Source organism: Nicotiana sylvestris, chromosome 9 (assembly GCF_000393655.2).
Source record: "Nicotiana sylvestris chromosome 9, ASM39365v2, whole genome shotgun sequence".
NCBI lineage: Eukaryota > Viridiplantae > Streptophyta > Magnoliopsida > Solanales > Solanaceae > Nicotiana > Nicotiana sylvestris.
Genome location: NC_091065.1, coordinates 60672463 through 60744551, shown reverse-complemented (window position 1 = coordinate 60744551; position 72089 = coordinate 60672463). Strand labels below are relative to the sequence as shown.

At 37.3% G+C, this 72089-nt stretch overlaps 3 protein-coding genes across 3 annotated transcripts; 1 reads left to right on the top strand and 2 right to left on the bottom strand.

Moving 5' to 3' along the window:
* Positions 1–22547: 22547 nt before the first annotated feature.
* LOC104229081 (uncharacterized) lies at positions 22548–23162 on the bottom strand. Its single transcript, XM_009781657.2, has one exon. The coding sequence runs from the start codon at positions 23160–23162 to the stop codon at positions 22548–22550; it is 615 nt and encodes a 204-aa protein (XP_009779959.1).
* A 2476-nt stretch (positions 23163–25638) lies between these two features.
* Positions 25639–36703, bottom strand: LOC104229080 (sterol 3-beta-glucosyltransferase UGT80A2-like). Its single transcript, XM_009781656.2, has 14 exons — positions 36308–36703; positions 35647–35834; positions 34162–34401; positions 33102–33213; positions 32008–32178; positions 30771–30834; positions 30572–30629; positions 30235–30412; positions 29949–30079; positions 27949–28051; positions 27716–27792; positions 26617–26664; positions 26385–26534; positions 25639–26050 (listed from the first exon to the last, which is right to left on the bottom strand). Exons 1-14 carry the CDS (start codon positions 36495–36497, stop codon positions 25883–25885), a joined length of 1878 nt encoding a protein of 625 aa, XP_009779958.1. The 5' UTR covers positions 36498–36703; the 3' UTR covers positions 25639–25882.
* A 4826-nt stretch (positions 36704–41529) lies between these two features.
* Positions 41530–42568, top strand: LOC104229079 (aquaporin PIP1-1-like). Its single transcript, XM_070156131.1, has one exon. It carries the CDS (start codon positions 41564–41566, stop codon positions 42326–42328), a length of 765 nt encoding a protein of 254 aa, XP_070012232.1. The 5' UTR covers positions 41530–41563; the 3' UTR covers positions 42329–42568.
* The last annotated feature ends 29521 nt before the right edge of the window (positions 42569–72089 follow it).

Sequence of the window (72089 nt, the reverse complement as noted above, 5' to 3'; positions counted from 1 at the left end):
GTTTGTATTTTTCCCAAAAATTTAACAAGAAATTGTCAAGGATGAGTTTATATGAGTAACTTAACAATTAGTAATAACTTATGCAAACTACTAAAAGTTCATAACTTGGATGAACAAAAATTCTGTCGCATTTTGTTATTAACTGCTCTCATATTAGTACTCACTTTTTTCCTTCACCCCAACTTAACTGCTTTAAGTTGTTCTTGAATGCCAAAATTATGAAGTTCCACCCTCAATTATTAATAGTAAACTTACTTTTCTAATTTATTTTCTTGAAAATTATTTACTAATAACCTACCATTGTTTTCAAAACTTAAAAATGACTTACACTCTGTTTGAATTATTGTTCCCTATCGTTTCATAATGTATTGTATTATATCGTATTGTATTGTATCGTTTTATGAAAACAATGTTTGGATAGATTGTATTATTGCTAAATAATATTTTGTTGTTTGGTTTGACTGTATCGTACTGTACTGTAATTGATAAGTTTATTAAAATACCCTCAATTATTTAAATATTAAATTTATCAAAAATTATGTATAAAAATAATTTAAAACACAAGAAGTCAAAACACCTTAAGAAAGTAGAACAAAGGAGCGAGACAGAAGAAGGCAAAACAAAGGAGCACATCTAGTTAGAATTGAGTTAAAAGCAAATTAGGAGAAAAAATAAAACAGAAGGCGGCAAAACACCTTTCACTTTGGCGGCAGAAGTTCTGGAAAAAAATAAAGTAGGTTATAGGTTGGAGATTTGGAGTTAAAATAGAAAAAAAGGTAAAGGATAAAATAGAATTTTGGAGTAATAAGTTAGGACATAATTGGAAAGAAAAATAGGAAACAATCTCACCACACCAAATCGGTTGTTCCAAAAAAGGGGACTTTTCATTGTTTCGGAACAACAGATTTAACAATACAATACAATCAATTTTAATGAAATAATCAAAACAAACATTGTTTTGGAATAACAATACAATACGATATAACGAGGAACAACCATCCAAACAAGTTGTTAAGTATAAAAAAGATTTAAGTGAACTATCATGCGAAGATAGGAAGATGTGAAATATATGGCGTTGCTCCAGTTGACTGAGAACTTGACCATAGATAAGAATGTGTGGAGGTTGAGAATAAAGGTAGATGGTTAGGTAGCCGAGTGTTGTCCTTGTTTGTCACAATAGCTTTAATACATAACAAATGGTCAAAAATTAGGTGCTCACAAGAGCAAATAAAGTAAGTATATGAATATGAATTTATAATAAAGCTCGACATGGCGAAATATCCCTTCATGCCAAAATAACAAGTCATAACCCTAGCAATGCTCCTAAATCACGAATATAAATTATCACATAGTCATAGAATCAAATTGAACATGAATAGCAACTTCACATAATCCAATAAAGCACAATTCAATTCAATAAATACCGAATATGGTTAAAAGTTAGCTACGCATATACGCTCGTCACCTTGCATATACATGACTCATAATTCATGAATCAAATTGCAAATATATCGCATATGGGGAGAATTCTCTCTTATAAGGATAGAAAAAAAATCAAGCAACAATTGCTGTCCAAATACAACTTCAAATTACCCAAATCTAATAAAAAAAATAACTTAATAACATCAAATAAATCCATAAGAAACAACCCCAAACAATAAAATTTCGGTCTTTAATCAAATCTCCAAAAGTCAATAAACGTCAATCCGGGCTTACACGGTTAAAATTCGAGTCAAGGGGTAGAGCCCGACTACTCATAACCCCAAGAGTCATATATATGATTCGATTCCAAAACTGAGTCCAAATCGACCTTTAAATCTCCAAAGTACACCCTCTTAAGTTGTAGATAAAAATTCCAAATTTTTCTTTAAAACTCTATATTTTAGGTGTAGAAATCAATATAGAATTAAGATATTAAGTCAAATACAAGTAGAAAATAGTTACCCTCAAAGTGGTGATGAAAATCTTCTCAAAATCGCCTATAGCCGAGCTCCAAAACTCAAAATAATAAAAAAGACCAAACCCTCGAAATATAGGAGTTCTGCCAGTGATTTTGCATCTACGGATAAAATTCTCACATATGCAAGCTCGTAGGTACGGTCTAGATGCACGCATCTGCAACCTCTTCTCGATTGGCTAAACCTCATAGGTGTGGAACCCCTTCGCAAATACGGTGTCCCCATCTGCGGACCTCCCTTAAAGAAGCATGCCCCGCAGAAGCGACCCAGCTACGCAAAATAGGCCACTGCCCAACCAGCCTCCTCTTCGCATCTACGAACTCCCATCTCACATATGTGATTTCGCACCTATGAACACCATCTTCACAAGTGCGATGCATCAGCATTAGATTTGTCAACCAATACTAAAATGGTCTAGAATCCATCTGAAATATACCTGAACCCCTCGGGACCCCGTCCAATCATACCAACAAGTCTTAATACTTTCTCCAAACCTATCCAAAGACTCACAACACGGTAAATAACATTAAAATTGAGAATCAATGATCAAAACTCAAGTTAAGCTTCTCTTAAGTTCGTCAAATTCCACTTCCAACCATGTGTCCGATTCAAACCTAACCAATTTAGATTTCATCCAAGCTTTGCACACAAGTCTCAAATTAGAAAATGAACCTATTCCAACTTCCGAAATAACTATCTAAATTCGATAATATGAAAGTAAACCCCTGGTCAAACTAAGAACTCTCCAAATCTCCAAATTGTCAACCTTCGGTAAATAGAGTCAAAATATCCTAGGAACCTCCGAATTCAAATTCGAACATACGTGCAAGTCCAAAATTACCAACTGAGCCTATTGGAACCCTCAAATCATCAAACCTTGGTCAATCCTTACAACTTAAGCTTTCAAAATGAGATCTAAGTGTCTCAATTCCCTCTCTAACCTTCCCGAAATTAAACCAAACATCCCCGAAAGACACAAGACAACAAACAAACATATGAGAAGCATAAAATAGAGGAATGTGGCTCAAATATACAAAATGACTCATCGGGTCGTTACACGTACTTGCATAGAACTTTGCAGAACTCTCGAAGTATTTTTATTATTTAAAACATGATGAATCAAGAAAACGTGAAAGATGGCCTGGATAGAAATCTATTCCACTATTCTATAGTATCGTAAAATAGATTAAGCAAAGACAAGGAGATATAAATCACTAGAGTAAAAAGATATTAATCAAGCAGGGACTCAAGAATAAAGTCTTTTAGTAGATTAATTATCCAACAAGAGAAATTTAAATTATACAAGAGGAAAAATATCCAATATCTTATTGTTTGCTACTCAAAATTGTTGGAATACCTCGTGGCTTGCTACTCAAGATGCTATAACTAATTTAATCTCAATAGGAATAGCAAAATAAATTTGGAAGTTGGGACTTGGATGTAAATTATCTCGTAGCCGTTTTTATAATCCCACGGCCTTAGGGAAAAAATTAATGCTTTATTATTTTTAAACTTAATATATAAAATATTTTTTTATATATACATATTGGTACAATTCGGTACTTTTTTGGTTCATTTTTATCTAAAAACCTATGCTATTATTTGGTACAGTTACAAATTTGTATAAAACCTATACGATTTTATTAACAGAAACCTAATAATCAGTTTGGTATGATTTGGTTTGATTTAGTCAATTGAGTTAGTTTTTAAAGATCCATTGACACCCATAGCTATGAGTGCTGATAGTTTTTATGGGTGTTAGACTAAAAAGAGGTGGAAGAATATAGTTTCATAGAGTGGAGTAATGGTAGGAAGGTAATTTCATGATGGTGCTGTGGTGGAGATAGATGGTTATAGCGCTGGCTTTACATGGTAAAAAGAGGTGGTGGTGACAGATTAATTTTTTGTGAGTTCAAAATTACCCTTGAATTATACGAAATAGAACACTTTTGCTCCTTTTCGTAAGAATTATTGAATTTTTTTATTTTTTTTTAAAGATTTTGTCTGCTGGATTGAAAATAAGGGTAAATGTGTGCCGCTTTTATAATGGCGATAGAGGTGTCAATGGTTCGGTTCAGCTAGTTATTTTATAAAATTTGTACAATACCAATTTTTGGTTATTCTATTATGTATAACCAAAATTTGACTTTTCGAAACCGTCCCAATCATATCGGTATCTCTTCGGTATCGGTACGGTTCGGTTAATTTTTGGTATTGTTTTATATATCATGTAAAATTCACTAGTAGAATTAGAATGCAATAACATATGTTCTTTTATAGGACGTAGCAAAACTCTCAAGACATTTTTACTATTTAAAAGGTGATGAATTAAAAAACAATAAAAGATGGCTAAAGTATAGATCCATCAACTATTCTACAACAGCATAAAAGAGACCAAGCAAAGGTAAAGAAAATATAAATCATACGAGTGGAAAGATATTAACCAAGTTAGGACTCAAGAATAAATTCACTACTAAAAATCCGGTAATTAGCGACCGAAAAAAGCGACCAACTTTGGTCGGTTTAGGCAAATTACCGACCAAAACTCGTCCAAACACGCTTGGTCGCTATTTTGGTGGTCGTTTTAGTATACCGACCAAGGTTGGTCGTTAATTACCGACCAAAGTTGGTCGCAAAGGTAAAAGGACCAACCGTGCAATTTAAAGCACAACCGACCAACTTTGATCGGTAATAATATTTTAATAATTTAAATTTACCAACCAAAGTTGGTCGGTATATTTAAATTACATTATGTTATTAATTATTAAAATTTAAAATTACCGACCAAAGTTGGTCGATAAAGTAAAATATATATATTTTTTAGAAATTTAAAATTTAACCATATCGACCAAAGTTGATCGGTAAAGTTAAAATCTGGGTAATCCTTGTTCAATAACCGACCAACTTTGTTCGGTAATTTTTAATTTATTATTTTTTAAAACTTAATCAGTAGAATTGTTTTTTTAAATTAGGAACCGACCAACCTTGGTCGGTTTTCTAGGTTTTAATTTTGGCATAAAATGCCTGTTTTGGCAGCTACACCACCTGCCAGCGTACCAAAATCCCTAAACAACAATAACAATAACAACAACAACACAACAACAACAACAACAACACTACCAACAACACAATTCAATAAATACATTAAAACTAACAAATTAAAGTCCAATAGAACTAAAAGAATCCAAACCAAGTTAAAACTTATTACAGCTAGTTCAAAACCGGTTCTATTTGTCTAGTTCAAAGTATATAAAAGTCAAGGAGTATTTTGTACAACATCATCATCACCGTCTGATGAACTTTCATCTAAAAGACGGTGTCGAGAAGGGTCTTGTGGAGGACGGAAAGAACGACCACGGGGAGGACGGGATAAACGATCACGGGGAGGACGGGAGAACGATCACGGGGAGGATGGAAGGAACGCTCACGTTCAAGTCGAGCCTCTGGAGATGACTCATGAGACTGGGGCAACGGAAAAGCTCCAGTAGATAGGAGAGTTCTGATCTAAGCTTGCATGCCAAGGAATTGAGCATCTATAACCCTTTCTCTTTCCTTGGACGCTTCTAGCTCGGATGCGAGCTTTGTCACAGTTTCCCTCATAGCGGAGAGGCTCTCCCCATCAAGTTGCTCGCTTTACGAGTCCTATTCCTTGCATTCCACACTTATAGTGATGAAATTTCTTAGTAGGAAGCCTGTATACCTTCCCTCATTTTGAACTGCCAGCAGACTCTATCCATATTCTTTCAGCATCCTCATCCGAAGGTTGGGTTGGCTTGCCCAATTCACCAGCTGGCTGAGTGCGGATGAATTCTTCCACGTTAGTTTAGTATCGACCCTATACGAAATTTAAATTGAATTAGTATTTCAAAATTTATATAAAAGTAAATTAAAATACTTAAAGAAAAGTGAAAGCTTACATATACTGTCGAGGCTCGGTCCTCGACCCACCTTTCTTGATCCGTCTCTTTCTTCTTCTTTACAATGTGTGTGTCCTTGAATAGCGCATCATGGTTTATTGGACGCCCCAACTTCTTTTCCTGAAAATAAATTAATTTAGTTAATAAACAGAATAGATATAGTTTGAAAATTAAAATAATTTAAGCAATTACGTACTAATCTTCTTTTATTGTCCCTAGGCTGATCGCACCTCCAGTGTGCAAGGAGCCTCCCTTCTCAGATGCACGAGCTTTCTTTCCTTTTTCGCTCTTCTCTAAGAACTTTGCGGTAAGTCATTGTCTTTTCAAATCATCCCATTAATTTTGAAGTAACCAGTCAGGCTTCTTGTTCTTCTTTCTAGCTTCGAAGAAAGTATACGACAATCGCTTGCGAGCTTTGTGATGGAAATTTGCATCCACTTCCGCGCTATAGCGGTGTTTCCATATACACTTGCACTGTATTTCAAAAGTTAAATACTATATGAAAATATCATATATATAAATTATTAAACTACTTAAAAGAACATTTATACCTTAAATTGATTGGAAATTTGCTCCTTCAGCGAGAATGAAAAATCAGTCAAAGTCGCATAAGGGTCATCATAAAACTTTCTGATGGCTTTGGTGATTATTCTCGTAGTCTTATTACTCAGGATGAACCTGCAATTTAACAATAAAAATACATTAATATCTTAGTAAAAACTTTACAAAACAATAAACACAAAAATAACAAATAACTCTTACTCATCACCCTCAGGGACTATGATGATCCTGCCATATCGATCATAATACACCTCCTCGTCATCATCAGCATCATCGTCTAAAGCATGTATATCAGTGGCATATGTGGACGGTGTAGGGGGTCAGAGCTACTACCTCGCAGGCGAAGACCTGAAATAGATGGAGTCGATGATGAAGATGGCTACGATACCTGTGGCATAGCTGGATGGACCCCAAGTGGCTATGATACTGATGGCTGTGACCCGAGTGGTTGTGATCTATGTGGTTGTGATATGGATGGATGCGATCCATGCGATGTAGATGGCTGTGATCCACGTGGTTGTGAGGTAGCTGGACTGTATGTCGGACGTATAGGACTATGGCCCTGTGATGAAAGACCTGGTGTCTGCATGAAGGTGTAGGGCTCGTGATGCTGTGGCAGCTCAGTATAGCCGTCGGGTGGAGGATAAGACATAGGCATAGGCATAGGTATCTCTGAAGAGGGTGGAGCAGATGGAGTATTATTTTCTACCCTCCTCTTTCCCTTCCTAGCCTTTTCTCGACCCCGAGAACCAGTAGGGTCATTGTTACCTTGTCTCTTGCCAGCCATCTGCATAATATAATATATATTTAGATTGAAACATATAAGAAACTAGCTACAAAATAAGAGTTATTTAAAAAACCAACTTTTTAAAGCTCATCGCCGTATTGTTCGTCGTCCGAGAATTCTTTGTCCTCACTTGTTTGAGATTTATCAGTTGATTCTTCGTCATCATTTTCTATAATTCTTACTTCATTTATATCAAATTCTTCCAATATGTGTTCAGGATGTTCCAAATCATTTTCTAGTTGATCGTCCACTATTTAGTGAACACTGGAGATATCGTTTTGATATGCAACATCTAACACATTCTCGACTTCCACCCTACCTACAAGCTTAGTTTTTATTACAACCCACCAATCAGACTTATTCCGCTGCAATGGAATTAAGGAGCATAATACACTTGCCTAACATTATGTGCAATTATGAAATGATCATAGCGATCATACTTCCTCGTATGATTAACCTCAATTATGTTATATTGGTTGTGTACTCTTGTACCTCTTGTTGGATTTGGGTCAAACCACTTGCATCTAAAGAGTATCAATTTCTTATATGGCCAACCTGTATATTCTAGTTCTATTATTTCTTTGAGCACACCATAATAATCAATATCTCCAACTTGGTTGCCATCACCACCTTGAACCCACACCCCGTTGTTGTTGCTATTTTTATTTTTAGAGCAATCCTCTGTATGGAATATATAACCATTCACTACGTACTTAGACATTGTTGTGACCTGAAGCCCATGTCCCCAAGATATATCTATCAAAAGTTGATTTACACCATTATTTGAATCATTTACCTACATAGTGTAAAAAAATTCATAAGTTAACAGAACTTACAAAAATTATTTACGTACATAGTGTTAGAACATTATCAGGATAAACTTACAAATTGTTTGAACCACGTATCAAATCTCATATATACAACATCATGGCCAAATTGACCCACAAAGCGACTGTGACACATCAAAACATCTAATTAAAAACAAAATATCTGACCTATATCTATATCTATATAGATAAGAGTCGGGTTCTTTTAGGGATTGATAGACTTGTGAAGATTTTAATTAGTATATATAATTTATCATCAAATATATCTATTTGGAAATTGATTCATCGACTTATAACTTACTCAGATGCATCGTTGAATATTAAAAACAAAACGTCTGACCTATATCTATATCTATATAGATAAAGGTCGGGTTTTTATATATATATATATATATATATATATATATATATATAACACTTCGTTTTAACTACATATATAGCATGTTATAGTATATGTTAGTGTATTCATCACTTGTATTACAAAAGTGTTAACGGATTACATTTATATTATTTAGATAGTAAATATAAAAGTGATTTTAAATTTTGACCAATGTTTGACCTAATAACTGACCAACTTTGGTCGGTTATTTTCCAGAAATTAAAGTATAGCGATCAAAGTTGATCAGTAAATGTTTCCCCCAGTATTAACTAACCAACTTTGGTTGGTAATTTTAAATAAGATTTCTTTTTATATTTTATAAAATATTTTAAATAATAATATAATTATTAAAAAAATTTAACTGGGTCCCACATTACCGACCAAAATAAAATTTTCTTTGACTAAACAAGTCTGACCAGCTCGGTCAACTTGTTGACCACTTTACCGACCAACTTTAGTCCGTAATTTATTTAAAATAAATATAAAATATTTTTCTCTCCTTTACCGATCAACTTTGGTCGCTTTTTTGGACCGTCCAATTTTGGTCGCTAATTCCGAATTTCTAGTAGTAAAATTCTACAGAAGATTAAATATTCAAAAAGATAAATCTAAATTATATGAAAGGAAACATATTTAATACATTGTAATTTGCTACTCATCATCGCTAGAATACTTTGTGTCTTGCTAAGATACTTGAAATAACTTAGTTTAAGTAGAAGTATCATAATAGATTTTAGAAATTAGTATTTTGTGTTTAATTACTTGTTGGCATGTAAAAGTTTTCATAATTCCAAGGCTCAAAGAAAAATTTAATGCATTATTAATTTTAAACTTACTATATAAATATATTTGCACATGTAAAATTTATTCGCTACGGTTCGGTATTTTTCAGTTTATTTTTATAAAATAAAAAATCTATCATAATTATCGGTGTTGTTATAGATTTATATAAAACCTATAATTTCTTTAAAAGAAACCTAAAAATCGGTTTGGTGCGGTACGGTTCAATCGGTTTAGTCGGTTTTCGAATATCCATTGACACCCCCTAATGGCAAGGACATAGATGATCTTAACTATTAACGGAGAGCAAAAATACCCCATAATGTATAGTGCAAAGGTAATTCTGATTGTTTTCCACTAAATAGTAAACTGTTATCAATTACAAATTGTTAAAAATATTTAAATAAATTGTGCGAGTAGTATATTTTGCACTTCGCTCTGAAAATATTCTTATCTACCATTTGAGGATATAACAAAAAAATCTGGAATTTCTCATGGAATCCTTGGCAAAGTCAAATGTAACAATCCCACTGGCCGTTTTGCTTTTTAGAATCCTGTCCCCCTAAATAAATTTCCCGCACTTACTTTAACTAATTTATGACCTGCGAGGATGGTTGGTTCGGAATTTGGAAGAGTTTGAGTTGAAATAGGATTATTTCATTCCTTAAGATTTTCTTAAAAGGCCAAGTTTGACTTTGGTCAACATTTTTAGCAAATGGACCCGGATTTGTATTTTAACGGTCTCGGAGGGTCCGTAAGAAAATACGGGACCTGGGCGTGTACCCGAAATCGAATTCCGAGGTCCCTAGCCCGAGTAATAAATTTTTATTAGAAATTATCAAACTGAATTTCTAAGGATTTAAAGAAATTAACTAATGATTGATCATGTTGGTATCGGGCCCGTATGTTGGTTTCGGAGCCCAGTACAGGTCCAATATAGCATTTAAGACTTGCCCGCAAACTTTGGTGTCAATCCGAGTAGTATTAGTACGTTTCGACACGTTAGAAGTGAATTGAAGAACTTGAAGTTCATAAGTTTGATTCAATTGGTTTTAGGGGGCGATTCTTAGATTTAGCGTTGTTTCAAGCATTCCGAAGATTTAGCGGATCTGTTTCATGATTTCAAACTTATCAGTATGTTCGGGCGGGGCCCGGGAGCCCCAAGCGTCAATCGGACGAAGCTCGAGTGAAGTTGGAAAATTTGGGATGATCTAAAGCTTCAGATTGTTGTCATGACCGCACCTGCGGTTGGTCAGCCGCAGGTGCGAGACCGCAAAAGCGGTCGTCCTCTCATAGATGCGGCCAAGGAAGGCCAAGCCAAAGCCGCAGAAGCGGCAGTGCAGAAGCAGCTTCAAGACTGCAGAAGCGATCCCAGCTCGCTTGGCCAATTCCGTAGATGCGACATTCCTCTCGCAAAAGCGGGACCGTAAATGCGGAAATCACTGAAGCAGTAAGCTTCATTTAATACGGGCTCTAAGTCATTTTGGCCATTTTTCACTCACCTATTGGATGATTTTAGAGCTCTTGAGAGAGGACTTTCATCTAGCATCTTGAGTTAAGTTTATCCTACCTATATCTAGTTTAATACTTGAGTCTTGGGTAGATTAGCACACAAAGATTAAGGTAAAATCATGAGGTTAGAGCAAAACCTAGGGTTTTGATAAAAGTTAGATTTAATCACAAATTTTGTTATGAAATGAATTAGAAATCATATATTATTGATCCTTAGGTCATAAAGAACAACTTTCTTTGAAAAATTTCAGAATCCGAAACGTGGGCCCGGGGTCGGATTTTAGGAAAATTGTGTTTAAGGTTGGAAAATTGCTTTAATAGTTAGAATGCGATCTTGTGAGCTTGTATTGACTAGTTCCTACCTCGTTTAATTAGTTTTGGATCGTTCGACTCCAAATTGAGAGTTTGAGCACGTTCTTGGTATTGGAAGTACACTTTGGAGCGAGGTAAGCCTCCTTTCTAACCTTGTAAGAGGAAATTATCCCCATTGGTGTAATAGTTGAATAATTTGCCACTAAATGCGGGGGCTACGTACGTACTAGGTGACGAGAGTTCGTGCATAGCTACTATAATGTTAATTCTCCGATTAGTTTAGGACCCGTATCATGCCATATTTGCAAATGTTTATATATTTTCTTGCTAAGGTGATCACTTAGGATATGCTAGAGACTTGGAAATGAACATAAGTGAACGTATGTACTTGTTGAACACTTGTATGAATTTATTTGAATATAAATGCGCCTTCACGTGTTTTCCTGATGATAATTGATATTTGTGGATCGGGCCGATCTCCTCGGTAGAAATAGATGCATCTATGGTTCGTGCCATTCGACCCTCTGGTAGTGCACAATGTCTTTTCTATTGGATCGGGCTGCCGACCTCTGCATAATGTGTGCATAATATCTATGTGAAATTTTATTCATGACTTGCTGTGTTAAATATTTAGAAAAGTAAATGGCTAACTGTGATATTATTAAGGACATGACTTATTACTCCTGGCTACAAACTATTAATTACTTGTGACTTCCATGCTTAGCATAACACATTATTATATTATTTGACCCTAGTAAGTATCAAATCGACCTCTCGTCTCTACTTCTTCGAGATTAGACAGGATACTTACTGGGTACATATTATTTATGTACTCATACTACGCTTCTGTACTTAATATTACAGTATCTAAGGCAGGTACATATGGCTATCAATCTGGTGCGCATCCCTGGTCATATTATGAGACTTCCACGGTTAGTTGTTCCCTTCCCGCACCGTTCTGCAGCTTGATGGAGTCTCTCTTTATTTTTGGGCTGTCTATTCTATTTCAGACAGTAGGATAGATTTATTCTTTTGTATATTCTACTAGTTGCCCATAAGTTGTGACACCAGGTCTTGGCACTCACATTAGTAGACTATTCTTTTGGGAACTGTATAATTATTTTGGGTACATTAGTGATTATCGCTTATTTTAGCTTCCTGTTTTAGAAATTGTAGTACCTGTTTTTGGTAAAGTAAAGTGAACACTTATTTATATTTCCGCGCTGGCTTGCCTGACAATACTGTCACGACCCATTTCCATTATAGGCCATGATGGTGTTGGGCACCATCATGACCTATAATGGAAATGGGTCGTGACAGTATGGTATCAGAGCACTAGGTTCACGTAGGTTTCACAAGTCATGGGCAAATCTAATAGTGTCTTGCGGATCAGTACGAAGACATCTGTATTTATCTTCGAGAGGCTATAGGGTGTTAGGAAAATTACTCTTTATTCATTTCCTATCATGCAGTGGTTGGTATACTAAATTTCCCTCTTCTCTTCTCTCACTGATGGTGAGGACACGCACGACTGAAGTTCCAGACCCAGGAGGAGCTGCTCCCCTAAACGCTAGAGGCCGAGGCAAAGGCCGGGGGAGGGAACTAGGCTGAGATAGGGGATGAGGGCATCCTAGAGCTGTCCTAGTAGCGCCACCAGCAGATCCTGCAGGAGATCCTATCATTGAGGAGCAGGGCGAGGTGCCCGCAACTGAGCTTACCCCGGTGGACTTTATGACATCACCGGGTTTCAAGGAGGTCATGGGCCGTATGCTGCGGTTCATGGACATCATAACTCAGGCTGGTTTATTTCCAGCAGATCCAGCTACATCACAAGCAGGAGGGGGAGCACAGACCCCTACTGCTCAAGCTCCTGGTTATACAGCTACAGTGTACCAAAATCTGGGTACACTACCCGCAGATGGGGCTCAGCCAGTTACTGTAGTGGTGCCCGAGCCCAGACCAGCTACGGATGATGACCCGCAAAAGTTATTGGATAGATGGACTAGACTTCACCCTCCTGTCTTCGGGGGTGAGCATCATGAGGATGCCCAGGATTTAACTGATAGGTGTAGGGATAGACTGCACAACATGAGGATATTGGAGTCGCATGGGGTTGACTTCACTACTTTTCAGCTAGAGGGCAGGGCCCGTAGATGGTGGAAGTCCTATGTTCTTGGCATGCCAGCAGGTTCTCTTCCCATCACTTGGGTTCAGTTCACATATTTATTCTTGGACAGGTATATTCCACCCTCTGAGAGGGAAGAGCTGCTGTATCAGTTTGAGCAGCTAGAGCAGGGTCAGATGTTCGTGACCGACTATGAGGCGAGGTTTTCTAAGTTATCCCGCTATACATTGATGATACTTCCTACTGACGCAGAGAGGGTGCGGAGGTTCGTTGCAGGGTTGCATTCTGGAATTAGGGCCAACATGGCCCGAGAGGTGGAAATTAGGACTCCTTATCAGCTAGTAGTGGAGATTGCTCGGAGGATTGAGGGCTATTGTCTGAGGGGTAGAGAGCAGATGCAATAGGATAAGAGGACTAGATTCTCCAGAGAGTTCAGAGGTGCCGCAGCTAGGTGTAGAGGCCAGTTTGGGAGGGGTCAGCCCAACAGACCCCCATATTCAGCACCACCACCTGCTCGGGGTGCTCCAGCGCGCCCCTATTTCAGTACCATTCCAGAGAGTTCCTATCGCCCGCCAACTATTCAGGGTTCCTCCAGTGGGTATTTAGGTCCCCAGGGTTCTTCTGGTTCCTATTTCAGTGCTATACCGGAGAGTTCATACAGTCCACCGGCTATCCAAGCTTCTTCTAGTGGATCTACAAGCCATTAGGGTCAGCCATCAAGGGCAGCAGGTCGCCGCACCGCGGGGTTGTTTTGAGTGCCGAGAACTTGGTCATATGAAGAGATACTGCCCCAGGCTTTGGGGTAAGGCAGTACAACAGGGTCAGCAGCCCATGATTTTAGCATCGGTTGCCCAACCGTCTAGAGGTGGGGGGCAGGGTGGTAGAGGCCGTCTTAGAGGTGAAGGCCAGACAGGGAGAGGTCAGCCAGCTACTGCGCAGTCAAGTGGAGGCCTACCAGCCGGCGCTCCAGCCAGATTCTATGCCTTTTCGGCTAGGCTACATGCATTGGCCTCAGATGCCGTCATCATAGGTATTATTTCCATCTTCGGTAGAGATGCTTTGGTATTATTTGATCCAGGGTCTACCTATTCATATGTATCATCTCTGTTTGCTCGTTTCCTGGTTACTTCTCTTGAGCCTTTGGGCACTCTTGTTCATGTGTCCACTCCTGTGGGCGATTCTGTGGTTATGGATTAGATCTACCGGTCCTGTATGGTCACATTATGTGATTTTGAGACTAGAGAGGATCTCCTGTTGCTTGATATGATCGACTTTGAGATCATCTTGGGTATGGATTGGTTATCTCCATATTACGCCGTCCTAGATTGTCATGCCAAGACTGCTACGTTAGCAATTCCAGGGTTGCCAAGGTTGGAGTGGAAGGGTTCCACAGTTGATACATCTAGTCGGGTTATCTTTTTCCTGAAGGCTCGGTATATGGTCGAGAAGGGGTGTTTGGCTTATCTAGCTTATGTTCGGGATACCACCGCAGAGTCTCCGACAATCAATTCAGTTCCAGTAGTTCGGGAGTTCGCCGATGTGTTTCCTTCTGATCTTCCTGGCATGCCACTAGATCGTGATATTGATTTCTGTATTGATTTGGCTCTAGGCACCCAGCCTATATATATCCCACTGTACATATGGCTCTGAAAGAGTTGAATGAGTTGAAGGAGCAGCTAGAGGAGTTGTTAGAAAAGGGGTTTGTTAGACTAGTGTATCACTTTGGGATGCACCGGTGCTATTTGTGAAGAAGAAGGATGGGACTATGCGGATGTGCATTGATTACCGCCAGTTGAACAAAGTCACCATCAAGAACAAGTATCGGTTGCCTCATATCGATGATTTGTTTGACCAATTGCAGGGTGCTAGGGTGTTCTCTAAGATCGACTTGAGGTCGAGGTATTATCAACTGAAGATTCGGGCCTCGGATATTCCGAAGACTACATTCCGGACTAGATATGGCCATTATGAGTTTTTGGTGATGTCCTTTGGCTTGACTAATGTCTCATCAGCATTTATGTACTTGATGAACAGGGTGTTCAGACCTTATATTGATTCCTTTGTCATCGTCTTCATTGACGACATTTTGATATACTCGCGTATCTTGGGGGAGCACAAGCAACATTTGAGATTAGTGCTTCAGACCTTGCGAGAGCAAAAGTTATATGCTAAGTTCTCCAAGTGTGAGTTTTGGCTAGAGTCAGTGGCATTCTTGGGGCATGTTGTGTCAGGAGAGGGTATTAAGGTGGATCCCAAGAAGATTGAGGCAGTTCAGAGTTGGCCACGTCCTACTTCAGTGACCGTGATCAGGAGTTTCCTAGGGTTAGCAAGCTATTACAGACGATTCGTGCAGGGCTTTTCATCTATTGCATCACCTATGACTAGATTGACCCAGAAGGGTGCTCCTTTCCATTGGTTCGATGATTGTGAGGCGAGCTTTCAGAAGCTCAAGACAGCTTTAACTATAGCACCAGTTCTTGTGTTGCCTTCTGGTTCAGGGATGTATACGGTATATTGTCACGCGTTGGATTGGGATGTGTATTGATGTAGGAGGGGCGAGTTATTGCATATGCATTGCGTCAGGTGAAGATTCATGAGAAGAATTATCCTGTGCATGATTTGGAGTTGGCCGAGATTGTTCATGCTCTTAAGATATGAAGGCATTATCTGTATGGGGTGTCATGTGAGGTTTATACTGATCATCGCAGCTTACAACATTTGTTCAAGCAGAGGGATCTCAATTTGAGGCAGCGTAGATGGCTTGAGTTACTGAAGGATTATGATATCACCATTCTTTATCATTCGGGTAAGGCAAATGTGGTCGTAGATGCCTTAAGCAGGAAAGCAGAGAGTATGGGTAGCTTGGAATTCATTCCAGCAGAGAAGAGGCCGTTAGCTTTGGACATTCAGTCCTTGGCTAACAGACTTGTGAGGTTGATATTTCAGAGCCCAGCTGAGTTCTTGCGTGTGTTGTTGCTCAGTCTTCATTATTGGGGCAGATCAAGGTTCGGTAGTTCGATGATCCACGTTTGGTGGATCTCAGAAAGACAGTGCTTCAAGGTAGTGCCAAGGAGGTTTCTATTAGCGAGGATGGTGTTTTGCGACTCTAGGGTCGCTTATGTGTTTCTAATGTTGATGGTCTGAGGGAGAGAATATTAGAGGAGGCGCACAGTTTGCGGTATTCCATTCATCTGGATGCAACGAAGATGTATCGTGATTTGAGGCAGCATTATTGGTGGCGGAGGATGAAGAAAGACATAGTAGAGTATGTGGCTAGGTGCTTGAATTGCCAGCAGGTTAAATATGAGCACCAGAGGCCGGGTGGACTACTTTAGCAGATGCCTATACTAGAGTGGAAGTGGGAGCGCATTATTATGGACTTCGTAGTTGGGTTGCCCAGGACTTTGCGAATGTTTGATGCAATGTGGGTCATTGTTGACAGGTTGACCAAGTCGGCACACTTTATTCCAGTTGTGACTACTTACCCTTCAGAGAGATTGGTTCAGACTTACATTCGAGAGATAGTTTGGTTGCGCGGTGTGCCTGTGTCCATCTTATCAGATAGAGGCCCTCAGTTCACTTCCCATTTCTGAAGAGCCGTTCAGAGTGAGTTAGGGACCGGGTAGAGCTTAGCACAACATTCCATCCTTACACTGACGGGCAATCAGAGCGAACAGTTCAGATTTTGGAGGACATGCCTGGAGCATGTGTGATTGACTTTGGAGGAAAATGGGATCAGTTCTTGCCTTTGGCAGAGTTTGCTTACAACAACAGCTACCAGTCCAGTATCGAGATGGCTCCATTTGAGGCTTTATATGGGCGGTGATGTCATTCTCCTATCAGCTGGTTTGAGCCTGGTGAGGCTAAGTTGTACGACACAGACTTGGCGAAAGATGTCTTGGTTAAGGTGAAGTTGATTCAAGAAAGGCTTCGCACAACTCAGTCCAGATAGAAGAGTTACGCGGATTAGAAAGCGCGTGATGTAGCATTCATGGTTGGCAAGAAGGTCCTCTTGAAAGTCTCAATAATTAAAGGTATTATGAGGTTCAGGAAGAAGGGAAAGTTGAGCCCAAGATTCATTGGCCCATTTGAGGTGTTGAGGCGGGATGAGAGGTCGCTTACGAGCTTGCTTTACCCCCAGCTTATCGGGAGTTCATCCACTATTCCATGTGTCTATGCTTCGGAGGTATCATGCCGACTTGTCCTATATGTTATACTTCAGTACTATTCAGCTGGATGAGAATTTGGGTTATAAGGAGGAGCCAGTTGCCATTGTTGATAGACAAGATCGCCAACTAAGATCCAAGAGGATTTCAATGGTGAAGGCCCAGTGGAGGGTCCAACCAGTCGAGAAGGCAACCTGGGAGTCCAAGGAGGACATGCGGAGCAGATATCTACATTTATTCGGCACCTCAGGTACTTTTCTATGTCCGTTCGAGGACGAACGTTTATTTAAGAAGTGGAGAATGTAACGGCCTAACTGGTCATTTTGCTTTTTAGAACCCCGTCCTCCTAAATAAAACTTCCCACGCTTGCTTTAACTAATTTACGACCTATGGGGATGGTTGGTTCGGGATTTGAAAGAGTTTGGGTTGAAATAGGCTCATTTGATTCCTTAAGATTTTCTTAAAAGGCTAAGTTTGACTTTGGTCAACGTTTTTAGCAAACGGACCCGAATTTGTGCTTTGACGGTCCCGAAGGATTCATAGAAAAATACGGGACCTGGGCGTGTGCCCGAAATCGAATTCCGAGGTCCCTAGACCGAGTAATGAATTTTTATTAGAAATTATTAAACTGAAATTCTAAGGATTTAAAGAAATTAACTAATGATTGATCATGTTGGTATCAGGCCCGTATGTTGGTTTGGAGCCCGGTACAGGTCCAATATAGCATTTAAGGCTTGCCCGCAAAATTTAGTGTCAATCCGAGTAGTATTAGTACGTTTCTGCACGTTAGAAATGAATTGAAGAGCTTGAAGTTCATAAGTTTCAATCAATTGGTTTTAGGGGGTGATTCTTAGATTTAGCATTGTTTCAGGCATTCCGAAGGTTTGAGCGGGTTTGTTTCATAATTTCAAACTTGTCGGTATGTTCGGGCGGGATCCGGGAACCCCGAGCATCAATCTGACGAGGCTCGAGTGAAGTTGGATTATTTGGGATGAGCTGAAGCTTTAGGTTCCTGTCATAACCGCACCTGTGGTGGGTCAGCTGCATGTGCGAGACCGTAGAAGCGATCATCCTGCAGATGCGGTTTAGGCTAGGGGTAGACGTTCGGTATTTCGGTACGGTATTTATAAATTACAGTTCGATATTTCGGTATTCGGTATATCAATTGTGCATACCAAATTCGATATGGTTCGGTATTTTCTTATTTGGTTCGGTACGATTCAGTACAGTTTCGGTATCGCACCATCCCTGGTAATGGTGCAGTTATAAATTATAACAATTAACACTCCCACAGTCCTATTAGATGTAGAGAACACTTAATTTGTACATAACAATGAAGAACTTCCACTGAAATAAGCATGAAATTTAACAGATAGTTAAACAATAAGGATATTTCTCACTTCTTTGTTTCTGAAGCAATGCAGAAACTACAGAACTACTATATTCATCAGTCAATCTACTATCATTAAATTCAAGGATGCAATTGATCAATCCTTGTCGCCAACCTCCAATAAAAGTACTTCAATGCACACCATTCTTGAAACTACTATATTCATCAGTCAATCTACATACCTTCTAACATGCTAAAAATAGCACAAGACCAACTAAAATAAAAAATAGTACTATTGGATATCAATCTACAGCCCCTCCAGCGGCAAACCTGCTAAAAATAGAACAAGACTAATTAAAAACAAAACTTAGTACTACTAAGTAACAAAGTTGGTTGAAAGTACTATTGAGAAGAACAAAAAGACAGAACACTTAACCCAATTAGTTTTACCATATCATCGTTATAGAGTAACTTTTACCCCATTGAGTAACCAAACTGTCAAAATAATAAGTCTATTGAGTACAAAAGAGAAGGAATTTTCAGTTCACTTATGAATATGTTCTAGAAAATAGGATTTCGTTTAGGCAGTGAACGAGCTTCCGAATAAATATATAGTGAATTCGTACATATTTTCATAAAAGGAAAAGTGATAAAAACAAGTATCTTTACCCACCCAACCAGTCGGTGAAGGCGTGAGGTGAAAAATGGCAAAAGAATTAGTTGAATACTAACATAAAACCACAAGATTGAAGAATGGAGAATGAAGAAGTTATGAACCTGTTGAAGACTTGAAGATTGTAGAATGAAGGTCAACAATGAGCAAGCAAGTAGTCACCGAGGAGAGGAGTTGTCGTCGCCGCTCGCCGAGGTTGTGAAGTCGTAGTTGCCCTCTACTATTGGGTTAGAAAATAGAGAAAGGAAATGGGTAAGCGGAAGAAGCTAACGTAAGTCTGCTGTGCTATCTCAAAGCCTAATGGAATAGGGAATTAGGAGCTTAAGGTGTTGGGCTTAGGCTTATTTGGCTGGAAATTGGGAGAAATTCAAAAATAGCCAGATTTACAACTGGTCGTTCAAAAATAACCCAGTTTCAAAAGTAATCGAAATTTAGCCACTTTTCATGTAAAGATAAATCTGAGCGAAAACACTGTTCAAAACCCGGAAAATACGCCAGTATATTATACTGGAGTTCCAGCATAAGTATGCTTGAACTCTAGCATATTATACTGGAGTTCCAGGATACGTATGTTGGAACTCCAGCATAATATGATGGAGTTCCAGCATAAGTACACTAGAACTCCAACATAATATATTGGAGTTCCAGCAAGTATAATTGTCCAGTATAATATACTGGAGTTTGGAGCACCAGTGCTCCAGTCTCCAGTATATTATACTGGAGTTAGCAAGTATACTGGTCCAGCATAATATGCTGGAGTTCATATACAGTGCACCGAACTCCAGTATATTATGCTGGACCGGTCTCTGTTGCAGCAAAATAGTGGCTATTTTTCATTGACTTCATAAACACTGACTATTTTTGAATGACTAGTCCGAAAACTGGCTATACCGTGCTATTTTTACCTAGAAATTAGAAATAGAGTTGGGCTTGGACTTAAATATTTCGGTATTTTGGTATACCGAAATATCAAAAACTCAACACCGAATACCGTACCGAAATACCATAATTTCTATACCGAAATATACTAAAATACCAAAAAAACTGAAACCAAAATACCAAATTAATTCGGTTCGGTTCAGAATTCGATTTTTCGGATTTTATGCCCATCCCTAGCCAAGGCAGGCCAAGCCAAAGACGTAGAAGTGGCAGTGCAGAAGCGGCTTCAAGACCGTCGAAGCGGTCCCAACTCTCTTGGCCAATTCCGCAGATGCGACCTTCCTCTCGCAGATGCGGTCTCTTGACTGCAGATGCGGTCTCCTGACCGCAGATGCGGAAATCACTGAAGCAGTGAGCTTCATTTAATACGGGCTCTAAGTCATTTTGGCCATATTTCACTCACCCATTGAGCGATTTTGGAGCTTTTGAGAGAGGACTTTCACCTAGCATCTTGAGGTAAGTTTATCCTACCTATTTCTAGTTTAATACTTGAGTCTTGGGTAGATTAACACACAAAGATTAAGGTAAAATCATGGGGTTAGAGCAAAACCTAGGGTTTTGATAAAAGTTAGATTTAACCACGAAATTTGTTATGAAATGAATTAGAAATCATATATTATTGATCCTTAGATTATAAAGAACAACTTTCTTTGAAAAATTTCGGAATCCAGGCACGTGGGCCTGGGGTTGGATTTTAGGAAACTTATGTTTAAGGTTGGGAAATTGCTTCAAGCTTGTGAGCTTGTATTGACTAATTCCTACCTTGTTTAATAGTTTTGGATCATTCGGCTCCAAATTGAGAGTTTGAGCACGTTCTTGGTATTGGAAGTACACTTTGGAGCGAGGTAAGTCTCCTTTCTAACATTGTAAGAGGGAATTGTCCCCAATGGTGTAATAATTGAATAATTTGCCACTAAATGCGGGGGCTACGTACGCACTAGGTGACGAGAGTCCATGCGTAGCTACTATTATGTTAATTGTCCGGATAGTTTATGACCCGTATCATGCCATATTTGCAAATATTTATATATTTTCTTGCTAAGGTGATCACTTAGGATATGCTAGAGACTTGAAAATGAATATAAGTGAACGTATGTACTTGTCGAACACTTGTATGAATTTATTTGAATATAAATGCGCCTTCACGTGTTTCCCTGATGATAATCGATACTTGTGGATCAGGCCGATCACCTCGGTAGAAATAGATGCATCTATGGTTCGTGTCATTCGATCTTCTAGCAGTGCACAGTTTCTTTTCTGTTGGATCGGGTCATCGACCTCGGCATAACGTGCGCATGATATCTATGTGAAATCTTATTCATGACTTGCTGTGTTAGATGTTTAAAAATGTAAATGGCTAACTGTGATATTATTAAGGACATGACTTATTACTCCTCGCTACAAACTGTTAATTACTTGTGACTTTCATGCTTAGCATAATACATTATTATATTATTTGACCCTAGTAAGTATCAAGTGGACCTCTCGTCTCTACTTCTTCGAGATTAGACGGGATACTTACTAGGTACATGCTATTTATGTACTTATACTACGCTTCTGTACTTAATTGTACAGGATTTGAGGCAGGTACATCAGGCTATCAGTCTGGTGCGCATCCCTGATCATAGTTCGAGACTTCCATGGTGAGCTGCTCCTTTCCCGCGTCGTTCTGCAGCTTGATTGAGTCTCTCTTTATTTTTGGGCTGTCTATTCTATTTCGGACAGTAGGATGGATTTATTCTTTTGTATATTCTACTAGTGCCCACAACTTGTGATACCAGGTCTTGACACACACATTAGTAGACTATTCTTTTGGGAAATATATAATTATTTTGGGTACATTACTGATTATCGCTTGTTTTAACTTCCAGTTTTAGAAATTGCAGTACTTGTTTTTGGTAAAGTAAAGTGAACACTTATTTATATTTCCGCGTTGGCTTGCCTGACAATGGTGTTGGGCGCCATCATGACCTATAATGGAAATGAGTCGTGACACCAAATTTACTATAAAACCCCAACAAGTTTATCCCTCTTAAAGGGGAGATTCATAATAGGCATAAGTAGGAATTGTTGTACGTTACATAAATCAAATGCATTGGTTTTAAAAGATAGAATGTTGCGAGTAGACCAATGCGGTGCGCTTTAGAAGAAGCGTCAATTTGATTAGGCATCAGAATGCACTATGATATCATTAAGACTACAAAAAGTAGAGAAGTGATGGGCATTCTAAATAAAAACCCAAAAATCCCAAAATTTTAAAAAAAAATAAAGCGAAAGAAAACTATAAATGGAGTGACAAATCAAGCTTCTGATCTCTATCCCTTTCATGGTCCTTAACAAAAGTTGGTACGTTCAGATCATCTTCACATTCTTGAAAGAAATCATTATTGTTGCATCTTTGACTAATAATACTACTCTTTTGCCATTTTGGGAAACCTTGTTCATCCCCTTCATGAACATACGGATTACTATTACTCAAATAATTCCCATTTCGATACACCATTGCATTATTCTCAAATCTTGGTGCACCATTTGATCCAAATCTACTAGTAGAAAATTGCTGCTGCTGCCCAGCTGTAAATTGACAAAAGTTGGCTGCATGAGCAGTTATGTAAAGAGAAGGATGATTTATAAGGCCAATTGGATGGTTAGGTGCAAAAACAAGTGGTCCTTGTGGAAGTACTGAAGAAAAGTTAGCAGCATAATGATCATGATGAGATGACATAATTCTCTTGTTTTTTCTTGCTGCTGTCCTTTCTTTCTTGTGAGCATTTTGATGGCCTCCTAAAGCTTGTGAACTATGAAACTTTCTTGAACAATATAAGCATGGAAATGACCTTGTGTTGTTGTCTTCTGAATTATTTGGTTGGACATGGCTTACTTTCTCACTCTCCATATCTGTAAAGTAAATGTCACAATAAAACCTAGTTAGGGATATAAATGAAGAACTTTGAATAACTAGGTTATGGAATAATGAAAGAAACAACAACTACTTCTGCACTACAATCCCTAATCATGAGTTGAACTCAACATATTTAAAAAAAAAAATTAGTAGAATTTTTTGTTATCTTCAAACTGGGATATAAATCTTGAATAGGACTAAAAGGTTCCTATAAAACATAGGATTAGTAATCTCGGAGGGAGAAATTTAAGATATGAATCTATGTCAAGAAGAATTCAACAATTTTTATATACACAAAAAGATTATTTTATCCTATATTGACAGTATAATTTTCCGGCAAGGGATTTAATTAAACTCCTTCACTTCAGGTAGCTTTGCCGTTGCATATGATTTTTGAAGTAAACATACTAGCTTGACTAAAAATATACTTCCAAATAAAAGTGGAATAATGAAATACGGTTATGGTGAACTACATACAAACCTTGAGAAAAATGAAGAAGACTTAGCTTTGAGTTGGAGGAGAAGAGCAGAGAGGAACAAGTTAAGGGGGAACAGAAAGAAACAAGAATAGAGACTTTTGAACTTGAGGGTTATGAGTTGTGACTACCTTATGAAGTGATCAAAGAAAGAGGTGGGAAGAGATACAGTTTAAGTTCAGAAAGTGAGGTTGGGAAATGTGAAGACAGAAATAATGAAGCGGAGTATTAAAAAGTGTGCAAATGGACAGGCACAAGAGGGGTGTATGGGCTTGGGGAAGTGAATACTGAGAAGAGATATAAGAGAGAGAATTTGAGGAGTAGTAGTAGTAAAAGAAGAGGATAAGTGGGGAGAAAGCTAAGTGTCGTCCAATATGATGATTCTGCATGCTGAGGCAATGGAAGAGATTGGTTAGATCAGAACTCAGCAGACTTGTGTTGTATGGATTGGGTAATTGAATCTTGCCTCCCACCCCTTCTGACAACTTCTTAGGCACTTGCTGTTTCCTACAATTAGCTTCACTTCTTTGTCTTTTATCTCAATTAAAAAAAAACTCTCCCCTAAATTTTGCAAGTATCTATGCTTTCTATTCAATGAAATTAGTACAAAGCTTAGTTTTAAAGAAAAACCAATCTTATGTCATAGAATTGCTCAAGTGATGCTCAATATGGCAAAATAAGCGCATAAAGCTTGCTTGTGTAAAGTAGTTTCTTGATAAAGAATTGACGTTTTTGGTTGCAAGTACAACTTGCGTTAGCCTGGTACATTACAGATTCTTTTCGTATCCAAAAGCAGTGGCAAATCTGAGTTCTGCTCTTTATATATGTGCTAATTTTGTACATGTATATACAAAATTACAAAGTTTGAATAAGACGCTATGAGTTCAGTCAGAATCTATTGTGTTTAGTATAGATCCGCTTCGGTCCGAGAGTAATTAAAATCTACTATTGCGCGCAAAACCTAGTGCTGCTTGTTCTCTCCAATGGTTTCCTAGCTGACAAAAGGCTAAACACACTAGAGGATTGGGTCAGTATTCTAGTTTCCTTACTTATTTTTTATTTATCACCTCTCTTGTTTTAGCAAATGGCCTACACTGCTCTATAACTGCTTTTTTCAATAAATAGTTATGGGGGGAAAAGAGCAACTAGTTCTTCTCCCCTCCCCTTTTCCTTCCCTGCATCACTGTCTGACATCCACCGCCAATGGCTATATATGCAACTTGTCTTCCTTCCATCCATTGGCTGCATGTCTTGGGATTTCACGTATATGTCATCACCCACACAAACAATAACAGCAGCGTGGTCCATGTGTTCACGGACGTGGCGACTCTCAAAGGTTTTTTCGGCCAACAAATTAAAGTCATATAGTTATTGCAAGTGCGTTGACAGTTCTCCACCTTCGCACCGGTGCCGAAATGATAAAATTATACTACTATATAGTAAATAAGAAGGGGGGAAAATGCAAAGATACTTTTAAAATTTGTTAAAATTATTCCAGTATATGACATTCATGCAATCTTTTTAAAATCCTTTTGTTAGATTTTCTAATTTTATAACACGCAATCCGAATGCTGTCCCCTGAATTTATCTATCTACTCCAGCATGTATTACTAGCAGTGTTTTCTTTCTTTAAGCATCAAAACAGTCCACCAGTGAAGGTCAAGTTGTAGAAAGCCAATGAACAAGTGCAACTCTCTCTATTAAATGCTGCAACAAGCCAACAACTGAAAGCTATTTCGCAGAGCTTTGGGAATAACAAATACAGGATAGTTACGGAACCCCTCCTTGTTCTCATCGTTACTTTTCTGGAAATTGTACTTTCTCGAATGGCATGCTGCTAAAATAATTTTACAACAAACTATGACCACCTGAGCAAATTCAGAAAATTAACGAACCCACCACTGTTTTCCAGATTCAGATCAGGAGGGAAAAAACAATAACATACTCTAATTGTGGTAAACACATTCTTTTTAAATGCAAGGAGATAAGAAGTCTTAAAACATAACAAGGACAATTTAAAACTGTCACTTACAACATTGATTCATCTTATGATGAATATGAAATTGGCTTGTTATTTTGCAGCGGTATCCAACTATATATAGAACAAAGTAATAATCAAGGTTACAGGTTCTGGCTGGGAGAGACCAATTGGGTGTATATAAATATATTCTATAATTACAGGAACAAGGTATAGTAAATAGTGACAGAGAGATTTCATATCTTTATCCATTTTCAAATCTAGGAACAACCGAAGCATCTTCTTATAGAAAACAAACTTGGTGCTGCAGGTATTTGATCAGGCTCAGGCTTTTTGCGTGGAAGATGCTTAAAGAAGGCTTTTACTGCTCCAGTGACCCCATCTTCATTCTCCATCGCCTTAGCCAGCTCAACTGCACGCTCCTTTACCTGGCATTATCTCACTAGTTCATTTCGAGAGACAATTCCACCTTCTCAAGTTTTCAAAACATCCAAAATTCTTCAAAATTAAAAAATAAATGAACAAATTTTCAATTTGGCAAACGACAAGGAATATCCATTTGAATTGATAACCTCACCATCACTCTCAAGTTTCTAGTAATCTAGAGGATGTTGCAGTAAGAAACTAAGACCCAAAAGGCCCTCTGAACATAACTTTGGCAAATTAAACTCCAGGATATGGACTAACTTCATAGTAAAATACTTTTGCTCTTCAATAACTTCAGCAAGCAATTCAGTACATGGGAAATAAATAGCAAAGTACCTTAGGATCGAGCATGAAATTAATTGCATCAACCAGCTTAGGAAGTGAAAATTCATCAATAGGTATAGGTGGAGGGCCTACACCTCTAGCATGCACCCTTCCCCCCCAAAATGGCTGGTCACCAAAGAAGGGGACAACAGTTGTTGGACACTGTAATCCGAAAATAATGCTAACATACGGTTAGCCAAATAAACACAAGGAAACAAGAGTAAACAAGTAGCAGTAACATCACCGCAGCTTTAAGACCAGCAGCCGTTGTTCCAGCACCCCCATGGTGCACCTGGAAAGAAAGAGAAAACCGGCCATGTCATTTATCATACACATGCTAAGCTTGGATAATTCAAATACAAAGCACATAAAAGGAAGTTTGTTAAAGCTTTCAATTAAGTGAGGACTAGTGAGAGTGGCCCTTATGAAGCAATAGAGTGTATTTGGCAGTGGCAAAAAAGTACCAAGCGACCAATTTCCCACCCAACTGCAACTCCAAGCAGCATAAAATCAGTCACTTGACCTGACCTTACATAGAAGTAACCCATCTTTTTAAAATAGACAGGACACTGGAAAAGAGGCAGCACTTCAATCACGGATCTTGACAAGAGTAAAATAGTTGTTATGAGAGAAACAGTTAATCAAATAGTTTAGCACAAACATCATAAACAAAATTACTTAGTCTAACACAGCCACTAGGCTTACTAAACATTCTAATGACTAATCCAAACAATTGTTGTTACATTAACGTTGCATGTTGGCACCACTTGGTCCTGGATCTAACCAATATTTTCCAGCTGATGGCTGGAACAACCCAGTGTGGGATTATGTTAGGTCAATAAACCCACGAAACCGTCACATATTCACACATCTATAAGTATACAAAAACTGAGGGCAAGAGTAAAACATATGAAACATAATCAGAGAACTACACGTGGTCAAAAGCTCTAGACACTATGAAAAAGTGGCCAAGGACATGCACACAAGCCCAAAGTCATGTCACAGCATCTTACGTCTCAAGCCCAGGCCATGCCACTCTAGTAGTCAAGAATTCATGACCCATACAGTATTAACTAATTAATAACATCATACTATGGGTAATCGATGAATAAAACGAAGGTCCATATTGATAATCCCACATAAAAACTATGGATAACCAATGAATAAAACTAAGTCAATATTGAAAATCACAAGTCATTCCTCCGTTTTGCAGTCCACCTCAACCCTTACCCTCTGCCCCAAGTTTTGTCCTTTGGCCTTATTCTATATTCCTTGAGCTTCGTATCCTTATTGGTGCAGAGCTAAAAGTAACAGGAAAGATGTAAACGTAGCAAAAGGCTCACCACTGCAGAACATTGTAAGAAAAGCCAATCATGGGGACAATTATCGAGCAAGTACACAGAATCCTTTGGTTCAGCCACTGGTTACAGAACGAAAATAAAGTATTAGCTGAGTTCCACCCACAAAATTACATGAGTTACATACACAAAAATAAATAAAAAGATAAATAAATAAACTGCCTATTCTTGCACTAGAATAATAAGCAGAATTCCCAACTCCAGAAAAGAGAACTTACAATTGCCAAGGCCACCCCAGCCTTTGTTGATGATCCCCCTTTGTCCAGTGAGTTCTAATGCTTCAACAATTACTTGGGTCATTTTCTCTGGCCCTTGAACAGGCTGAGATTGTACAAATAAGTTAAAGTTGAAGATGGATACTAAAGAAATCTAAAGCTTGGATTCTGGGATATCAAAACATTAAGGGTATGTTTGGTAGGAAGGAAAAAATGTTTTCCAATTTTTCCATGTTTGGTTGGCTTAAATGTTTTGGAAAAAATTTTCCTCGTCAAGTCATTTCCTCCAAATTGGAGGAAAATGTTTTCCCTATCAAAAGTAGGGAAAATTTCAAAACTCTTTTTCAACCTTCTCCACCTTATTCCGCATGTCCACCAACCCACCGTCACCTACCCCACCCCCAAACCACCCCAACGCCCAACCCCCTACCCCCGACCACCCTCACCACATCCCCACCCACCCCAACCTCGCCCACCACCCACCCTAAATAGAACTATTATTAAGAGTACTTTCTTTTCATGTTGTAGATAGAGTACTTTTTTTATTTTAACAAAATGAGTATATTCTTTTCATGATGTAGTAAAAGTATTTTCTTTCATTTCAACAAAATAAGTACTTTCTTTTCATAATGTAGAGAAAAGTATTTTTTTTTCATTTTTAACAAACTAAGTACTTACTTTTCTTGGAATAGAAAAAGTATTTTTATTTTTAAAATGAGTACTTTCTTTTCATGATGTAGAAAAAATAGTTTCTTCCATTTCAACAAAACGAATACTTTCTTTTTATGATGTAGAAAAAGTAGTTTCTTTCATTTCAACAAACTAAGTATTTTCTTTTTCTGAAATAGAAAAAGTATTTTTTTTTCCAACAAAGTGAGTACTTTTTTTTTCATGACGTAAAAAAAGTATTTTCTTTTATTTCAACAAAAAAAGTACTTTCTTTTCATGCCGTTAAAAAAGTATTTTCTTTCATTTCAACAAACTAAATATTTTCTTCCTGATGTAGAAAAAATATTTTCTTTCATTTTAACAAAATGAATACTTTCTTTTCATGATGTAGAAAAAATATTTCTTTTCATTCAATAAAATGAGTAATTTTCTTTCATGTTGTAGAAAAGATACTTTCTTTTTCAACAGAATAAAGTATATTCTTTTTAGTTATCAAGCTCAAATTTTAATATTGTTCTTGTGTGAAAAAGTTAAATTTTCACATTAGTTCCTTTGGGTTTGTGTGAATTTTAAAAAGAATAATTAAATTCTTGAAGAAAATAGAGTCCGGGGCCATACACTAGAAAGAATTATTTTTCTAAAAATATTTTATACTCTCTAACCAAACACTAGAAAATATTTTCCGGAAAAAGTTTTCCACTCAACAACCAAACAAGGGAAAATAAGTGATAAAACCACCCATTTTCTGGAAATTTTCTAGGAAAATATTTTCCATGGAAAACATTTTTCTTCATACCAAACGCACCCTAAGTATATGAAATGTAGCATTACTATAGTTTGACCAATATTTAGCATTTTCTAAATTATATCTGAAGACAATGAATGTAGTTTGTATGTACATATTAACACAGATCCCTTCCTAGAGAATTTGCAATTGTTTTAAATAGCTTTTGATATAACACTTGTTAGGATAACATCTGACAGGAATTTGATGTTTCCGACAAAAAATGAGTTCAAAGAGTAGAGCATAGAATAGGACATTCTACATATAACTATTTTAGCAGTCACAAGTACTAAATTTGCTTCACAGTTCAAATTTGACAATGATAACTAATCACAAGGTGCAAAATGCAAGGGTACAAGAAACAAGGAGACACCATTCCGCTTTTTCTCAAAATTCTCAGGGACAAGCAAAGAAGGAATCTATGGTTACATGGAGAGAAACTATTAGTTTCTTTATTTTACTTCTCTTCTGAAGCGAAGGTGGGGGAAAAGAGAAGAAGATGAATGAGTAGAAAGCAAATATGTTAAACAATGAGGATCCGGTAACTCACAAGACTCCCAAACCCAATGTAAATAGGTTTCTGACCAGCTTTCAGCCAATTTACTAGTGATTCTGGAGGTTCATAACCCGATGCAAGATCGAGGAAGCAAAATCCCACCACATCAACCTTAGATCCCCAATCTGCAAAAGTGGAACTATATAAAGAAAAGGTTGCGACTTTTTAAAACAAGAATGCATCTGATAAGACTTATGGAATACAAATTTTCTTCTAAGTTAGTGCCGGGAAGCTAAAGGACTTCCTCTATCAGATTAACAGACATCAGAAGAATAATTACCTTTTGGTTTAGGTACAAGGTGAGGACTCCAAATATATCCATGCGGGATATCCAACTCAGAGCCTTGGGAACCGCTTAAATATGTGACTGGTCTTAGTTTCAGCTTTCTTTTCCTGGTATCATTTATCATATCACGTATTCCTAGCCAAATCAAGGAGTCAACAATCTGATACGACAGCTGCACAATTCAAAAAAGAGCAAATGTAAACAAAAACCAGCCCCCATTTTTTTTTTTATCTTTTTAGTCGGGTGGGGTGGGAAAGGGGAGGGAGCAAGGCAATGTCAAAGGAAAAGGCAACAGTAGCTGCAAAAGTGCAGATGTTAGAATCCAACTCACCCTATATCCAGCAGGTTGTTTAACGCGGGACAATGGATGAGGAAATTCGCTAGTTGGCCTGGTACAAAAAGATAACAGTGTTTACTTACTAAATAACCTATGGCCCAGACCTAACTTTCCAACAGGACCTGTAAATTGAAATGAATAGAATGAATAACGAAATAGCTTCGTAATTCTCCATTACCCAAGCAAGACTTACGTCCATGGCATTGTAAAGAAAATATGAATTGGGATTTTCAGTGCTTCTGCAACATGTGTATGCCCTGAAATTGAGATTTCCAGGTTAGCAAGAGAAACTATTGTTCCACCATTCCCACAAGCACGTACATCCAACGTATTTGATTAGCATAAAAGCTTTGAGAAGAACCTCCATCAAAGTCCGAAATGAGCTTGACAAGCCATTACTAACAGAAATTTGACCGGAGTTGAGTCCTCCAGGACAAGTTGAAATGGTATTTTATGAGGCAAGAAAACTAAGCCAAGCATACAGAAAACATTTAGCACACCCTAGTAAAATTGGAAACTGTTTCCTTTTCACTTGTAAGATCATGCCCGACAAGCATGAACATCGAATATCAAACTAGAATCAACTCTATTCGCCAAAAACCAACACAACCACCCTCAAGATCCATTCCAAAACCTTTAGTGAGCAGGCTAAAATTCATGCAGGTCAATTGTGAAAGTGGTCATTCAACAACTACGCTTCAAACAAAATGACACAGAGTCGACAGCTTTTCTCATCCTTAAATAGAATTGCTATATTTATGGATCTGAAAGTAAAATATATTATATATGCTTAAATAAAGAAAAATTTCCAAGTATAAATGAATTTGCACATATCTAACTACACTTCATGGTCATCAAAGTTACTAATCGATTTTCAGTATATATGATATAGTGCAAGAAATAACTCAATTCATTGAGATAGTAAGTTACAGTAAAAGATTTCCCAACAAAGTAGGAGGCAGTCTCTTCTCCACTGACTACAGTATACAAATAAGAAATACTCTCTGAAACTTTTTCCCACACATGGCAAAGTAAAAGGCAGACCACAAGCTTGACTAACAGGAGCAGAGCTCACTAATACGTGAGGTAATATAATTAGGATTCTCTCTGAGAATTATCTTATTTCTCCTTACCAAAGTTGAGAGGAGCACAGTGTTTTCTGAGACTATGTAGCTGAAAATATTAGTCTAACCTGTGATGTGCTGGAGAAAAATCTTCCATTTCATTCTGGGTTTCGTTTCATTTATGGGTTATAAAGACTCGGATTTTCTAAAGACATCATCACGCAAATCACTTAACAAAACAATCAGCAAAAAGGTAAAATTAGCTATAATGAGGATAGGAATGATTAATGAAAAGCATCTAATATGCATATTAACAAGGAAATGACTAAGTAAAATGGTACAGAATGAACAAATTACTAATCTTACCATATGCTGGAGGATTAGCAATAATAGCATCTGCTTTGAAGGGTACCCCAGTATCCTTATCAGATTCTATGCAAGGTGAGAGTAAAGAATTTATAATATCCTTCAACTGGTTTCTCTGAACAGGAATTTCTGAGGGTCCAGAAGGTAAGAACCCCTTGTTTTTAACCATATCTACAACCAAGAGAAAGAAAATTGAGCCAAATCTGCAAAGAACTTTTGAACTTAAAGACTATTACGAATAAATGCTCCCATTGTTATTGATGAAATTTGAAGCGTTCAGTAATTAGTGAAATTCAAGTATCTAAAAACATTCTTTGCAACAGCTTAGAGAGAAACCAAATATTCTCATGTATCTACAAACCCCGAGAACAAAGCACTTCAGCTGATGTGCAAGATGCATGGAAACAAGTCTTATATTCCTCTATAATACTAATTCTCAATGTATGCCCCTATAGAATCCACAAACAAGATTCTTACAGGCAAAGTAATCTAAGTGCAAGTATGAAGTCTTTCAATCTCCAGTTGTACAAGGAAAAAGTGATTATCCAATAGAGCAAATGACTTTTTAGCAAGTATAAGAAAGAATTAACGATGGACTTCTTCTTTCAGATTGTTTCTTCTTCTTCTTTTTTTCTTTCTTTTTCCTGTTTTGGTTTCAGATTGGAGATTTAAAACCCTTTGCAGCAGGTAGCCAAGTTTAACATATGATCCTTAAAAATGCAAAAGGAATCACACTAGTTAACCCCATCATTATTAATTGTCAACAAGATTTGAAGCGCTTCCAAGCAATTCAGATGCAGTCTCTCGACACTAACTAATGAATGCATATATGTAATGAATTTTCCCTTATGACAATTAAACGTCAAAGTTTTCCACAACTATGTGAACCAATCACAAGTTGGTTATCCCGCACTTATTTCAGGTTGAACTGAGTTACAAAGATAATGATGACTGTATAACACACAATGTTTTGCGAACATTTAAAAGAGTAAACATCCATCTAGAAATGGAGAGCACCAGATAAAGTACAATCAAGACATTGAACCCACATGAGATTGTTCAGTTTCAGAACAAACAGGAACTTAGGAACATACATCCAGCCAAAACTTTTGGATCACCCCCAAGAGGATAGAACTCCAACCCAGCGGTTAGGACAAACTCTTTGAAATTTGCATGGGTTGCCAGCCTCACTCGATGACCAAAATCCTGCATCAGCAGTTCTGTCAAATAACTAGCATAGACCAAAAGATACTTTTTTAGCTATGACAATGAACAATCACAGACAAGTACAAAGCAAGAGATAAATCATCATAAGATACGGCTTCTTAGACAAGATTAGCATCTTATAACAAGCATAGGGTTTGCAACTGCAAAGGAAACAACTGTTTTTCTAATCCATTGACCACCAAAAGATGGAACACCATTAATTCAAGACCTATCAAGGAGAAAGGGTTCTCAAGAGAAAATCAAAATAACCACCCTAATACACGTCAGAGGGAACACTGGCATTACAGGTATCAAGGGTATCCATTGACATCGTAACAAAGTGTAGCTTCGTAACTCCATTGCTTTAAGATTTAGAGTTATAAACTACAGCTACAAGAGCAAATGTTCCATCAGCGAAAAGACAAAGCCATCTCAATTTCAGCTCCTAATTTAAGCAGAGCATCTCATGGAAAGAAGAGCATAATTTGACACATAATCCATACAACAAGAAAGAAAAATGGCCTGGTCTTATAAATCATCTGTCATAATTTACTAGTATGAAACAAGAAAAATGAGGAAGAGGGAAGGTAACACCACAAACTGAGTCATTAAGTTCTTGATCGCTGGTTTTCTCCAGCTTTGAGAAAATTCTAGTTTTAATCACTAAATGATTGGAGGCATTACAAATTTAAACTGTATAAGTGAAATGACTAGGACTGTAACACACAACAAAAAGAGGATACTGGAAAGTTAAAGAAAAAAGTGGCCTTATAGATTTCCGATGTAGAAGTCAACTCAAAGAGAAAAAAGACACCCTGCTGAAAGAGTTGCAAGTCTGTTTCACCAATTTAACATGACAAAGTACATATGTAACTATTGTATATGCATGTAAAATGTGGAAACAGATTGCAGATATAGAATCTGAGATGGCAAAATGATATCAGGTACCTGCAAACGTTTGCCAATTGCAATAAAAGGTTGCACATCGCCACGTGTTCCAACAATAAGCATTACAATCTGTATTGGGGGAATATATTGTAGTTCTGTTGCATCAAGAGGCTCATCCTCAACTTCATTAGAGACACTTTGAGATTTAACTCCAAGCACTATGGATTCTACGTCACCTGGAATCTCAAATTCTACAGTTCCATTGTCTTTGACAGTAGCTATTCTCTTCAACAATTTGAGCTGCAGTATTTTCCGTGTTAACAAGCATTGAATAATGTAAATTAGTTGAACAATTTATCCATCCTTGGGTGACATAAGAAGTACTGGGGAGAGGTGATTAGGGAGGACATGTCATTGCTTCAGCTTACCGAGGACATACCCTCGATGGAAGGTGTGGAGGTCGAGAAAAAGGGTTGAAGGTACACAAGTAGTTGTGAGTTTCTCCTAGGCTTAGCAGCAGAACTAGTACTATTCTTGTATTTTCTTATTCCTGGTTTTTTATTATTACATATGTGTCATTCGCTTCCATTATCCTATTACATTCTTGTTGCTATTGTCTGTTTCTTTATTTTCACACTTGTCTCTCTACCTTTACGAGGTAGAACTAAGGTCTGCATACACATTATCCTCCCCATACCCCATTTATGGGATTACACTAGATTTTTTGTTGTCGTTGTTGTGGGTGACATAAAATTCAACAATATGAAACATCAAGAATGACTAAACCAAATGATATGATTTTTCTAAAGGTGCCAAATCTGGCCTAAAGAGGTAATCCCTCAACTCGCCCAAGTTTGGACAGGTCGCATTAAGAATATATTCATTGGTGGGTCAAATAGAGCACCGTGCGAATTGACCTACCTAATAGCTTGTGTCAATTTGGGCAACCAAGTCCCCTAAGAAAACTTTACCAAAAATCTACCTTCTTTTCATTGTTTATATATATATATATTCTCTATGGTCCACTTTCACACGCTTTATCTTTCTATAAGAAAAGAACAGATCTTTTTGAGTTTTTAATTAAAATAAGTATAGAAAATGACATAATGGTTTTGAGTTGCGCGGTATTGGGTTATGACCCATTGTTTTGCCCAAATTGACTCGATGCATCTTAATGCAAATAATCTGGACGGGGTTAGGTCACGACCATTTACTGACTAAACCCATTTTTACCTATCCAAATTCAGACTAACATGCCCATTTGACACCCCATATATGTTACTTGGAGAGATAACAGAACATGCTTTTCACTGAAAATAAAAATTTATCAAGATGAGTAAATTCTATCAGGTGATTTAGATAGAAAGTGAAACAAATTTCCACGAAGAGATAATGGAAAAAGTAAAAAATGGAGAATTAACAAGTTTTAGTAAATGTAATGGAGAGCAGAGAGAATGGATAACAAGAAGCCAAAACCAAAAAAAAAAAAAAGAAGTTTATAATTCGAAACATGACGTGATAGGATGATTTCGTCATGAATTATACCTTCTGATGTTCACTAATTTTGTCATCAAAAACGTTTGCTGTGTCTTGAGCAAATTGACTATTATGTCTAGATGTCTCGGTTTTTGATCTTCCCAACATAAGATGACCTGAATGTGATTCTGAATTATCAGAACTAAAAATTCCGCGAGGCTTTGTATCTACTCTTGCAACTTCCATCCCAGCAGTTCCTAGCATATAAAATCACACACTTACAGTTAGCATACAATACGGCCCGTTTCAAAAGCATCAGAATTCACTGTAAATCAATCGTATTTTATGTATATTACATGCATAGAGTCATTCTAGTGTGTTTATACATAACACAGAAGTAAAACGTTGGTACTACGAATTTTTGTTGTTTCGGCTGACTTGAATTGATGACAACACTTAATTTCAATTATTCAAACTGTTCCAACTTGTTCACATTGTTTGCTTATCACTGATAAATTTGACAATTCCAGAACTAAGTTAATATTTTTTGTATTAAAATGTAATTTCAGAAACTGTACAAAAATAATAATAAAAAAATATTACATTTAAATTCTGATCAAAATTAAAAAAACTGAAACATTTTGGAGATGCCGAAGTTATTTACTTCGAATCCTGTTCAGACAGCATCTCGGTAAACTACACAATTTCCGTCAGAAAGAAAAAATTAAACCTGAAGAGTCACTGACGCCATTGGAAACTGAACCTCCAGCTACCTCATCTACAGTATCCAGCTCAGCAACAGCACCACAATCATTACCATCGCCATTTTCATCTACAGTATCCTTCTCTAGGGACACGGACACTTCGTCAGAACTAGAAGATGAGCTCGCCGGACCTAAATTCAGCGAAGACTCCGCCATCGGTGGCTTCACCACCTCTGGCGAACTCTGTTTCTTCTGATCCAGTCTCGCAACTTTTCCAAACTCTAAAATATGCTAGCAAACAGAGAGAATCTAGCACAAAGAGATAAATTGCTGAATTGAAGGGTTGGAGAGAAGAAGAGAGAGAAGCCAAGTTCGAAGGAACTGGAATCGAGCACAGAGGATTTAATCACACCAATAGCAATGGGCGAATAGGAAATGAAAGATATTTTTGTAATTGGGATTATGGTCTCTTCTTCTGCAAAACGCAAGAGCTGACCCGTAAACCGTAATGTATGTTCCTCGTGAGTGGTGGGACGCCTGGAATCCCGTTACTGTCAGAAAATCGTTGTCTAAAGTTCCAAGTGTCCGGCGCGTTTTCTAGATTTATGGTCAATTATACCCCTCTATTATTCTGTCCACCAAGTTTCTTGTCAACTCTTCTCCCTTGCATAGAAACGGAGGGGTTTGTTTGGTACAAAAGATAAGGAATAATTAATTTTATAATTAAATTTAAGAATAATTTATTTTATATTTGGTTAGAAAAAAATTAAAGTATAATTAATTTCGAGATTGTAGTATTTTTTATCCTAATGAAAAGGTGAAATAATTAATTCTGAAATAAATAATCTTAGGATAACTTCTTTTTGATCAAACGACCCCTAAAGGTGTTTACTAGACAAGCTAGACTGGGCTGGACATGCGAAAAAATAGCTCGTTCGGTACGGGTTGGTTAGTAGGCTGGGGTTCCGGGCTAGTAGTGGATTAGGATATTTTGGGTTTTGCTGGGTTCGTCCGAGTTTGGGCTTATCGGGTTCGGATCAGGCCGGGTTTATTTTTTTAGTGTATTTTGTTTCAGTGTTCAATGTAAATTGATTCTTAAGTGTTTGACAAATTTTTAAATAATAATATAAGTATTTTAAGGCATAAAATTAAATTTTTAAACTTTTAACTTTAAAGTTTTAAATTGAAATTTGAATTATAAAATTTGAAAATTTAAATTAAGTGGCTACATAAATTATATAATAAGACCAATATGTAAGGATCAAACTTCAAAAGCTTTCATTTCATATTTTTATTGCATAATAATACTTTAAATTAACTTGTCTAATAAACTAACACATTAAGCTTAAATAAGTCTAACAAATTTAAAATAACACAAACTATCTTAAGTCAACTTAAATACGAATTCCTGGAGGACGCTTAAGACAACCCTTGATATGCCTCCTTAAACCATGTTTCCTCCCACTTCCGACGAACATTAAAGATTCGACCACTATTCTTGCACTCTACTTTGCGAACTTCTTCATTTTCTTCTACCACCTCAAAATGTTCCCAAACAAGTGAACGCACTCTAGAAGCACATGGTCATGATTTAACTTGAACCTAACAAAAATGGTAATCACACTTCACTTTATAACTGTAATTTTATAGTGGCTACCGTAAATAATTGATAAAACTTGAAATATTAATTGATTGAGAAATTGAGAGCAATAAACAATTCAATAATCAAGAGAGAATTAGAATAGAAGAAGAGATCAAGTTGTGAGAAAAAATAAAGAAGATGGGGGCTATTTGTCTATATCTATCTATATCTATATCTATATTATATTAGAAGTAGGAAAACTTTAACTGAAAAGTTGAATTACATAATTGCCCTTCTACTTAAAAATTAAATTACTAAAATAACCTTCTTAAAAAATAATTGTCCTAATTATTTAAAATAAAATAAAAATTGCCGCACAAACAATCCAAATCGACGCTTAGATGCGAACAAGTGCTACTTCACAGTATTTTATTATTCATCTACGTAAAGAGATATGGTTCTTTCAGAAAAATTCCCTAACACAATCTGCCAATTCGAAATGGATTTATACTTCCTAATTCAAAGGACTTGACTTCTTTTGTTCGTTGTTTATCAGTTTTTACTACTTTTTGGAGTGGCAATATTTGGTTCATTTCTTCTTAAGAAGGTGCGTCTTTTGTGACGTTTCAAACAGGTAGATTTTCCATCTTCCCTTTCTTATTGCTTGTATATTTTCCCTCTCTGTTTGGAAAAAAGTTTAAGTAAATTGAGTAGAAGAAGGTTTAAATAAATTTCTATTTACAATCCACGTTTTCCATGGCTATATATCAACGATTGTCCTATTTGGTTTTTCTTACTGTGATCTTCCGAAGAATGGAATAAATAAGTTCTTATTAGAACTTAATTCCTCTCCTGCATTTTGTAACAAAAAGGAATAAGTGCGACTAAGAACTTAAAAAATATTTCCTATTGTTCAATGAGTTAGTTCATCTTGCTCTCCTACATGGCAAAATCAAAAATAGACTGATAGAAGCAGTCTTACCATCAGAAATGAATATCTAAAGTTATAAAGATAAATCATTATTCAACTACTAAGGTTAGTCAAGAAAACTAAAATAAATGTTAAGTACAATCATTATTTAACTTCACAATTACAAGATACCGTGATAACAAAGGCTAATTGTTAGTTTCATGAGAACTTGAACTCGAAGGGATCGTTTGGTACGAGAGATAAGGAATAATTAATCTCCAGATTAAATTTGAGATGAGTTTATACAATGTTTGGTTGGAATAAAATTGTGGTATAACTAATATCGGAATTAGTTATCCCAAAATTATAGTATTTTTTTATCTTCATGAAAGAGTAGGATAATATATCCCAGAATCATTAATCATGAAAAACCTTGTTTTCCATCCAAACTACTCCTAACTCTCTAATTATGCCAAAAAAGATGAAGAAAATAGGGCAATCAGTCCTTTTCTGACAAAAAGAAATTTGTCTCTAGATTAATGTTCTAGAAAGAAAGGTAATATCATACAGATTGCTAATACCTGAGATAAATTAATTAATCAGATTAATCTGAAGCAAGAGAAGAATTTTTTGTGCAAACTCTACTAACTTGAACTTCTTTACCTACATCTTTCTTCGGTGTCCACAATTTCGCTCAGTATGTGTTTCCAATTTTTTAATATATATATATTGATCTTTCAGAACTTTCTCCACTATTTGTCAAGAACTAATGCACTGGAAATATCACCTACCGTTACATATCTTAGATAGTTCAAGAATGAATTAATATTCAATTCTCATAAATAAGATTCTCACAGAACTTATGATTTAAATCTTTTCCTCTGATCAGTCCTTTACGCGATAACATTTCAACTCCTGTATATCTGCTATCCTATACCTTGTCCGGTTACTTCACATACCACCACAATCAACAGAAATCCAAGCCTCAAAATTTCTCTCTTATAGCTGCTTTTATGAGAAGTTCTTATTAATGCCCAAGGAGTTTATCTTTTGCCATATTGACTTTAATTTGTATATAAATCAAATATTTTTCAAATATGTACGCATTAACTATTTTTAGCATATTTTTTAGGAAACTCATAGTCCCTATAGGTTTAGGAAAATCCATTGTCCTAATAAATTTGGGAAAGGAAAACCTATAGTCCTTGTCAAATTGGAAAACCTTTCTCTTATAGGTTTGGGACCTTTTGGGATCTATATATAGGGGTTGTAGTTGGGGATTCTATAGATTGTATTGTGCTTTTCTTCCCATTCATAGTGGAAAACTCTCTCTTCTTTTGCCCCGAGGATTAGTCTCAGCCGAACCTCGTTAAATCCTTGTGTTGATTTTTCTTCTCTATTTGCTTTGTGTGAGATTGTGTGCTAGTTAACCCATGATATTCCACAACAATTGGTATCAGAGCAAGGTTCGGGTTTCTACACATAATTTAGGGTTAAGATGTCTTCATCATCTTCAACAAAGTACGAAGTAGAGAAATTTGATGGAGGTTCTAGTTTCAGTCTATGGAAGATTAGGATGAAATCATCCCTGGTGTTACAAGGATTATAGAAAGCAATTGATGAGGATTTTCTTGAAGATATGAAAGATACAAAGAAGGAAGACCTGAAGGAGAGGGCTTTGAGTGCGATCTTCATGAGCGTTACAGATAATGTTCTTCGGGAAATTGCTGAAGAAACTTCTGCAACAACGGCATGGAAGAAGCTGGAAGATCTGTATTCTAAGAAATCGCTGACAAACCGCCTCTACCTAAAAAAGAGGTTATACAATCTCCGTATAAACGAAGGTACACCTGTTAAAACTCACCTTGATGAGTTTAATTCAATTATAATGGACATGAAGAATGTGGATAACAAAATTGAGAGTGAGGATCAGGCCTTGATTATGTTATGTTCTTTATCACAGTCTTATGATACTTTTGCCGATACACTGCTATATGGGAAAGATAACATTTCACTAGAAGATGTTAGTAATGCACTAAAATCTAAAGAGTTGAAAAAGATCTTTCCAGACAACAAAATTGAGGGCGAGGGTCTTGTGATTAGAGAAAGAACACAACAAAAGGACTTTAACAGGAAAAAGTTAACCGCAAGATCAAAGTCTAGAGCAAGGAAGCAAAACTATTATGAGTGTGGGGAGCAAGGTCACTAAAGAGATATTGTCCTAAGCTGAAGGAGAAAATAGGGAAGCAGAAAATAGATAATTCGGCAAATATTGTTGACATTGGCAATAATTCTGATGATAGTGATTATGTAGGGGAAGTTTGTGCTGTGAGTTCTAGTCATGGGCAATTCTTGTGTTCTTGATTCTGGTACTACTTTCCACATGTGTCCACACAAGAATTGGTTTGCAACTTACAAACAAATGAGTGGGACTGTCTATATGGGAGATAATAATCCATTACCAGTAGAGGGGGTTGGTAACATCAAATTGAGAATGTTCAACGGAATTATCAGAAACATTGAGTGTTGGCATGTTCTTTGGATGATCAAGGGTATAAATTTCACTCAGAGAATATAATACTTAAAATGTGTAAAGGCTCCATGGTACTCATGAAGGGTAAACTACATTTTAAATTGTATCATCTTCAGGCCAATGTAGTTGAAGGGGAAGCTGCTGTAACTTCTGGAAAAAGTGATCTGAATTAGTCTCAGTTGTGGCACTTGCAAATCACAAAGAAAAGCAAAAGCTGTATTCTGTTGCATTCTATTGAAGAAATCTAGAAGCTAAGAATGGAGGGGAAAGAAGAGGATGTGAAGGTAGGAGCAAACAAGTATTCAGAAAGGCAGCCATTAGGGACCTCATCACAGAGCAAAGACTATAAGGAACCACCACCAGCACCATTGTTTGAGCCTGGTGAGCTCCATTCTTGGTCCTTTTGGAGAGCTGGGATTGGTGAATTTATGCCTACTTTCTTGTTCCTTTACATCACTGTCTTGACTGTCATGGGTTACTCTAGGGCTAACAGCAAATGTAGTACTGTTGGTGTTCAAGGTATTGTTTGGGCTTTTGGTGGTATGATTTTTGCCCTTGTGTACTGTACTGCTGGTATCTCAGGTGGACACATTAACCCTGCTGTGACATTTGGTTTGTTTCTGGCAAGAAAATTGTCCCTAACAAGGGCAGTGTTCTACATTGTGATGCAATGCCTTGGTGCAATCTGTGGTGCTGGTGTTGTCAAAGGGTTCCAGCCATCTTTGTATCAGGTTAAGGGTGGAGGTGCCAATGTTGTGAATAATGATTATACCAAAGGCGATGGCCTTGGTGCTGAGATTGTTGGCACTTTTGTTCTTGTCTATACAGTCTTCTCTGCTACTGATGCTAAGAGAAATGCTAGAGACTCCCATGTCCCTATTTTGGCACCTCTCCCAATTGGATTTGCAGTGTTCTTAGTTCACTTAGCCACTATCCCAATCATAGGCACATGCATTAATCCTGCTAGAAGCCTAGGTGCTGCCATTATCTACAACAGAGATCAAGCATGGGATGACCATTAGATTTTCTGGGTGGGACCATTCATTGGAGCTGCACTTGCTGCCTTGTACCACCAGGTTATCATAAGAGCCATTCCATTCAAGAGTGGAAACTGATGAACACCTTGGCTTAATTATGAGCTATGATGGCTATGCCTTGTTTCTGTAATTGGTTAGTTTGCTATGATTGGCAATGATGTTCAATGTTGATTATGTACAAAAGCTGTTGTATTGCTTTATTTATCGTATTTGGTTTTGAATTGATCTTGTTTATTATATATGTTTCAGTTTTAAAAAAAAAGTTGTGGCACTTGCGACTTGGCCATATGGGTGATAATGGATTGTCTTTGTTGAGTAAGCAGAATTTGCTGAATGGGTACAAAAATCAAGTTTTGAATTTTTGTGAGCATTGTGTGTTTGGTAAGCAGGAAAGTGTAAAGTTCATCAAGAAGGCCGAGCACAAGACCAGAGACAAGTTAGATTATATACACTCTGACTTGTGGGGTCCAAACAGAATTCCCTCCAAGAGTGGTGCCAGGTATTTTATGACTTTGATTGATGATTACTCAAGAATGGTGTGGGTGTATTTTCTGAAAACAAAAGATGAGGCATTTTCGACATTTGTTAAATGGAAGACGATGGTTGGGAGGCAGACGGAAAGAAAAGTTAAGCATCTTCGAACTGACAATGGGTTAGAATTTTGCAATTCTGAGTTTGATAATTTCTGCAACAGGGAGAGCATAGTGAGACACCGCACTTGTGTCGGAACACCACAACAAAATGGTGTTGCTGAATGTATGAATAGAACGCTTTGTGATAGGGCACGACGCATGCTTTCACACTCATGTGTTAGCAAAGATTTTTGGGCTGAAGCAATCAATACAACTTGTTATTTGGTCAATAAATCTCCATCCACAGCTATTGAATTCAAAACTCCTTTTGAGGTATGGTCCGGTTCGCCTGCTGATTATTCAAATTTAAGGATATTTGGTTGTCCTGCTTATGCTCATGTGAGGGATGGAAAACTTGAACCGAGGGCAAAGAAGTGCATATTTCTAGGGTATGCAACTGGAGTTAAAAGTTATAAGTTGTGGTGCACAGATCAAAAGACTTCAGGGCTAATTATCAGTATGGATGTAACATTCAATGAATCTGCCTCACTGGACAGCCAAAGAGAGAAGGCAATAGCAGAAACAGATCGAGGTGTCAGTGACCGCATAGAGCTAGAAATTGAATCTCCACTAGCTCAGCCCAGTATTTCTAAAGTAGAGGAAGTGGAGGAGGTGCAAAATATTGATCAAGAAGATAATGTTGATGCACCTGCGCAACAACAACCATATAGCATTGCAACATGCAAAGAGAAGAGAGTGATCAACTGACCGCAAAGGTTTCCAAACGTAGTTGATGTGAATCTTCTTGGATATACAAATCCAGTGGGATTTGCTTTGGCAGTTGCAGAGACCGTTGATGCATTTGAGTGTTATAGCTACTCAGAAGCTATTCAGAGTACAGAACCAAATCGACGGATTAGTGCTATGGATGAAGAGGTTGAGTCTCTTAACAAGTTTAGGCGTTGCCTAGACTTGGTTGATGTGTGCGGAAATGGATAGAGCCCTTGCGAGGGCCGAGGGCAAGGTAGAGAGACGTTGTTCCTGTTGATGAAGAGAATTCAAGCCAAGGGGAAGATTTATTATTTGTGGCTTGAATTATTTCCCTGTATTTTTTAGGAAACCCATAGTCCTTATAGGTTTAGGAAAACCCATTGTCCTAATAGATTTGGGAAAGGAAAACCTATAGTCCTTGTCAAATTGGAAAACCTTTCTCTTATAGGTTTGAGACCTTTTGGGATCTATATATAAGGGTTATAGTTGGGGATTCTATAGATTGTATTGTGCTTTTCTTCTCATTCATAGTGGAAAACTTTCTCTTCTTTTGCCTCGAGGATTAGGCTTAGCCGAACCTCGTTAAATCCTTGTGTTGATTTTTCTTCTCTATTTGTTTGTGTGAGATTGTGTGCTAGTTAACCCACAATATTCCGCAACATATTAAATAATTAATGTACACGTGCAACGTACGTGCAGAAAGACTAGGTATTTTTAAAAGGTTAAAAATATAATTTATTAATTATAAGGGGTGGAGGGGCTATTTTAGTAAGGGTATAGGGCGAAATGGTTAAAAGTGCAAAAAAATGACCGTTGCCCAACGGTCATTTTTTATTTTGATCATTGGCAACAGTCATAATTTAATGAAATTTTTTTTACAATTAAACCTGGCTGGACCAGGACAGTGTTAAAACCCTTGAACGGGTTACCGGGCTAGCCGAATTTTGATGCACTGATAACCAAAAAAGAGCCGACCCCGTCCGACACAATCTACTACCCTAGCCAATCCGTCCCACCCCTTATCGGACCGCTGACTCGGGCGAAACCAGATAAAATCGAATTGTTAGTGGGCCGGCTCGGCCCGATTAACATCTTTACTTAAAATCCAATTTTGCAATATTTTTATTCCTTTTGTAAAATACATTCTTTATTGCTAAAGTATTCAAAGTCCATTTTGAAAGACAATTAATAATCCCTCAAAATCTACATATGTATGTGATAAAAACTCGAACTTGTCAAGTGTACCAATAGGGATGTGACACGAGGGAGTTCGGACCTAAGAAAATTCTGGCACTCTTGGTATCGTAGCTGGTGGATTTGATATCGTGATAACCAATTATTCGAAGTGACGGTGCCATCTCGAAGTGATTAAGGCCTTCGTGGACCGGTGGCGCGTTGGCCATAGGTCCAACAAATCTTTTTCCTTTGACCCTGACCCCAACGCCAACTGGATCATATTCTCACTAACTCTTTGATATCAGCCATCATCGAGCTTCATGCTGAACCAGAAACTCCTTTTCAATAGTCGTTTTTGCACTATCGAAAGATCTTATCATAGAAAAAGCTCTTGCTTGTCTTCTATAGCTAGCTTTTCAAGGAGGCTAAGGACCATACCCATTACAACTCAAGCACCCTTATCTCTCTCTCTCTCCATCTCTCTATATTTTTCTTGATAGAAAAATACTTTTGATATCTCAAAAAAGAAATATTCTAAAACTATGTCTAGATCCATTTTCTTACTATTATATTAATGAGTAATTATTATAATAATTATTTTAAATATATTTGTAAAACTAATTTGATAATTTTGAATTCATTCTTTGACAAACAAAATCTGACAATTAAATGATAATTCTTATACGTTACTTTTGTGTTGTTAACATATTGCAACTGAAAAGCCTTTATGGCTTACTTTTGTTTATTAATGTATTGTAACTGAAAAGCCTTTATGGCTTACCTTTGTTTGTTAACGTATTGTAACTGAAAAGTCTTATGGCTTGGAAGTTTTGTTCTATCAGATTGTGAAGTTTTTGGACTATATATACTTTGTTGTTTTTCATCTTTTGAAAGTAGTGAAAAACAAAGTTAAAACTTTTCTTCCCTTTTCTTTTCTGTTGGATTTTCTTCTCATTAATCTTTGTTATTTCTTCTCCTAGTTATACTAGAGAGCTTGTTGAATCCTGGGGGATACGCCTAATTTTATTTATTACGGTGTGGGTGAAATAAACTTAAGGACAATGTCTTTGACATGCCTCAAGCTAAATCTTATTCTCCATAATCTAATATTTTTTCAACAATCTTAAGGATATTTTCACGTTGTTACTATGGAGAATAATGCTGCTAATGTTGCTATTGATGCTACTACATCCGTCGCACCTAGTGTTTCTGTTGCTATTCCATCACCAATTACCTATGCCAAACTTTTCCTAATGTTTCAAAAGTTGAGGTTTTTGGTGGAGATAATTTTAAGCGCTGATAGGAACGCGTATATTCTATTTTGGATATGCATGGAGTTGTTTTTACACTTATTGATCCTAAGCCAACTGAAGCAACTTCCACTCAGATGGATCATTGGGTTCATGCTAATAATGTATGTAGACATACAATAATTTTTACTCTTTCTAACGAATTGTTCGATGTCTACGTTTCCTACAATGAGGCAAAAGAAATCTGGGAGTAAATGATAACAAAGTACACCGTTGAAGATGCTACTAAACAATAGTTTGTAATTGGAAACTAATACAAGTGGGAGATGACGGAGGACAAGGATATAACTGCACAAATCAACTAATATCACAAGCTAATTGAAGATCTAAAATCTAAAGATATCTCTCTGCCCGAACATTTTGTTGCTGGTATACTTATAGAAAAACTTCCCAAATTTTGGAGTGACTATAAACAACAATTGAAAACACAAGCAATTGCCACTGAAGGACGTGGTCAAGCATATTATAATTGAAAATACCAATCGCAAGCAAGCTGTTGCTGACAAAGGAAAGAAGATTGCTACAAGAGCCAACCTTGTGGAGGACAATAAGCGGTAGAACAAATCAAATAACAGGTTGTCACGACCCCGGTTTGTCTTCCGTGAACCATCGTGACGGCACATAGTCTCTACGATTAGGTAAGCCTAACAAATGCGAAACATAAACGAAACTTGCGGAATAAATAATCAAAAGCCAAAATAACTGAATGAAAACAATAGTTAAAATGTCGCTCGGCATATACAACACAACATTCTCAGAATCAAGTACACTATCCCAAAACCAAAAACTCACGGAACCACAAGCTTTTGGATATCTACAATGTCTAACTCCGGAATATCTAACAAGGAAAAGAAATACAGAAGGGAAAATGTTTACAACTAGAATAGAAAGGGACTCCTTGATCTGCGGATGCGGTAGATGTACCTCAAAGTCTCTAGAGCAATCGCCTCGCCTCACGGGTAATAGGGTTGAGTCGCAGTACCTAGATTTGCACATGAAAAACATGCACAGAAGGGTCATGAGTACACCACAACGGTACTTAGTAAGTGCCAAGCCTAACCTTAGTTGGGTAGTGACGAGGAAGGTCAGGGCCCTACTGAGATAAAATAAAGAGTATAAGACATGACAGTATAAAATAAGTAGTACAGTTGAAAACTAACGATAAGAATCTAATACAGGAAAAACAAGGAATTCAATGACTGAAACAGAGGCAAAACAATCCCAAGGAAATAACCGGGGATCTCTCAGTATCCCGAGGATCTCTTAGTACCCTCAATATATGCCAGAGATCTCTTGATATCCCGAGGATCTCTCGATATCCTCAATATATGCTAGGGATCTCTTGGTATCCCGAGGATCTCTCGGTATCCTCAATATGTGCTAGGGATCTCTTGGTATCCCGAGGATCTCTTGGTATCCTCAATATATGTGCCAGGGATCTCTCAGTATCCCGCACCTCAGTTCAAATCATAAATACGTACAGGGGATCTCCCGGGATGCCGTCCCATAGTCCCAAAGTAAAACACACAGCAGCAACACAAGAATACTCAATTATACTCAATTTTATACCAAGTAAACAGGAAATTCTAACCTAACATGCTTCACATAATTCAATTAAGGCAGTTTAAGCAACTAAACAGTTAAGTTAATTAGACATGCTTTTTCTAAGCTAACAACAGGTTTAAATTACTAGTAAAATGAAACAGGGAAAGGAACACAATTGAAATTACTTAAAGAAAATCAGATTTTCAATAATTAGCCCAAGTACGCACTCGTCACTTCACGTACAAGGCATTTCAAATATCAAATATACCAAATCCTAAGGGGAAGGTCCCCCACACAAGGTTAGACAAGCCACTTACCTTGAACCGGCTCAATAATCAATCTGAAACCACGCCCTTGCCACGATTACTCGACTCCAAATGGCCCAAATCTATTCAATTCAATTTCATAACGTAAATAACACTTCAAATAATTGATTCTACAAAGATATTCTAAGCTAATACGCGAAATTAGGTAAAATGACCAAAATGCCCCTCAGGACCACGTCTCGGAATCGGGTAAATCTAGAATCCTCACATTTCCACGAGTCTAATCATACCAAAATTATCCAAATCCAATGTCAAATCCCCAATCAAAACTCGAATTTTCGGTCTAAGAACTTTCCCCAAATTTTCATACAAATTTCGAAATTAAATGATGAATTCATGTTTGGATTAATGGATTACAAGCAAAAAGGGGTTAAGAATCGTTACCCAATCGATATCTCTGAAAATCCCTCAAAATCTCGCTTAAATCCGAGCTCCAAAGCTTAAGTTTTGATAAAAATGGCTAAACCCTCGATTTTGAAATTTTATATTCTTCCCAGGTATTTCCTTCTTCGCGAACGCGGAAGGCCCCTCGCGTTCGTGAAGCACAAATTCACTTGGGCCAAGATTTCTTCATCGTGAACACGATGCCCAGGTCGCGAATGCGATGCCACACTTCCTCCTCCTACGCGAACGCAGGAACACCATCGCGAACCCGTAGGTATAAAAATCCCAGCTTCGCGAACGCGGGAGACACTTCACGAACGCGTAGGTATAAGACACTTCGCGAACGCGAAGCATAAATTCCTCAACAGCCCCAGCTCCTCTTTGCGAATGCAAGACCCCACTCCCGAACACGAAGAAGGAAACCAGAACTGACTGTTGCAACATTTTTCTGAAATTCCTAAGTTTCAAAAATGACCCGTTGAGCTTCCGAAACACACCCGAGGTCCACGGGACCTCAACTAACCCTGACAACCAATCCTAAAACATCATTCAAACTTGTTCCAACCTTCCTAACGCTCAAAAAAACATCAAAACACCTATTTTTCATCGGATTTAAGCCTAAGAATTCCAAAAAGTCTAAAAATACGCTTTCGATCAAAAAGTCTATCAAACCCGTCCGAATGACCTGAAATTTTGTACACACATCACATTAAACACTATAGAGCTACTCCAACTTCCGGAATTCCATTCTGACACTCGGATCAATATCTCACTATCGAACCGGAAACTTCAAAAATTCAACTTTTGGCATTTCAAGCCTAAATTAGCTATGGACCTCCAAAATACAATCCGAACACGCCCCTAAGCCCAAAATCACCCAATGGAGCTAACAAAACCATCGTATTTCCATTCCGAGGTGGTCTTTACACTATTCCGACTATGGTCAACTTTCCAACACTTAAGCTCTCATTTAGGGACTAAGTGTCCCAAAACTCTCCGAAACTCAAAACCGAACATCCCGGCAAGTCAAAATAGCAGAAATAAACTTGGGGAAAGCAATTAATGGAGGATTGGGGCGTAAATTCTTAAGACGACTAGCCGGGTCGTCAAACAGGTATGAAAAAATGGTTATAAGCCCAAAACCAACAATCAAACGTTCAAGAAAAAAGGCAACTGCTTTGTGTAAGGTAAACCTGTCCATCATGCTGCTCAATGCTGGAAGGGGGCTGGGAATTAAAGTAAATTTAACTGAAGCCAAAGCGGATGACATAATTGTCGCAGTTGTTTCCCAAGTAAACCTTGTGGCCAATGTCAAAGATTGGGTATTAGATTCGGGTGTCACTAGGCACATATGTGCTAACAAAAAAGACTTTGTGTCTGACTCCCAAGTTGAGGAAGGAGAAGAGGTTATATATCTTGATGACTCAAGAACTACTCAAGTTCTTGGAAAAGGTAAATCTTCTCAAACTCACATCTGGAAAAACTTTGGCATTGAATAACGTGTTACATGTTCCTAGTATCCGAGACAATTTGGTCTTTGTGGGATTATTAGGATAAGTAGGGCTGAAGGTTTCTTTTGAATCTGATAAGGTCGTATTGAACAAGAATAATAATTTTGTTGGTAAGGGTTATCGTAATCATGGATTGTTTGTACTCAACATTATGAATGAAAACGCTAGTTCATCTGCTTACTTGATTGATTCTTTTAATTTATGGCATGCTAGATTAGGACATACTAGTTTATCTTATATTAAGAAAATGCATTCCGAAGGTTAATATTTGAAATAAGTGTGAAGTTTGTGCCGAAGCTAAACAAACTAAGAAATCATGTGCTTCATTATTTAGAGAATCTGAATTATTAAGTTTAATCCATACTGATTTAGGAGACTTAAAACAAACTATGACTAGAGGAGGGAAAAACATTATGTGACTTTTATAGACGATTTTTCTAAATATAAAAAAGTTTATTTGTTGAGAAATAAAGATGAAGCTTTTGATAAGTTTTTAATTTATATCTGAAGTAGAAAATCAATTGGATAAGAAAATCAAAAGAGCTAGATCCGATAGAGGTGATGAATTTATTTTGTTAAATAATTATTGTGAGAAAGAAGGCATAATTCACGAGATAACTCCACCATATTCTCCACAATCAAATGGTATAGAGGAAACAAAAAAATAGGACCTTAAAGGAAATGATGAATAGCATGCTTATTAGTTCTGGTGCTTCGGATAATCTTTGGGGTGAAGCCATATTATCTGCCTGTCATTTACAAAATAGGATTTCCTATAAGAAAACATGTAAAACTCCTTATGAGTTGTGGAAAGTCTATCCCCCTGATTTGAAATATTTGAAAGTGTGGGGGTGCCTTGCCAAAGTTATGTTACTGTAACGACCCGGCCGGTCGTTTTGAGAATTTAAGCTCCATTTGGCGGCATAAGGTCTTGAACAACTTTGGCTATGTGTATTGAATTACGTGCATGGTCGAATTCTATTACTGGATGATTCAGAGTCAAATTTCAAGAAAGATTTCTATTTTGGAAGTTTAAGCGGGAAGAATTGACCGGAATTTTGACTTTTGTGTAAATGGCTCCGAAATGGATTTTGGATGATCTCACAGCTTTATATGGTAATTTTGGACTTAGACGCGCATCCAATTTGGATTTGGAGGTCCGTAGGATAATTTGAAACATTTCGGTGAAAGTTGGAAAATTTAAAGTTTAGAAGATGGAGAAGTTTGACCAATAGTTGACTTTTGTGATATCGGGGTCGGAATGTAATTCCGAGAGTTGGAAAAGCTCCGTTATGTCATTTGGGAATTGTCTGTAAAATTTGGCTTCATTTCGGTTTGATTTGATAGGTTTTAGCACGAGTTTTAGAAGTTAGAAGATTTGGAAGTTCATAAGTTCGATTCATGGCGTGATTTGCATTTTCGGCATTGTTTGATATGATTTGAGACGCCGAGCGAGTCCATGTTATGTTATAGAACTTGTTTGTGTGGTTAGACAGGGTCCCAGGGGCTTCGAGTGTGTTTCGGGTGGGCTACGGGTCATTTTCCTCCTATTTTGAACTGCTGTTTCTTTCTTTTGGTGTTCTTCTTCGCGATCGCGAAGTGCCTTTCGCGTTCACGAAGTGTTTATGCTGACCACCTGATATTTCTTCTTCGCGTTCACATTCATCCTCCCCCGTTCCCGAAGGTTTGCATTTTTCCCTCTTCGCGTTTGCGTCCTCCCTTCCGCGTTCATGTAGTAGAAACCAGGCTCGGAGCACTGGTGGTCATTACTCTTCGCGTTCGCGTGTACCCCTATATGTTCGCGTAGGTTATAGTTCTCCCTTCTTCGCATTCACGATGGGCTTTTCTTCGAAGCCTTATTTTTCTCCTTCGCGAATGCGATTCCTCCTCCGCGTCTGCATAAGGACCTGGGCAGAATATAAGATCTTCAAATCGAGGGTTAGGCCATTTTTATCATATCTTGACTTGTAGAGCTCGGTTTGAGCGATTCTTTGTGGATTTTTCAAGCAAATCGATTGAGTAAGTATTCTTCACCTAGAATTTATTATATTCTATGATTTTATCTTTATTTTTATCATTTAATTTGTGTTTTGAGTTGAGAAAAATGGAGGTTTTTGAAGAAAAATTTCAAAATGAAAAATCATGATTTGAAGGACGAAATGGTATCGGAATTTGATAATTTTTGTATAGTTGAACTCATATCGGAATGGGTGTTCGGATTTTGTAAAATTTGTCAGATTTCTGAGGTGCGAGCCGGGAGTCGACTTTTGGGTCGATTTTTAGATTTTGATAAAGATTAAAACTTTATGATCTGGAATAGTTTCTTATGAGTTTTATTTTTGCTTTGAAGTTACTTTGGTTAGATTTGAGCCGTACGGAGGTCATTTCACCCGAGAAGTTTATTTTTGAGTATCGGTTTGTCTTCTTTGAGGTAAGTATCTTGCCTAACCTTATGTGGGGGAACTACCCCTTAGGATTCGAGTCTCCTATGCTAATTGTAGTCTATGTACGCGAGGTGACGAGTGCGTGCTCGGATTTATTTATGGAAAGTTGGCCTTTTAGGGTTCTTAGGTCATTATATTCACTGAGTATAAAGTTGTTCTTGATATGATTGAGTTTCCTATTTACTAGTTTCATCTCTACATACTTTAATTGGAATTAATTGCTTTATGATTCACTCTTATTGCCTATTTGACTCTTATTTGACTTAACTGAAGATTTTTTACCTTATCTATTGTCATGCTATCTTTTCATAACTGCTTATATTTATTTGGAATTATTATTATTATCTCATCTTGTAATTGTTTAGTCTTAATTAAGGTTATGATTATCTTTCTATTGCTTATCCTTAATTGAGTTTGTTGTATATTCTCCGTAATTGCCCAAACTTAAGAGAAGTTTAGATATCCTACATTTTAGTTGACATGTCCTCATTTGGAATTATTTGACTCGTGTTAGCTCCCTTGTTGTTGAACTATATATCATGGGATCGTTGCTACATATTATTTCTCTCTTGTTAAGCTATTCTAATTTCGCCTAGCATTCTCTACTGTGATTATTCCTTGTGAATTAGTTCTACCATTTCTTTGTGATTTAAAGTTCATGAGTTATTTTACTTGCCGCACTCTTGTATTTATTATCATTGTTGCTGTTGTACTTGTTATTGGGTTGCACGAGGTTTTTGCTATGCTATTGTTACTGTTGATATTTGCACATGCGGCGTGATAAGGTGTATATATATATATATATATATATATATATATATATATATATATATATATATATATATATATGGATTTGCGCATGTGGCGAGACAAGGTTAGAACATTATATTGCACGTGTGGTGAGACAAGGTGGGCACTTGCTTTATTATTGAACACGTGGTGAGACAAGGTGGGTTATGTCAGGGATTAATTTATGATAGTTTGTGATGGCCTGAGGGGGGAATTCATGCGGTTGATATTTGTGTAGTGGTACACTTGCCTGTGTGAGCTTTGTCTTGTGAAAGTTGTGAGAAAACATTCTATGTGCTGCCCGTTCTTTTCCTTATGCTTACTAGCTGGTATGAACTATGTTAGGACATTGGACAAGCATACACATAATTAAGCACTCTTATCGGATAAGAGGTTTTCTTGATATTGTTGAGTATTTATGTACACCCTTGTTTACTTGCCTTCTATGTGAGAATGACTCTATTTGGCACGTGAGTCGTTAGTACGGTTATGAGGTGTAATGAGGGCATATGATGTCAAGTGTTAGGGTTTAGGTATTGAAACCCGTGAGTTGTATTTTGTCTGAGTTTCGGTATCTCGTGGAGTTTGCTGACTAAAACCTGATGTGAACGTGGTCGTAATTACTGAGTTATTACTTGTCCTTGCTGTATTTGTGATTTCGGATTTATGTTGTGTTCCTGTTCACTCTTCTGTGTCATTATTATGGTATTCCGCTGATACTTGTTATTTTCCTTTCTTATTGCAATTACTGTATTGTTAGCCTCATCGCGTAGTCTTTATGTAGATATCATACTATGTTGTTCCTATACTTACACTTGTTCAGGTTATTTAGTCCAGTAGGTATCTTGACTGTTTCTCGTCACTACTCCATTGAGGTTAGTCTTGATACTTACTAGGTACCACTATGGTGTACTCATACTACACTTCTGCACATATTTCTACAGATCCAGGTATTTGATCGTTAGTAGCTGTGCGGGTCGTTGCTATAGAGACTCAAGGTAAACCTGCTGCTGCGTTCACAGGCTTCGGAGTCACCTTCCTACTTTGTATTCACACTATTTTTTTTTACTTATTTCCAAACAGTTATATTTAGAAATTGTAGCAAACTTTGTAGATCTTATGACTTTTACCACCAGTTTTGGGAATTGCAAATTTTATAGAGATTGTGCCATCACGATACCCAACAGAGGGAAAATTGGGTCGTGACAGTTACCCGATCCTAAGAAAAAAAATAGGATCTAATATATCTGATTGTATGTATTTTGTGTATGCTTAAAGTAGTGCAACATATAGATTTTTAGTAGTCAAAAGTGATGTGCTTGAATACAATACTATTGTAGAAACAAAAAATACTGATTTTTATAGAAAGTATTTCTCCTTTAAAATTTGAGAATATTTCTGATGCTCCAATTATTCCAAGTGATAATATGTCACATGTTCCAATTATTCAAAATGATTTTGAAAGTGAGGACTTAAGAAGAAGCAAAAGACCAAGGAAAGAAAAATCTTTTGGTAATGATTTTTATACTTATCTTGTGGATAATGATCCTTTAACATATTCTGAAGCTATTCCTTCGCCTAATGCTTCATTTTGGAAAGAAGCTATTGATGTAGAATTAAATTCAATTTTACAAAATAAAACTTGTATTTTAGTTGATTTACCTCTGGGAGCTAAACTCATTAGTTGATAATGGACTTTTAAGAAGAAACTCAATCCGGATGGTTCCATTGATAAATACAAAGCTAGACTTGTTGCAAAAGGTTTTACTCAAAAGTAAAATATTGATTATTTTGATACTTATGCTCATGTAACTAGAATTTTCTCAATTTGTGTTTTACTTGCCTTGGCTTCTATTTATAAACTTTTTATTCACCAAACGAATGTTAAAACTGCATTTTTAAATGGTGATTTAGAAAAGAAAATTTACATGGAGCAACCTAAGGGTTGTATAGTGTCTGGCCAAGAAAATAAAGTATGTAAATTGCTAAAATCATTGTATGGTCTAAAGCAAACATCTAAACAGTGGCATGAAAAATTAGATCAAGTATTGATTAATGATAGTTTTTCATCAATTGACGTAGATAAATGTGTTTATATAAAATATGTAGATAATACATGTGTTATTATTTGCCATTATGTGGATGCCATGCTTATTTTTAGTTATAGTCTTGATTTGGTGCATAAAACCAAAATTTTTGTTGTCTTCTAATTTTGAGATGAAAGACATGGGAGAAGCTAGTATTATTTTAGACATGAAAATTATAAGAGATGGAAATAGTTTGGTGTTGGTTCAAGAACATTATGTTGAAATAATGCTTAAGAAATTTGATAATTTTGATGTGGTACCTATAAGCACTCATTATGATGTTGTAGTCAATTAAAAAGGAATAAGGGAGATGTTATAAATCAAAATAAATATGCTAATGTTATTGGTAGTCCAATGCATTTGATGAATTTTACTAGACCTGATATTACATATGTTGCATGTAGATTGAGTAGATATACTCAAAGCTTGAGTCATGATCATTGGAATACATTAGTAAGAGTAATGAAATATTTGAGAGGTACCATGAACTATGGTATTACGTATAGTGATTTCCCACTGTATTAGGATACAGTGATGCTAACTGGATCTCTGATTCAGATGAGACAAAATCCACTAGGGGTTATGTGTTCACCCTAGGTGGGTGTGCTGTGGCATGGAAATCAGCTAAACAAATAATAATAGCTAGATCTACCATGACATATGAGTTTGTGGCATTGGAATTGGCTGGCAATGAGGCCGAGTGGTTAAATAACCTTTTGGCATGTATTCCACAAGGAATAAAACCAATACCTTCCATGTCGATGCATTGTGATTGCCAAGCTGCAATAGTGTAACGACCCGACCGGTCATTTTGAATATTTGAACTTCGCTCGGCAGTTTGGGGGCATAAGTAGCTCCGTATGATGTATTAGGACTTGTAAGCAAAATTTATGTTCATTCCGAGTTGATTTGATATGTTTCGGTGCGAGTTTTGGAAGTCAAAAGTTCGAAAATTCATTAAGTTTGATTTGAGGTGCGTTTCATCATTTCGATGTTGTTATACGTGATTTGATGAGGCCTCGAGTAGGTCCATATTATATTATGGGACTTATTGGTATGTTCGTACGGGGTACAGAGGGGCTCGGGTGAGTTTCGGATAGGTTTGGGCTGTGTTGCGCTCATTTTTCTTATGTTTCAACGTCGTTTCATCAAGCATAAATGGTACCACATTAAGCAAATGAGCTTCAATTTCTGTTTTGATTGAATAATTAGATCCGTATTGTAATTACGGAGGCATAGCAAATTTTATGGGCATTTTACTAAGAATTGGGTTGCTAAATTTTTTCAGATTAATTACGAAATTGCCACTGCTTCGTATTTAAAATCTGCAGTATTTTTAAATATTGAAACCAACTTGTCTCCTTCATTATAAGGTCAAATGGAGTGATTCAAAAGTCTATCTTGACTGAAATGTCATAAGGAATCCATTGGAGGTATCAAAAGTAAGTTTTGAGATCATTTGGCACGTAAAACGAGGTAGAACAACTGGACAAAATTACTTAATATGGAAGATTTGTTCATTTGGTCATATTTTGAGTTGGAAAGCTTGGATTTGGACAATATTTGGAGGTGATTTTTACCATATGGATTGGGGTAAGAGTTCTATACTCGATTTAGGTTATATTTCATAAATCCATCTTCGTTTTTTGGAATTTAATTGATGATTTCAAAGTGAAATTTGGGGGTTTTATTTAAAATTTTATAAAGTGAATTTTTGAGTTTTGAACACCGATTTGGAGTCGGATTTGAGTAAAACTAGTATGGTTGGACTCATAATTAAATGAGTTATCGGATTTTATACTTTTTATTGGATTCTGAGATGTGGGCTCGGGTTGGGCTTTTTGACCGATTTTGGGTTTTTGATTAAAGATGCGATCTTTTGCGATTGGGATTTGTTCCTTTAGCATTGTTTGATGTATTTGATTTGTCTTTTGGTTAGTTTAGAGCCATTTGGAGGTTGGAATATGTGTGATGGCATTTTTGGAGCATCGCTTGGTTTGCTCGGTAGTGGAATCGGCTTGTTCAAGTAAGTAACTCTTCTAAACTTAGTGCCGAGGGTATGAAACCCCAAACTATGTGTTGTGTGATTGGTGTTGAGGTGATGCATATGCTAGGTGATGGGCGTGTGGGAGTGCACCCTGTGAGTTGTGACTCCGTTGTTTTCCCTAGTACTGTTTAGTGGCCCTAGTTTGTTGATATCTGTGTTTTCACCATGTGATTAATTAATTGAGCTGTCAATCATGCTAGATATCATGTTTAGGCTTTATGCTAATAATGTTAGGACCCATAGTGGTCGTTTCTTGCTGTCACTTCACTGATTTCATTGATATTTCATACTCAGTCATATTGAAGAATTCATACCATATCTCAGTCTCAGTTGTTATTTATTGATACATCATATCATTATTGTCGGGCTAGTTTCATGACATTGAGAACCCGAGAGACTGGAGAGATTGATGACTGAGTGAAGGCCGAGGGCTTGATTGTGAGGATATTTATGTGATCGGGCCATACGTCGCAACATATTTTATTAATTTATGCCTGAGTGGGGTTGATGGCCTGACTGTGAAGGATATTTATGGGATCAGACTGCACGCCACAACATGTTTTATTGATTTATGCCATGATGGCTTGATATAGCACTTGGACTGAAGGAGCCCCTCCGGAGTCTGCACACCCTTAGTGGGCGCAGGTACCTACTAAGTGCGAGTGCTGAGTGCCGAGTGACCGTGAGGATTGAGTGACTGGAAGGACTGGGTGAATTGATACTCTGAGAGTATGCACGTGGTTTTATTACTGAGTCGCATCATATTTGACATGCACATGACATACAGGCATAGAGATGCATTTTCCACATGTTGTACGGTATCACATCACTCATGACTTATTTTACACACATTGATATGTGGGCATAGAGAGATATTTCACACATGCTATCTGGAAAGAAAATGAAACATCATATTTAGTGTTGAAAGGATTTTTAGGAAAACTCTCAGTTTTCAAACTTACTCGTATTTTCGGACGATTTCGGTAAAAGAGTTGGGTTTCACTAATATACTTGAAAGGCGGAAATATTTTTAGAAAAACTATGAAAACGCTGAGCATTTTATCTCTGAGTTACTTCTTTATTTAATTGTCTTATATTGTTAGGAACTAATGTTGGCTATTGATGTTGGACCCGACCTTTGTTCAAGGTCGTCACTACTTTCAACCTAAGATTAAATTTGTTACTTATTGATTACATTGAATCGGTTGTACTCATACTACACTTCCTACACATTGCGTGCAGATTCCGGATGTCGATGTTGCTATTTTCGATGGTTGCTGGATTAGAAGATGTACATGCGTTCCGGTTGTAGCTGCCTTTTGTTCATGGTAGCCGTATATTATAAAACTCTGTTTATGTACTTTTCAAACAGAAGATGTATTTACTTCATATAAGCGTAAACTCTATTCTTAGAAGCTTATGATTTGTACTATCAGTCCTTGGGGAAAAGTACTAGATCCACATAATTTATTTGGTTTAATTGACTTGTCAACATTATTGGAATTGAATAGTTATTAGTTTGCTTGCCTAGCAGGTTGGGTTAGGCGTCATCACGACTAGTGGATATTGGGTCATGAAAGATTCATATCAGAGCCCTAGGTTCTTAGGTTCTACAAGTCATAAGCAAGTGTCTAGTAGAGTCTTGCGGATCAGTATGATGACGTCCATACCTATCTTCGAGAGGCTACATGATATTTAAGATATACTTCCCATCTTTCTTTCCTTATTGTGCGACACTGATTCAGCTTGAAGTGTAATCCTTTGAATTCCTTCCATGCATTTGTGCGTGCACATGAGCGCTCGGTATCATCTATACATTGACGGCTTGTGATTCCATAGATGTGGTGTGAGATGTGATTTTAGTGCGCTGATGATGGGCCAGTTTGGAGGACTTGAGGCCACATTTTGACTGTAGCTTGAGCACAAATTTGTTGATTATATGAGTATGTGCATTAGATTTATATGTCTAGTAGTGTCCCTATTAGTGGAATTTATGACTGAATGACTACATGATGAGTATGATGTGACTGCGAGACGTGTTCATATGATTTGAATGTGACGAGAAAGGGTTTGCTTGATGTGTAGAAAGAATTATTGGGTGCTTGATTTCCACCTTGATTTGACTTATAGTCTTGAGTTATATGTTTGTTGAAGGATCCTTTTCATGACGTTTGGTTGAGGAGGGGAGTAGATTTTCATGGTGTGATATGAGTTCAGACTCAAGAAGATTAAGTGGATGCGTAATAGTTATGATTGTGGAAGGGTATAGAAAGATGTCAGTTTGAGGCTAAGCAGGTGGGTTATCTCCTGCGGGATGTCCTGAGTTTGTGTGATCCCTAGATTGTGTTGTTGAGAGTCCTCCTTTGCCGGTGAATTATATTTGTTGCAATTCGAGTTTGGATCGTATATGAAAGTTGGCTTGACTGTTACAAGGGTGAATGCGAGACTTGCAAATGATTTGAGATATTAGATGGGTTGTGTTACATGAGCTTATGAAGGATTTAGTTGAATTTCAGTATGGATTTTGGTAGCAACGGAGTATGGGTATTGTACATTATCATATGCTTTATTCCTTGGCTTTGCGCCAAGTGGGGGAGTCTGTTATCGACAGGTTGATTGCACGGTTATGTGTTGTATTGGGTTCAGTTTGAGGTATACTGGCAAATCAGTTATGTTATATCCCGTACTTTAATACTAGGTTAAGTCGTAGTAATCCATATGAGCTTGAAGGGATTAAGACCATTCATGAGATGATAAAGGATTTGTGACTATGTTATTATAAGACCCCGTAAGTTTAATAATATTGATACCGTTATATACATTTGATATGGTATTTGGAATGGAACATTTTTGTAAAACATTTTTGAAAAATATTATTTTATATAGTTATTAATATTACTACTTTCGAATATGCTTTAAATTATACAAGAAAGTTTGTGAGATTTTATTTATTATACGGATAGAAATTATTTTCTCACAAGAAAAAAAAGGTTATCTTTTTTTACCAATTTAAGAATTAAGCGTATGAAAATTTGTACTCTTTATATAAGATTAGGAAAATTAGAAGTTGAGAAAATATATGTATTTTTTATATGGATGTTTTAATGAAATAATAGTGTGTGTATTGATTTTATATGGTACCACATAACCATGATAGTAGGGTGCATAAGTGTGTTAAAAGTAAGTAGTATTTTAAGTAATTTGAGATAATTCTTTATTATGTGGATAATGAGTTAATTATTAATTTTTTAATGAAAGATTAGCTAATTAATTACCACTGTTGGATAAGTTTAACCCTCCCTTGACGTGGCAGCCCCTCCAATTCCAAATTGTTGACTCTTAATGCTTTTGGTAAGGTGGCATTTAGAGAAATGTTTGGCTAATTAATCATCCCAAGTAGTGGCTTATGTGGATCAGAGTGGACCCATCTAGAATATTGAATTTGTGGTCGTTTCTATATTGTGAAGAATGGGATTGATGTGTTTAGAAGTAGTAGGAATCATAGCTTGCGTGATGGGCAATGCTCAGTATTTCATCCACAAAGCAGCCCATGATTCCTTTTTGTTGATAAAATGGATGGTTTGAAATTATGAAGCTACTTAGCTCAATTCAAATGCTATGAATGATAGGAGAGTGGGTGTGTAATTCCAAATCTCAACTATTTAAATAGTGGTTTGAGTTTTGAAGAACAGTGAAAAATAGATAGCTACACCACCTAGTGGTATCATTAACGGAGTAGCTGCAGACTGCATCGCTGGAAAGACAAGGGAGTACGGTACAATCTTTCTCAAGAATATAATATGGATTTTTCCCTGCTTCGATCCGCCGTTATGTGTTCTTTGCAAAAGATGTGTGTTAGAGGGATTGGCAAGAGAATCGGCTCAGGTATGTTAAGGCTATTCCTTCTTTATTTTGGCATGATCCAAGTAATGATATGTATACGTAATGCTATTCCATAAGTGGTTACTCTTAGCAGTTAAGGATGTTTATGTTATTCATTCCGGTAAAGTGATATTCAAGCATGTATAAGTATGTCTCTAAGTCCCTATTGAGGCATATGATAGAGATGTTAATGTTTATAATATAGAGATACATGCATCTTCATGAATTTACCACCATGCTACGGCCGGTCGGGCAGTTACCACCGGTTGGGCAATTATGTATCATTATTTACCAATGGTTGGGCAGTCATGCATATTCATTTATCACCGAGCAACGGCCGGTCAGTCAGTCATGTATTTACCATCGCGCTACGACCGGTGGGCAGTTACATATTTACCACCGAACTATGGCCGGTCGGGTAGTTACCACTGATTAGTTGGGTAGTCATGCATCATAAGATATGGATAATAGTCTCAAAGAGAAGCATTGTATATATATGAGTATAATAAGTATTCATATACGGTAGAACTTCATAGATTCAGGTTGATTCTTATATGTTTTTAATTAATGTTGACTTATTGTTATGTTTCAGTTCGGCCTTACATACTTGGTACATTATTCGTACTGACGTCCTTTTGTTGGGGATGCTGCATTCATGCCTGCAGGTATAGATAATCAGTTTGTCGAGCCCTTATAGTAGATGAGGTCAGCATTCAACAAAGGATCGGTAAGAATCCACCTTATTCGGAGTACAGCCGAGTCTATAAGTCATTGCGTTAGAGTTTTACTACAAACTTATGGGTAGGCCGGTACCCTGTCCCATTTGATGTCAAATAATTAGAGGCTTTGTAGATAGAGGTTCATTTTGTACAGTATGTCAGAGGCCTTGACAACCCATATGTCTTCATGTTTTAAGAAAAATGGTTCACTAGTATAGTGTTTGCCCACTTATAGTTATACATTACGAGTTATGGCCATATTGGCAAATGATAGTTACAAAGAAAATAAATGAGTTATAGAGTGGTTTGCTAGGGCCAGTACGAAACCGGGTACCAGCCACGCCTCCTTAGGTTTAGGGCGTAACAAGTTATGACTTGCAGAGATTGATATCGAGGATGACTCGAGTAAGGGAATTTACGAATATGGGTTGTATTACACTCTATGGGTATAGAGAAAATCATGGAATGATTGAGTGGTTACTCGTGAATGATGTAGTGTTCATGAAGTAGAAATTTGCTCAGTTGCTCAGAGGTGTGAATTACTTCTTAGGGTGTTGGGGTGCACTGGGGCACAGTTCGTTCGCTTCATTTGGGCGATGCTATTGAGGTTCGATTAGAGTGGACGACTCTCGAGAATGATTTAATGAATTCAAGATTTACACGTAGCAATTGAGAATGTTGAGGATTTGTATATGGCTAGAAGCTGAGAGTTACATTGGATAGTGTTGAGACTTGCAGTATTTCTATATCCCTATGGATTCTACATTCAGTATCAAGAAGGTAAAATGAACAGCTTTAAATTCACAGAAGGTTTCTTTAGAGTGGGTATCTTGGTTATGGTACTTTTGGGGTGCTTAAAAGAGAATTCAGCGGCTTATAAGCCTTAGGGCAGTGCAGTTCTATGCCAAAGTTTGTGGGGCAAGTTTTGGTTAAAGATAATAGTGTACTAGAAAGGAAAAGTATCAATTGAAGGTAATCCAAAGGAACTCGGAGAATTATGATAGTTTGGTAATGGGTTGGATCAGCATGGTAATAGATGTGATTGGCTCTTTCGGTTCTTATGATGTAATGAGTTCTATAGTTTTTTATGGCGGTGCTCTTGGGTTTTGACGACCTGCGTGGCTTGGTTGAGTTAGAGAGGTTCATTTCTGTTGGCTTGGTTATGTGCAAATGAGCTTCGAAGAGTTCTCAAGGGTTTCTACCACGGGTCGAGGTGTATATTTTGTATTGATGTGCGGGGCATGATGCGTATTGTGATTTTCTCCTACATGGGATCAAATGGAAGGTTCTTGGCTAATTAAGCATGTGGTTGTTTGTGACTTGGAGTGGATTATGAAATGAGTTCTCGTATTTTTCATATGATGGCATTGTATGTACGGTGTGTTGTGTGGGATTAAGATTTGCATGAGCGAGGTAAATTTAGTTTTGAAGAGAAGGTCATAAAATTCTTAGGCAGTAGGGACAGTTTCAGATGACTAGATAAATGATATTGCTATTAGACATGGCTTGATGAGAGTGTAAGTTTCAGAAGGGGCACTGTGTTTTGATCTATGGATACTTCATTGGTATTGTGGTACTCGTCTAATTGATCGAATATTGATAATCAAATTTCTCTTTGTGGCGCAGAAGAATTATAGAAGTATTCCTTGTGGGATGATCATGTATGAGAGATATGTCGACATTCGGGCGGTGGAGTTGGGATCAGATATGGCGATTCGTGTGTTCTATGGATTTGGAGACTGGGAGTTCTTAGGAGTAGATTATTTCATGGTTGTGGACTGTGAAGATGTGGCCAAAGCTAGACAAATGATAGTATGCTTTATGGTTCAGTCATTGTGGACTTTTAAAGTGTTATGTATCTATTTTTTGTGATCAGAGTTAGTTTAGGGTCCATTGGTAGGCCTAATGAGGATATGTGTTCTACACCGAGTCAGATTGGTTGGCTCCATACTGCTATTATTGAGGGATGTGCCATTCAGTTGTTGTTAAGATTATTTTTGTTCTAAAATAATTTGTGAGTTACTCTTCTATTCTACGAGGAGTTGTGATTCGTTGGTTATATACACACACGGTGCAGTTTTATTCGAGATTTATAGCAGAATTTGAGCGAGATGGGTATTCTGGTGTTGAATGATTGATTGCACATTGATTATGTTCATTCCAGACTATGGATTGAGTTATTTGCTTCAGTGGTTATGGTCGTGCACTTTTGGTACTAGACGTCAAATTGTGCGTGATTGTTGATTTTAAGCATTGTGACTTGAGGTATTTCATGTGGACCAGTGTTTGGATGGGGTCGCGCATTGCAACAAAGTTATGTTGGGATATGATCCTTTGTGTTAGATTTGTGTGTTTTGGTTCTAGGGTGTGTGATGTGTTCTTAGCATTGTGTTGTGGTGGTACTTGTTAAGCTTGCAGGACGGTTCTCTTATTGGAGTCATTTCCTATGTTTGAGTACATTTGAAATGTTGCGTATTGGTGCAAAGATTGAACAGTTTATGGCCTTGGGTAGTATTGGTGAGACATGTCAGTAGAGTAGCTTGTATTTGATAAGATGAGGTCGTCAGACCTAAAATGGGTGCTATCAGATTTGATTGCGGTATATTTGTAAGGATTATGTCGCTGATCGGCCTAGAAATTGGCTATAGTTCTTGTCGAAGGAGGGGGAGCTCCATGACTTGTTGATCTGATGAATGGTTATGAGTTTCTATGTGTTTCTTTCATCATATGCAGTACACAAAGGCTTTAGAATGAGGTTTTGTTTGACGTAAGGTTTATTACCGGTATTGGTTTATTTTGAGAAAATACTGTGATCCGAAATTTTGCTACGAGTATGCGAGTCGTGTGGTATGTCGGGTGATTACATCTTGGGTTGTGGTTATGTCTTGATACAGCTTGTTCAGACTTATACAATGTGTAGATGAGAAGTTTGGGTCTTATAGTAAATTCCGGATGTTGGAAATTGGATTTTGTGGTTTACGAACTAAGGTTGAAGTAATGATCTTCAGTTATGTTGTGTTTTCAATCCTATATGGTATAGGGTGATATGGGATCACCCCCTAGTATGTGCATGGTAAGGTTACACAGTAGTTTGATGGCATAAGAACAACTCTTGTCACATTCAAGGACGAACGTATGTTTAAGTGGGGGAGAATGTAATGACCCGACCGGTCATTTTGAGTATTTGCACTTTGCTCGGCAGTTTGGGGGCACGAGTAGCTCCGTATGATGTAGTAGGACTTGTGTGCAAAATTTGAGCTCATTCCGAGTTGATTTGATATGTTTTGGCGCGAGTTTTGGAAGTCGAAAGTTCAAAAGTTCATTAAGTTTGATTTGAGGTGCGTTTCATCGTTTCGATGTTGTTATACATGATTTGAGGACTCGAGTAGTCCGTATTATATTATGGGACTTGTTCGTATATTTGTACAGGGTGCTGAGGGGCTCAGGTGAGTTTTGAATAAGTTTAGACTGTGTTGCGCTCGTTTTCTTATGTTTCGATGTCGTTTCTTCGAGCATAAATGTTACCACATTAAGCAAATGAGCTCCAATTTTTGTTTTGATTGAAGCATTAGATCCGTATTGTAATTACGGAGGCATAGCAAAACAAATCGTCAAAATTGCCACTACTTCGTATTTAAAAATTTGCACTATTTCCAAATATTGAAACCAACATATCTCCTTTATTATAAGGTCAAATGGAGTGATTCAAAAGCCTATCTTAACTAAAATTTCATAAGGAATCCATTGGAGGCATTAAAAGTAAGTTTTAAGATCGTTTGGCAAAAAAGCGAGGCAAAATAACCGAGCAATATTATTTAATATTTGTTCATTTGGTCATATTTTGAGTTGGGGAGCTCGGATTTGGACAATATTTGGAGGTGATTTTCACCATATAGATTGGGGTAAGTGTTCTATACTCGATTTTGGTTATATTCATGAATCAATCTTCATTTCTGGCATTTGATTGATGATTTCAAAGTGAAATTTAGGGATTTTGTCTAAAATTTCATAAAGTGAATTTTGGATTTTTGAACACCGATTTGGAGTCAAATTTGAGTGAAGCTAGTATTGTTAGACTCGTAATTAAATGGGTTATCGGATTTTGTAAATTTTGTCGAGTTCCGAGGTGCAAGCCCTAGTTGAGCTTTTTGGCCAATTTTGGAATTTTGATTAAAGATTCGACTTTTTTCAATTGGGATTGGTTCCTTTATCATTGTTTGATGTATTTGATTTGTCTTTTGGTTAGTTTAAAGCCGTTCAAAGGTCAGAACGCGCGTGATTGGCATTATTGGAGCATCGCTTGGTTTGCTCGGTAGTGCAATCAGCTTGTTCAAGATAAGTAACTCTTCCAAGCTCAGTGTTGAGGGTATGAGACCCCAAATTATGTGTTGTGTGATTGGTATTGAGGTGACGCACATGCTAGGTGAGGGGCGTATGGGCGTGCACCCTGTGAGTTGTGACTCCGTTGTTTTCCTGGCACTGTTTAATGGCCCTAGTTTGTTGATATCTGTGTTTCCACCATGTGATTAATTAATTGAGCTATTAATCATGATAGATATCATGTTTAGGCTTTATACTGATATTGTTAGGACACTTAGTGGTCGTTTCTTGACAGTTTCTTGTTGTCACCTCACTGATTTCATTGATATTTCGTACTCAGTCATATTCATGCATTCATATCATATCTCAGTCTCAGTTGTTATTTATTGATACATCATATCATTGTTCTCCGACTAATTTCATGACATTGAGATTCCGAGAGACTGGAGAGATTGATGACTGAGCGATGTCGAGGGCCTGATTGTGAGGCTATTTATGGGATCGCGCTGCACGCCACATCATGTTTTATTGATTTATGCCATGATTGGCTTGATATAGGACATGGGCCGAAGGAGCCCTTCTGGAGTATGCACACCCCTAGTGGGCACAAGTACCTAGTGAGTATGAGTGCCGAGTGATTGGGAGGATTGAGTGACTGTAAGGACTGAGTGACTGTGAGGACTAAGTGAATTGATACTCTGAGAGTATGCACATGATTTTATTACCGAGTCACATCGTATTTGACATGCACATGACATACATGCATATAGATGCATTTTCCTCATGCTGTACGGTATCACATCATACATGACTTATTTTACACACATTGATATGTGGTCATAGAGAGGTATTTCACACATGCTATATGGAAAGAAAATGAAACATCATATTTACTGTTGAAAGGATTTTTAGGAAAGCTCACAGTTTTCAAACTTACTTGTATTTTTGACGATTTCGGTAAAAGAGTTGGGTTTCACTGATATACTTGAAAGGAAGAAATATTTTAGGAAAAACTATGAAAACGCTGAGCATTTTATCTTTGAGTTACTTCTTCATTTAATTGTCTTATGTTGTTATGAACTCACGTTGGCTATTGATGTTGGACTTGACCTTTGTTCAAGCTCGTCACTACTTTCAACCTAAGGTTAAGTTTGTTACTTATTGAGTACATGTGGTCAGTTGTATTCATACAACACTTCCTGCATATTGCGTGCAGATTTTGGATGTCGATGTTGCTGTGTTCGATGGTTGCTGGATTAGAATATGTACCTGTGTTCTGGTTGTAGCTGCCTCTTGTTCATGGTAGCCGTAGATTATAAAACTCTGTTTATGTACTTTTTAATCAGAAGATGTATTTACTTCATATCAGCTTTGTAAACTCTATTCTTACAAGCTTATGATTTGTACTACCATCCTTGGGGAAAAGTAATAGATCTTGATAATATTTTTTGTTTAATTGACTTGTCAACATTATTAGAATTGGATAGTTATTAGTTGGCTTACCCAGCGGGTTGGGTTAGGTGTCATCACGACTAGTGGATTTTGAGTCGTGACAAATAGCCATTGCTAAAAATAAATCTTTTAATGAGAAGAGTAGACATATCCGATTGAGACATAATGTGATAAAGCAAATACCGAAAGATGGAATTATTTCTATAGATTATGTGAAGTCAGAGTGAATTTGGCCGATCCTATGACTAAACCTTTGGGAGGAAAATTAATATCTGAAACATCGAGGGGAATGAGACTTTTGCCAATTTGATTTATATCAGCTATGATGGTAACCCAACCTATGTAATTGGTGATTCTATGAAGTAGGTTTATATGGGTAATACCGAGTCATTAGTTAATCAAATGTGCACTATTAAATTATATCCCTTCCTATGGTGTGTGTTTATAGTGCAATACTGCAAGGAATGGGCGGCTGAGTTATTAAACTCTTAATCCAATAATCCATAGCCTTTATAGGTGGTATATTGCACTGCAGAATACACTTGATAGATGGACCTATATGAGTGTGGAGTGGGGTCGCTCCTATGAAGATTATGGAAAAAGACAATTCTAGAGCAATCACGAAAACCAGGCGCGCGCATGGCCTATTAGCATAAAACCGCGATAATCAACAAAGTGTGTGCGGGTATAATGTGATAGATACGACACTAAACTTACAAAAGAATTCTTGGTTCATAGAAGTTTTGAACTTCACTAATTGTTTTGTAAGTTTAATCTTATTTTATCTAGTTCTGGTTCATAGTCCAAGAGACACCAGATTCGATGCATCATGCTCATTTGTGAAACCCAGCAAATTATTTTATTATTTCATTATTTTTTAATATTGTTTTGAGATATGTGGGGGATTGATAGAAAAATACTCTTGATATGTCAAAAAGAAATATTCTAAAACTATGTCTAGATTCATTTTCTTACTATTATATTAATGAGTCATTATTATAGTAATTATTTTAAATATATTTGTAACACTAATTTGATAAGTTTGAATTCAATCTTTGACAAATAAACTCTGACAATTAAATGATAATTCTTATACGTTACTAAAAAGCCTTTATGGCTTACTTTTGTTTGTTAACGTATTGTAACTGAAAAAGCTTTATGGCTTACTTTTGTTTGTTAACATATTGTAACTGAAAAGTCTTATGGTGTAACGATCGAGCTGGTCGTTTTATGAGTTACAACCCTGTTTCCACCATTTCTGCTTCTTTTTGTGTTGTTCAGCTGTATTTCATCGTATCGTGTTGGTTGGTTCGGGTTTGGAGTGGTCTTGGAGTGGAATGAGACACTTAGTCTCTTATTTAGAAGCTTAAGATGGAAAACCGGATGTTGACTTATATGTAGAAGATCTTGGATGTGAATTCTGATTGTTCGGATAGCTCCACTAGGTGATTTTGGACTTAGGAGCATGTTCAGAATGTAATTTGGAGGTCCATGGTAGAATTAGGCTTGAATTGGTGAAATTGGAAATTTGGCATTTTCTGGTCGGTAGTGAAAATCTTGATATCGGGGTCGGAATGGAATTTTGGGAAATTGGAGTAGGTCCGTAGTATCATTTGTGATGTGTGTGCAAAATTTCAGGTCATTCAGAGGTGATTTGATAGGTTTCAGCCTCGTTTGTGAAATTTGAAAGTTTATAAGTTCTTAGGCTTGATCCGAGGTTGATTTGGTATTTTGGTGTTGTTTTGAGTGATTCGAAGGCTTGACTAAGTTTGAATGATGTTATGGGATGTGTTGACATGTTTGGTTGAGGTCCCAAGGGCCTCGGGTGAGTTTCAGGTGGTTAACAGATCAATTCTTGGTTTTGGAAGTTGGCAGATTTTCTAGTATTTTATTACAGAAAATTCCTTCATCGCGTTCGCGAGAGGGCTCTCACGTTCGCGAAGGGATTTTGAGAGGGGTAGCTGAGTTGTTCGTCGCGTTCGCGATGTATCCCGCGTTCGCGAAGGTGTAGGACTTGAGGCTACGCGTTCGCGAGGTCTGTTCCGCACTCGCGTAGGGTCAGCCAGCTAAGGCTTCGCATTAGCGAGAGGGTCCTCATGTTCGCGAAGGAGGAACTTTTGGTCAAAGGCAGCTTGTGCTTCGCAAACGCGAGGGCAGTACTACATTCGCGAAGAGGAAACATCTGGGCAGAATGTTTAATGTTCAAAACGAGGGTTTGAGTTCATAATTCCAAAATTCAATAGAGAGCTCGGGAGAAGGCGATTTTAGAGGGTATTTTCAGAGAAGTGATTGGGGTAAGTGTTCTTCACTTGATTTTGGTTAAATTCCATGATTGTGTCTTAATTTTTATCATCTAAATTAGGAATTTGGGGCGAAAATTGGGGGGAAAATGGAAAAGAATTGGAGAGTTAATTTTGGGGATTTGAATGGCCATTTGATGTCGGATTTTGATGACTTTGATATGAGTAAACTCGTGAGTGAATGAGCAGGGTTTGAGCCAAATTTGGAATTTTTGGTCTAATTTGATAATTTTCATGCAGAATTCATTCCTTTAGTGTATATTGGTGATAATATACTGATTCTAGTTAACTTCAGAGCATGCGGGTTAGAGTTTTGTCTGGTTTGAGGTAAGTAATGATTGTAAATCTTGTCCTGAGGGTAAGAAACCCCGGATTTCACTTCATTTCACTATTTTGAGGTGACACACATGCTAGATGATGAGCGTGTGGCGTGAACTATTGGGAATTGTAACTTGGTCTGCCTAGTAGCAACTATTAAGTTGCGTATTTTACTGGTAACTTGTATACTGCTAAAATCGAAGAGCCTGATTTTATGATCATTATTACATTCCGTAGCCCGTCTTCAGAAGGACCGAGGCCCAATTTGAGGCTCGATCCCGAGGGTTCCCTATGCTCGACCTCAGGGCAGAGCAAATCGGTGGCTATGATGAATGAGTGGGAAACTCCCAAGTCACGTGATTAATGCTGACTAAGCCTATTGGACTAGCACAAGCCCGTACCGTGGCATTAAATGGCTGTGTCAACCGTGTACCTTTATAATAAATGCATATGTACTATATTGGGATTCCCCCTATTATATAAATGAGATCCTTGTCATTTTGTAAAAAAAGAATACATAACATTCAATACAAGAACATTTTCTACTTTCTAACATAAACACATTCTCCCTTGATTCTATTACTTACATTCATTGCTTACATTTATTGTGTCTCATTAATTGTTCTTCATTTATTACTCATTATTGATAATAAAGAGCTCTTATCAAAGCTTTTAGAATTGTTAGACCTTCATCAGCCGGTCAAAGCCTAACACTTAGCTCAAAGCCTAACCCTGAGGATGCACCAGAACCAATTCCCGTGGATGTGGTCTCGCGCAATGCCCAACACGTCGATGTAAGCTACCACATTGACAGGAGTATACGCCAAGAAAACCAACAAGACGCTCAAGAAATCCCAGCGTGAGGGGAGCAAGAGGTTAGCCTTCACGTTATTTTTGAGATGTTACATGCACAACTACTGGCGATTGCTCAACTGCAAAGCCACCAAAAAACTCCAAGCATAGCAGCACCGGAAACGGCTCCTCGAGCGAAACAGGTACCGGAAAGATCGAGTAACAACGGGTCAACAGCCGACCCTGCTATTATGAAGATGCTCGAAGACCTCACAAAGAGGATTGAATCGGGCAAAAAGATGATATAAGCTAACGGCAAAAAGGTGGAGACCTACAATTCAAGGGTCGACTATATCCCGGGGGCACCCCCGATCCTAAAGGGTGTTGATTCAAAGAAATTCGTACAAAAGCCATTCTCGTCAAATGCAGCTCCAAAGCCCATCCCAAAGAAATTCAGAATGCTCGATCTCTTGAAGTACAATGGAACCTCGGGCCCAAACGAGCACGTCACCTCTTACACTTGGCGGTGAAGGGCAATGACCTGAAGGACGACGAGATTGAGTCCGTCCTGCTAAAAAAGTTCGAAGAAACACTTTCGAAAGGGGACATGATGTGGTATCACAACCTAGCTTCAAATTCGATAGACTCATTTGCTATGCTGGCAGATTCTTTCATAAAGGCACATGCTAGTGCCATCAAGGTTGCTACAAGGAAATACGACATCTTCAAAATCAAACAAAGTGAAAACCATATGCTGCGGGAGTTCGTATCTCGCTTTCAAATGGAGCGAATGGAATTACCACCAGTCTCCGATGACTGGGCAGTGCAGGCCTTAACCTAAGATTTAAATGAATGAAGCTTGGTAGCTTCAAAGCAACTAAAGCAGAACTTGGTTGAATATACCGCTGTGACTTGGTCAGATGTCCATAACCGATATCATTTGAAGATTAGGGTCGAGGACGACCAATTGGGAGCCCCCTTGTGCTCAGTATATCCAAGCA

Coding starts and splice junctions, on each gene's coding strand:
- LOC104229079 (XM_070156131.1), top strand. CDS start 41,564: ATGGAGGGGAAAGAAGAGGATGTGAAGGTAGGAGCAAACAAGTATTCA.
- LOC104229081 (XM_009781657.2), bottom strand. CDS start 23,162: ATGGAGAGTGAGAAAGTAAGCCATGTCCAACCAAATAATTCAGAAGAC.
- LOC104229080 (XM_009781656.2), bottom strand. CDS start 36,497: ATGGCGGAGTCTTCGCTGAATTTAGGTCCGGCGAGCTCATCTTCTAGT. Junction 30,630..30,770: donor TTCTTTACAATGCCATGGAC/GTAAGTCTTGCT, acceptor TTTTTGTACCAG/GCCAACTAGCGAATTTCCTC. Junction 26,665..27,715: donor TCTTACAATGTTCTGCAGTG/GTGAGCCTTTTG, acceptor CTTTCTTTCCAG/GTGCACCATGGGGGTGCTGG.